A 70844-nucleotide genomic window follows, 5' to 3' on the forward strand; every position below is an offset into this window, starting at 1 on the left:
CAATACTTAGGTCTATAGTATCATCATGTACTTCACGGAATAAATTTAGAAGGGAAAAAAAGAAATTTTTTCTTCTTTCTATAGTTTCCTGTCTTAAATTTGCTAAAAACTTTGTTTATAAGCATTTTAATAATACCTGAAATCAATAGGTATTTTCAGTTTTTTAAATTTGTAAGTGCAACAGTTGTTACTGAACAAATAGGATTTTCCCCAGGTTTTTTTCCCCCTCTTGCATCTAAGCCACAGAAAGGTGAGTACATCATCAAAATACTAGATGATTGGAGTATGGGCACCTTTGTAATAAGCTCATTGGCTTAATAATGGAGAGAAGAAGAGATTGTATACTGCAGTTTATTCATTTTTCTGATTAGAGCTTGAAATGTGGGATCTGAACTCAAGATTTTGGCATTGAATTGTTCATTTCAGGCATGCAGGGGAGAAAGTGGCACTTTCCATCCTCATCTGGAACCGGTACAGGATAGAATTCCCATAAACAAAAAACTTTCCAACTTACCTCCTCACCTTGTCTAAGAGCAATGATTCCTGATGGTCTGTTTTTATAGCTTCAGCAGAAATTGTGGGTTTAACAAGGTAATTTGACTTCCATGATGTTTAATCACTCAAGTGTAAATATAGGTTCCTACAGATGATCCTAAATTCAGTCCCCCATGAAAAATGGAGGTAATAACACATTTTTCAGGATGAAAAGAGCTCTTTTTTTTTCAGAAATAAGAAATGCCCTGGAGCAGCTAGAATCCTGTGCCATGGACTCTGGAATTGAAATCAGGTGTTGGTATTTGCTTTTTCTCTCATTTTAGTTCAAGCGCAAGGTAAAGGGATTACAGTTTACCCTCTATTTGTATTTACCTCAGTAAACTACCTTTGAAACTGGATATAATTGTGGGGGACAGGGGAACATGAAACAAATTTGACAGTTCATTTCTCATTTGTAAGGATGTACAGAACGTATGGGGGAGAAGAGGGAGAGAGAGGCAGGTTTACTGTGACATGCTGGGAGATGGTATACCAGAGATTACAACGTTGAAACGTCATTTACAGATTGCAAACTTTAAAGACAAGGTTATTCTGGGAGGACTGGTGTAGGGCCCAGAATGGCAGTCCTCTCGCAGAACCCCAAGCCTTCTCCATAACTTATTTTTCTATTTGTGGGGGAGGGAAGGGGGCAGTCCACTTACAACTGAATTCATACAAGGAAACTTGAAATTGTACATGTTCTTTCAGTCTATAGTTTTATTAAGTGCATACTTTTAAATATTGTTTGTCAGTGAGAAGGTTCTATCTGGTGACAAATGTTTATATTTCTTATGGCTGCCTTGTAAAGATTCAAAAATGTACAATAATGAATTTCTTAATATGAAATAAGGAGTAAGATTTCTACAACTGGTATAGATTTTGATGTGAGCTGGTTTTTAAAATCTTATAACAGATTAGTCACTTAAATAAAACCTTCCTTGCCTTTAAGCAAACAGCGTCACTGATTTTTCTTACCAGTGATGTGGGAAGTATTAGATCATCATTGTACATGGTCCTAGTAGCCAGTGGAAACAGTATAAATAGAGGCTATTTAATAGATCTGACTATCTGAAATAATACTTAGATTGGAGATGACTTTTGACAAAACTCCAACCCTCCTTCCTTTTGAAAAGTCATATAAGAAAATACTTCAGTAATGAGACACCATCTTTGTGAAAGCTTTATAGAACTAGTTCCAATACATGCAAAGAATAACTTCAAGCTACTATTCCATATAGAAACGTGGTTAAAAAAAACAACCAACAAACAGAACCGCAACACAAAACTACATCAAGAAATAACACAAGCTAAAGCTCTCAGTCATCTGAAAGCCTGGAAGTCAGGGTTGTTTTCATGTTTCCAGGCCTCATTAACTGTTTCAATATTTTAAAACAATCTAGTTTGACAAGAAAAAAGAAAAATCAGGAGCAAGTTTAAAATCAATACTTACACATAAATCAGAATTGAACATGACTACTTCCCATATTTATACTTAATACCATTAAAATTTTAGTAGTCCCAGTTTTACTAAATTACACGTGCATCTTAAAAATTATCAAGTAGAGCAAAGTTTCCCAAATCAATCTTTTGTTTGAAGGTTCATCTTAGAGTGAATGTAATCTGAGAAGCCTGCACAAAGCTGCTACCATGGATAACAGCCCTGGTGTTGAATTCTAGAAGCTTGAGAAATCTTTGCTTTAGTTTGAAAGACTAAACTTTGTTAAACTGAATCACCTACCAAAAAAGGCTTGTCAAATGAACCTTACTTTTTTAAAAAAGTAATTAGAAGCAAAATACAGGTATCAAATGCTTAGTATACTTCATCAAATAAAATACCTGCACTGTGATATTAGCTAATAACAGTAGTTGTAAGAGGTTACAATAATTGTAGTAACTAATTTCTGTGTATAACTAAAAGACAGATGTTGTAGTACAAAAGCAATGTTTAACTCAACTGCCAAGATACTATTTAAAGCAGCAGCAAGAAATGACATAAAGTTGCTCTGATTTGTCTGGAACCCAGCTACTTAAGATAGGATTAGTTAGGCTAATCTAATAGCAATCCTTAAGGCCATGAATTAGAGTCCTAATGAGGCTCCTCTCTTGTGGCATGAGTGACTCCACAGAAACCTGTTGCCTTGGAATGGCAGTTGTGGTCAGAACTCAAACAAGCCACTACTGTTTCATTAACTTCCAGTTAAACGTGATGCTTAACTTTTGGGTTGTTCGTATACAGAAAAAAATTGTTAGGCTTTCAAAATAATGGACCAGTACTTTTAGTATGCAAAGTACTCATACTAAAACTCATGGCAATTGGATACCAGTCTAAATACTACTATTACCTATGATCACCCTTCATAAGTCTGCGGCCCTTGCTCTGGCCATTCCTACTGGTCAGTTCAACATAAGTTTCAAAGTACTTACTGCCTTATGAAAGTCACATTCAAGATGGTCCCTCATCTCAGCAGGAGATAATACACTGTGGTACAATTTTGATTCTCCTGTTCGCTTGAAAAGAGAAAGCAAGGGAAGTCCTGAGCTGCTTTGTCAAGAAAGGTTATAAAATGGCTTGTTCAGTGTATAGAGTGCACCCGTTCAAGTGCTACACAGAGCTCTCCTTTATATATGCTCATAAACTAACAATAGTTACAGTCATCTCTGTCTAGGTACCAAGTGCTCGATGGAGTTTCTTTGCTCGCCTTCCGATAGCTTGAGAAAGTTTCTGAGATCGATGCGCAGACTTTAAGTTTTGTGCCATTAGATAGTAGTAGTTTGATATTGCGTGTTGCCTGCAGAAGAACAAGACTGCTGTTAGCAGCATGAAGTCAGTAAGGTTAATTAACTGGTTGTCACACAAATTGCTGGAAAACTGTTAGATGGGAGCAAGGAAGAGGCCTGGGACCTGTACACTTTCACTGTATAACAGTTCTAAACACTAGCAAGAAAATATTTTGTTACCTTCAGTGAGCATAAATGGCAGTACACAAATTAAGTACTGCAATACTTTAACTAGCAACAGGAGCATTTCTTGTGATATAATCTAATTCATTAAAATGAAAAACATTAGAACAATACATGGAGCTGGCAACTATAAACAGTTTGAGATCAAGGTTTGTTTCATCATGGAAAAGATGAAAAGGGAGCTGTAACACTAAAACTCACAGCAGTTGGATACCAGAACAGAAAGTCTCATGCAAGCCTGCAAGAGCACCTCCAAAAAAGTTTATTTCACAATTATTCCAGTAGGCAACCTACAAACCAGCCAGTGACAGAGCACATTGTATGCATCTACACATGCAGAACTGGACCAAATTGCTTAGTGGAAGTAGTACACATCACTGTTTAAAGCTTCAGTCAAGCATTTGAAACTGCTCTTATTTTTCCTGAGAAGTTACAGCAATCAACATCTTACACCTATCTTTGCTGCTAAAATAGGACATAGTATTCTGGATGTAACTTTCACAAAAGGAACACTTCCCATATAATGGGTGAAGATATTAATGTCACAATACAAATCTCAGTGAAGGTAAGAGAGGCATTTACCTGGTAATGGTTCAATGAATTGAAACTAGAAGTGATGTTTAGAAACTTACAGCAAAGAATTCCTGTTCCCATCCATTTAGGTACAATTGCTGTGTTTAAAAATGCCAGCAGTACAGGTATCAACTGCTGTTACTGTGATAGCATCGTCTCAACTGCTAAGACAATGCTAGGGATGGAAAAGAAAGGCTGTAAAATTAGACAGCTCAGGGTAATAGTTTGTTCTGTCATGCTTTGTGATCTTCATTAGTATCAGTGACAACTGAGGTTGAGTGACAAAGACATTAGTACCAGTAGTTTTCTGGTCTGGGGTGAAAAAAGCTGCTGTTGGCATAGAAGCCCAGCTTTAGGGTTCATTGCGAACCCACAAGGTTTCGCTAATCCGCAGTGTGGAGGTGAAGTTTTACAACTGCACAATGATCTGCTGTAGCAGAGACAGCCACAGTGAATATGAGGGAAGAACCCTGTGGTTCCACATAATAATACTTCAATGAGCCTTTCTCTCTCCAAACAGCAGGTTTTCTCCCCACAGATGCATGCAGGTATAGACAAGGTAAGTGAACAACTACTTTACCTGGTTGATACTATCTTCAGTTACGAATGAGAGAAACTGTCATATCACTAACAGATGGGAGAATATTAGGAGTGAGATTTAGTGAACTTTCAATGGATATGATCATTAACTTAATACAAGATTTAACCTATAGTTATCTAGAAATGGTCCCATTGGTAAAAATTGAATTTTTGGAATTATGTAGGATTTTAAGCCCTTATGTCTTTGTAGATAAAAGTACTTAATGCTAAGCCCTCTCTAGAGGATTTTAGGTGCTTGACTTTTAATTATTGAATGCTTGACATAGTGTTCTAAGATCAAGTGGTCTAAGAGGGGAAGAGGTTTAGGGAATTGCCCTGTGACAAGACTTCTGGCCTTTAGTTTTTACTGTCTTAATGTCTAATTCAGAATGACATAACCTTTACAAACACAGCAGCCTACCACCTCATGGATTAACCAAAGTGTTGCATAAGAGGCTTCTGCATCCTCTAAATATTTGAGTTATGGGTACCATGGACTATTGGTTAACATAATGCTACCTAATAAAAGGTTCTTAGAAACGTGCAGGCACCAATGACAGTGTCAGTGCAATGGGATTTCCCCCGCTTCCCCCAGCCTGGATTGACACCTCTTTAGACAGAGGCAGGGAGGTACTGTTCTCACACAAGGTCGAAGGGAGGCTCTTGCTGGGAAAAATCTGACTTCCACAGCAAGAAACCTGAAGACAAGGAGAGCATTTGACAGGTTTTAGAAGCTGCAAGTCCCACTGCAGATTTAATCTGCACAGGTATCTTGAAGAAAGAAAGGCTCTGCTACATTACAGCTGAGAAAGTTATGCAACTATTCCTTATCCTGAGTTACAGGGATCACTCAGCCTGCAACTGGCAGTGTCCGAGTGGGAGGTTGTCCTGGTTTCGGCTGGGATAGAGTTCATTTTCTTCCTAGTAGCTGGTATAGTGCTGTGTTTTGGATTTAGTAGGAGAATAATGTTGATAACACACTGACGTTTTTAGTTGTTGCTAAGTAGTGCTTATCCTAAGTCAAGGATTTTTCAGCTTCTCATGCCCAGCCAGCAAGAAGGCTGGAGGGGCACAAGAAGTTGGGAAGGGACACAGCCAGGACAGCTGACCCAAACTGGCCAAAGGGATATTCCATGCCATATGATGTCATGCCCAGTATATAAACTGGGGGGAAAGCTGGCTGGGGACCACTGCTCAGGAACTAACTGGGCATTGGTTGGCGAGTGGTCCCAGTGAAAATTTCATGCTCACCATTTTTTTTTTCCTAGTTTCCAATGAGAATTTCCTAAGCATTTTGCATTGTGCATCACTTGTTTTGTATATTCAAATTCTTTTAGTATTATTATTATTACCATTATTATTATTTTCTTCCTTTTCTGTCCTATTAAACTGTCTTTATCTCAACCCACGAGTTTTACTTTTTTTCCCAATTCTCTCCCCCATCCCACTGGGTGGAGAGAGCGAGCAAGCAAGCAGCTGTGTGGTGCTTAGTTGCTGGCTGGGGTTAAGCCATGACAGAGGTAACCTGTTGCTAAAAGTTGAGGGACAGTTAGCAGTATTTACCTCTCCTCTTGCACAATGGCATCATCAAATGCCTGGGAGATATGCTTCAATTGGCAAATCCCTGAGGAGACCAGCTCCAACTCGCAGTCAAACTCTCTGCAAACAGAACAGTCATTACTAAAGATCACACAGGACAGACTGACTAGGTGACACTACTCAAGCCTATCCCTGCAGTAACAACTCTAGTTACCTCCAGACTTTACCCAGAGAAGTTAAGGGCTGTAGCAATCATGCTCTTAATTCCACTGACCAACTGCTTCACATCTCCATTCATCCCCAAGGCAGCTATCTTCCAATTCAAACACTGGGTTCAGATTCACAAGGCTTGGATTCAGCTTCTATCTTTGACATTTCTCATGTGACTTTGACCAAAACAAAAACCTATGTGTGCATTATGAAGTACTTCCCTAGCTCACAACCCTTTATCTAATTTGTATTAAATCTTTGAGGCAAACAAGAGCTCAGCATAAGCGGAGCTATTCCAGGTATCTTTGCAATACAAATAGCAACTTTGGAAAAGTTAGAGCTAAGTAGGAGTGAGATGCATTGAGAGCATTTTTCTTTACCAGAAAGGCATCAGCAAAGAACTCAGGTATGTCTCTAGTGTCTGATGGGGACTGGTGCTGAGAAACATGGTGTAAACTTACCCAGTGGGAGACTGATTTTTAAAAAGTTCTTGTCACAGCACAAAATTAAGTTTCATGTTTCAGCTTTATGCAGTGCTCAGTCCCTGTCTATACAGGGACCTGTAACTACTTTCTTAACTGTTTGAACAGCACACCCTTTCAGGGGAATAGGATAGCAACCTTCATATCTTGCCTTTCACCTTACAAGATATTCTAATCACAGTAATAATTTAAAAACGGAATAAAGTTTACAAAAGGATGTGGCTTACATCTTTCTGCTGGCAGGAGCAGGTGATGAATAAGGGCTCTTCAGTGCTGCTGCTCTTCTTGATCTCCGGAGAGAGACAGCATCTTTACCAAGCCAGGATGAGAAACTCTTCCATTCTCTATGTTCTGACACCCTTGTTGGCCTAAGCAAGGCTCTTTGGCTGGATCTTGGGGTGCCTTTGGAACTGGCTGCTGGAGTAACACTCTTCTTATGGCAAGGGGTTCGAGGTGTAGTACTTCTTTTCTTGGTAGAACTGGTTGCACAGCTTCTGCTCATAGATTCAGCTGGAAAGGTCACCAGCGAGTGTACTGGGCTTTGGCAAGACTTCTGTATTTTCTGAAAGAAGCGTTAGACAGACATGTCTAAATGAACTCAATTAGCCTAGAGTTTGGAACCAGAAAGACATGGAACATTTGAGCTGAATCCCTAGCTTTCATTCTCATATCAGGTTTAGTCTAGCATGAATGCTTCTTAACCCTCTGTACCCATTTGCATTGGAGGAGTCATTTGCTCCCCCAATCCTTGGAACTTGTCAAGGACTTCAGCAGACATTGGAACAGAGCTCCTGCTGCTCTTATGCAGGAAAGAGCCAGGCTCCCTAACATATAATTGGTGCGGTTAAAATCAGAGGTCTCCACCAAAGGGAAGTGCAAGCTTGAGTTTGCTACCCTGCTACCATCTAGTGGTTTTTGTCAGTCCAGATTTAGATTGACTATAATGAAGAACATGCTAATAAGTAGTATGGGTACAGGAAAAGGAATTAAAAAAAAAAAAAATCCAAAGTGCTACACATTTCTCAGAAACAATTCTTTGCAAGCAATGGCAGTCTCTACCCACCTTCCTCCTTGTGAAGGCTGCTCTGCCATACATGATGAAATACAGTAGGGGAAAAGCATTTATTTAGTAACAAAAGTTTTGATGAAACTACATCTCATATTTCTTTTCACCTTCCTCCCTGTTCTGCCAGATCCATAATTTGCCTGTCTATACTTTAGCAAGGATATTAAAGATTTTACTAGTTAGTAGCTATGAGACAAGCATTATGGTGTGCAAGTGCGTGGGATAGACTCTCTGGAATACAGCATTCTGTACACAGTCCAGAAATCTTAGTACTGAAGTTGAAGCAAAAACTAAACTCTATCCACACTCCACTGCAAAGGCAAAGTACCTGGGACACTGTTCCAAAAGCATTTTTTGCTGTTCTTTTAATAGTCTGAAGAGTTTGACACTTCTGTCTTGCTTCTAGACTTTCCCAAGTTGGGGTCTTCTGAAAATTCAGCTCTACTTGCTTTAATGGTACTCGCTTCCTTAGGGACATGCGGATGGTATTGAAAGAACTCAAAGAAGCCCTTCTCTTGAATTTGTCAGGTACAGGGCTCTCATTCTCATCGAAGTCAGCTAGGAGCTGGTGTTTCCGCCAGGCCATTGTTGCCTTGACATTTTGGAGCACAGATACCATCTTGTTCCAGTTCTTGGTCAACCTTATCTCTAAAACAATCAGAATGAGAGCAAGAATTAGACAGAGCAAGGTACAGAGCAGTGTGAAAAAGGAGAAATGGAAATTGTTATACAATATATTTAGTTACATTTGCCTGAAACAACAAAATCAGAGCTGAGCAGACTTTTACTTGGAGGCTTGAAGGAGATCAGCATCGATTCCTACAGCTATTTAGGTCTGTGCATGTCCATGAAGAAGTCTTATACTGCATTTCCAGCATTGGACATCAGACCTGGTAAGCTGCGAGACTCAAGCTTGTGAGGTAGAATGCACTGTAACTGCAAGTTTCTTGTTGGTGTCTCAGACTAAGGTCTCATATCCCAAATTTTTGCCTTCGTTAATCAAAACAGCGTTCCACTGCCAGACAAGTTCACACAGCTGCTGTTGTCTCCTGCCTGAGTTACTAGCTGAAGGCTCACGCTTAAGTCACAGTTATGATTGGGGATACATAAGTCCTGAAACGGACAGGATTGTTACTGGCAGAAGACATTGGTGGGAAGGGCTAAAATGCCTGTTATCTATATGATATATGACAACTTAAACATATATATGTATATAGTTTAAATTCTTCATTTTAACTAGCTATCAAGCTAGGATACCGCTAGCTAATTACTTCTAAAAAGCAATTGAAATGCAAATACATTTTAGCAATCGGAATTGAGAGTGAATGAATTTTACCAATACTTCATTGCAGATTACTGTTAATAAAAAAAGCTGGGAGGTCTCTACCATCATTATACCACATATTAGGAAAGCCTGTTGATATTCCTTACTATCTCTGATCTCCCAAATTGTCTCCATGTCTCACAAGTGTCCTTACTTGTGTCAGAAAGCAATAAGGCTTATTGAAATCTTTTAATCCTGAAGGTGTTTGGGATATTAACACCTTTAATGCATTCCTGCATGTGGCAACAAGGAAAGGCTAGTAATCGGGCAACCAGTCAGCTCTCTTACTAGCTCACAGCTTATCCAGCTTCCTTTTGATAAACTGCTAACTACTGTTGATTAATTTGTGCTAGAAAATATTACTCGGGTGAAACATCCAGAGGGGAGTAGCTACCGTCCCAGGGTTACGTTTATCCGTTATCAAACTGGCACTGCACAATACAGCGCGGTGCTCCAGTTCATCTGGAACCCACGGCAAAGACTACAGGCAGCTTCTACGCCAGGCACCTCAGATATTCCTGTCGCGGTAACGCGACTGTGCCCCTGGAGCTCATCCAAGCAGTTCACGCTGCTCGGGCAGGACTTGGCTCTCGTGGCTGGCATTCCCCGTGCTCCCTACTGACAGCCGCGGCCAGAACCGCCCGTACAGCTGCGGCCCGTACAGCACCGGCTCTGCACCGCGGGAGCTGACACGGCGGCACAGGGCGAGCCCAGCCGACGCCGTTATTTCGCCCGCCAGGGACGGCTGAAACAAGTGCGAAAGGCGACGCCAAGGCCGGAGGAGACCGCCGGAGGAGGCCGGCTCAGGCCCCTCGCACGGCCAGGAAACGCGGGCCGCGGCCGGAGCGCCCCGGCAGCTGCTCGGGGCCGTACTCACAGCGACGGACGGGACGGGCGCCGACCTGCCGCCACACAACGGGAGCCGCCGCGCGCCTCCGCCGCCGCGTTTGAACGGCGCACCGCGCGCCCCGGCTCCCCGGATTGGCGCCGCTGCCGCGGCCCGCCCCCATTGGCTGCGCCCCTCGCACGCGCGGCGGCCGTTACGCGGCTCGGCGCCTGCGCACCAGCCGCGGCTGCCCCGCCGGGGGAGCGGGGACGGGGGTGCCGCGGGGCGGGCCGCGGCCGGCCGGCGCCGGCGGGCGGGGCGGCGAGCATGGGGGGCGAGGATGGGGGGCGAGGCGGGGGAGGCGGCGGTGTGTGTCCCGAGCAGTCGCAGGTGCTGTAGAGACGCAGATGGCGACTCTGCCCGAGCTCGGCAGCTCTGCTGCCCGCGCCCCGCGGGTTTGCGCCTTGGCGGACCTGTGGCCTAGAGATGCACGTCAGCAGGAATAGCAAAAGGATTCAGAGGCTAGGCTGCCCACTTGGGTATGCAAGCCACGGCGCCTCTTCTGGTAATTAATTATGAGCCGACTTCTTAGAAGGTTTTTGTTTGCTTTTTCTCCGCCGGCTTCTGCAGCTCTTGCTGGAGGAGAGAGCTGGTGTAACTGCACAGTGTTGTACTGGAAACCATCTGGGATGTCCTCCGTAGCAAAGCAGGCAGCAAAGAAAGGCCAAGTGCAGAGAATGTGGTTTGTGTTGGGGTTGGGGTTGAGGTTTTTTTTGTTTTATTTTGTTTGGCGGGTTTTTTTTAATTGTACCCTAGAGGAAAACAAGACATGCAAAGCATTTATCTTTAAAATATTTCTACCTGAAAAATCTCTCTGGAAGAGCTGTAGCAGCTTGTGGTTTTTTCCAAAGGTTTGGTTTGGTGTCCCCCCCCATCGAGTTAAACTCAGAGCTGACAGCTGAGACAGCTTCATAGCTAAGACTTGTCTTAGCACCATGGGGAAGCCAGAAGCCAACCCAAGTAACACTGCAGGGTGCCTCTTGGCTTATAAACACACCTTCTATAAGTTCCTAAGAGCTATGGTTTAAAAAAAGTTCCACGTGTTGGTGTTTGTACCCCTTTGCATTCACACACTATAATATGGGTGAGTATAGCTCAATAAATATCCCTTATTAATAGATGCATTTGTATGTATTACAGCCGTATATGCTGTTCTGCTTTCCTCTGCCCATTGGCTTTATGGCTTCCAGATAGTTGCAGATGTGTTATGCTTCTTCCCCTGCCCCCCATCTCCATAGGGAAAGTTTCAGGCTCTTCTCACTAGCAAACTGAAGCTTGAGCCACCATATTTTAAGACTTGGCTTGGATCTTTGTCTGGACAGGCAAAATGCGGTCATTCATCTAAAGACCTTCTAAATGACTGACAGTTCTGCAAAACAGAGTTCTTGGGGGGAGATGGGGGCACTAAATACAAGAGGTGGAGTCAGGTGGTAATCAGATCCACATGCTCAGTTTCTAAGGGTTATCTTGAGAGCTGGGGGTTTGGATCGGTGTTTTGGATGGGAAGGGGGAGAGGGGGAATCCCTAGGAATAGACACGGTGCTAATTGAACAGACAGCACATACAGGCAGAGAGATAATGTGTGACAGAAGAACTGTAGGCCAAAAGAGAAGCAGCAGGCTGAAGCTGAACTGGGCAGTCAGCCTGTCCTTTCATGCCTGTTTATAAAATTAAAATAGAAATATCTGAGCCTTTGTAGTTGTAAACAGACTCTCAGGGGTATGCATGTTTTCTTCATCTTCTTATGGTGCCTCTGTTGTTTCCATCCATTTCGACTTTGTTAACCAACAGAACAGCACGCGCAAAGGAGGAAAGGTAGATTGTTTGGAAATTGGCATCACGTACTTTTGAGTTGCATCTTCTTGTAGTCCTGTCAGCCAATAAGCCTTGATTTTGGGGTAGACCATAAGAAAGTATCGCTAGATGTTTTTCCAGTTTCATCCTCAAGAGCTAAGGAGTGATTTACCAAGTGGACACGGTAAGACGTATGCACTACAGAGGTGGGAAGTAAATACATTCTGAATTTTTGCCTCTCTGCAAAGCTACTAATGGAACACTAGCTTTCCATGCCCTTTGGCTGTTCGCAGAGCCAACTAATAGCCTGATCTGGAAAAGGCCTCATGAAAACGAGCACCTAACAAACAGGCCAGTGGGATGTAGTTTGCATTTCACAGCTGAAGTTTGCAATTCATAGCTGAAAGAGGATGCATCACTTCCCCTCTTGGCTGTTTATTGCGCAGCCGCTTGATCCATTTATCTGGTCGGTGAAAAGTGACAAGACAAGACATACAGCCTGCACCTGGCTTGTAGATTGTGGCCTGTATTTCTCACTTCCTAAGGGACTACCAAACAAGTCTGCTTTTCCTTTTCCCTGTCTTCACCTTAGCCCAAATGACTTGGCTCAAGTAGGCATTGTTCACTGTTTGCCCTTGCATAAATAAATTCAGTTGCCATGACATCACAAACGTTACCTCTTTGCTCCATGGCAATGGCTGAACTTTGTGGAGGGAGGGGTGGGAGGCAGAGAAAACAAATCTTGAACTCTGGAGGGAGACTATGAGAGCTGGAAAAGTGTGCAGGGAGCTGAATACTTACACAGTCCAGCCTTGAGAGTGGAACTGGTAACTTCTTGCATTGTGGTTGTTTACTTATGTGTTTTACCATTACCCAGCTGGTCTTCTGACTCGCCAGCGTTCTCCCTGTCCATTGGAGCACAATGACTGAACATCCTGCTCGAACTGAGTAATGGAACAGCTTATCTTGCTTATTACTCTCAACAGGGATTGTACCTTAATCTACTGGCTCAGGTGATTCTCATGGAACAGTACCCCAGAAGGATAAGAAAAGTAATTTGCACTGGTTTTGTGCCGACAGTACTGTTCAAATGTGTATAGCCCAAAGCACTGGGTACTTTTAGTTGCGAGGCATCAGGCCACAAACTGTTATCAATCACAGCTGATGCTAACCAAAGGTTTCTAGAGGCTGTGGCTGCTCTATCAGCAGTTGATACCATTTCACTGTTTAGCTAGACTGAAGGCCAGAAAGTTGAAAGATGTGTCTGTGCTTGTACTGTGATTGTTCTTCATTGCTTTTTTCTTTTGATTTAGGTTAGACTATAGTTTAGACCCAAGAGCTTGTTTGACCCTGACTGCTTGAGTACAGAGGCAAAGAAAGGATTGTTGTTTTTGAATGTGAAGAAGCAAACTTTCATCCATTTGCTTGGAAGCCTATTCTGTTGGGAATGGCAAGAAATCTACCCACAGCCTTCTTCATTTAGGTTTGGCTCAACACCCAGAAGAGAAGTGAAAAACTGTCTCCTCAATGGAGGATGACGGTGAACCTGAGCAGAGCTCCTGGGCTCATCTACCTGATGTCTGTCTGAGGCATGTCTTCCATTGGTTAGACGACAGGGATAGGTCTCAGGCTGCCTTGGTCTGTAAGAAATGGAGTTGGGCCATGTACTCGGGATCCCTCTGGAGAAGCAGAACCATCACATTCTACGGCCGACCATCAAGGGCACACTCATTGGAGTTTCAAAGTGCACTGTGGTATGTCAAGAAATTTGGCAAGTATTTGGAGCACCTTGAGATCAAGTTATCGAATCCTTACAATACTGCCTTTACCCAAAAATTTCAAGTGACTATGAGAGGTCTTCTTTCACACCTGGGTAAGCGTAACAGTCGCCTAGTATCCCTGAGCATCAAGTACCTGGAATTAGACCGCTTGATCTGGAAAAATGTGGTCAGGGCTCAGTTTATCAAGAACTTGGCTACCTTCCTGAAAAGAATGAGCAAACAGCTTGATTATTTCAACCTAAAAGGAGCAAGAGTAACCTTGGAAGAAGGCTGTGAGCTTCTGAATTCTCTGAGCTGCTTGACAAATAAAAGCTTTATATCTGAAATCAATATTGAGGATTTCTTCCATCTCCACCTTCCTGTCTACAGCAGCACCTTGTTCCACCAAACTATGTCCAAGTTCCACAGCCTGGTCATCCTGACTTTCAATTATAACTGCATCTCTGATGAACTGCTGGACATCCTGCGGGAGCACAGCGCTCATTCCCTGTGCACCTTGAATATCAAATGTCATATCCATGACCCTCATGGGCAAGTGGTCTGGGGAATGTCGTGGGCAAACTTGGCTAAGGCAGCCCCAAAACTGAACGTAAACTTCTTCTTTGAAAGAGTCATGAAGCATGATCACCTAGCCAGAATCCTGCTAGCGGAGATCCCAGTCAGGAGCATCAGTCTACGGAGCTGCTATTTCAGTGACCCAGAGTGGACAATGAGACCTACCCTCACCAACCTCCTCCCAGCCTACTGGCATGTTCTGCAGGTAAGGGAAACAATAGTGACATCTTAGTGCAGTATCACAAAGCTAAGCAATCGTGTAGGCTTTCTGCATAACAGTAGTCATCAATAGGCATTCCCGACTGCTTCAGTTTTATATAGAGAGGGTAATTTTCATAAGTGAGCCATTCCAGTGTTCCACGTATAGTATAGTTCAGGTAATTACCCTTGTCCAGTTACAATCCCCATTATGCTAGTCTTCGCTGTCAGGCTGATGTCAGGTTGCCCTCATAAAAAACTAAAACACCCGAAATACTGGTGGTTGTAATGTCAGCTGTGAGCAAAAAGAACCTTTCAGGCAGGAAAACGTCATTTTTGTAAGAAAGCTTTAGGCTTATTCTGGTTAGACACCTCATTTTTAGTAACTGATAACATTCTTATCCTTTCAGATTTTTCTGAACCCCACCCTTTTGCAGGGAAATCTGCATATGAGGGAAATAGTCTGTACACCTTGTTTGCTTACAGAGCTGTAACCTGCATCAACCTACACTGATGGTTTTGCTCCATTTTGGCAATGCACAAATGTCTTACAGGACATGTAAATTAACTGGTGCCCACGTCAAAGCACTTTGGTGTCACCAAGGATGTGTCACCAAAGGTGTGCAACAGCTGACCCATGTAAATGAGCATCAGGTCTTTGCATGCCTGAGGGAAGCACACAGCCTTATACCTGATGGTTGCTGACAACTTTGATTTCTGTTGCATTGCAGAGTTTCCAATAAACATCAGAGATCTGTAAAGCTTTCTAGAAATTGTCTTCTGATCTGCTCTCGTATCTGGGATAATTTCCAATATGCCAAATAAGATCATGGCATGAGCTGTGGGTGTAGCGTCTTCTAATGGTAGTAGAAGTTGTCTCTCTGAGAATGGTATGTAATGCACAAGGGACTCCCCCATCTTAACAGGACAGTGGAGATCACTGTAGCATATACTGTTGTCATAATACAAAACTGATTCTCTGCTAATGTCAAGGTACAAAATTGATCTGCTGACAGTCACTTCTGTTGGTAAAATTGGGAAGCTCTTGTTTATTGAATTCTAGTTACTGTGCTCACAAGCTTTGTTCAGTAGCACTAACAATGTTCATTCTTTTTCAAGAAATTAACACTTGAATTAAACAATGACCATGAGCTGCTGGACGATGAGCTGCTACAGCTCATCTTATCATGCAAGAGGTTGTTATTTCTGAAAGTCTGGGCATTTCTAAGTGTCACCTTTATGGAGAGGCTGCTACAAAACCGTGCAGAAAGGAAATGCATTTTGACTACCATAAAGGTAAGACTTTGTGCTTCAAAACTCCCATTCCCTTCCTCTCTCCAATACCCAGAGAAAGGTGAGGTCCCCATGCCTACAGAAAGGTCACTTACGGAAATGTTAAAATAACTACCTTCCCTATATTGTGTTTTAGCATTATAACGAGCCTGAGAACCACTCACAGAAATGGGGCTTTCCAACCTACTTGGCAATATACAGAATACTATAGAAGTTTAATAACAAGCCCCAACAATTCTACAAGTCCTTCCTAGACTGGGGTTTCCTCTGTCATCTCTAGTTCAAGCTAGGGATTCTCAGTCACCTCCCAGGCTCAGTGCTTACGTCTATGCTTAAATTGAGGCAGGTGGGTTGAATCCCACGAAACTGCAAAAAGATATAAACACATCTCACTCTTTAGGGATGCTGTGTTGAACTGGGGCCAGATGACAACTGTACCTAGTGTAAACCATGCTGTCATGCTACTTTGCGTGCTAGATTCTGAATTCAGTAGATCCTCCCAGATCCGTGCAGATCCCAGGGATGCATCAGTTCTGGGGGTAAAAGGAACCTTTCTCTTCCCAAAAATTTTTTGGCAGGAGATGATGTTTGCAGAGTGAAAACAGAGTATAACCTCAAGATTTTACTCAAACCCAAGGAATTTGGCTTCTCTAGATTCCTCATTAGTCACAGAGGCTTCTTGTTGTCACGAGCTTTAATGGGCTGAGCCTGCTCCATGTATCTGAGAGACATGACTGTCATTCATGCATACAGGTCAGGATTTACACAGCCCGACAAGAGAGCAGTGAGGAGGATCGGCTGTTGTGTGATATTTACAGGAAGTTCAAATACCTGATTGACTCAGAGCTTAATTATTTTGTCATCACCTACCCAATGGTGTAAACCACAGCGGGAGAGAAGAACACCCAGTGACATCTGCAAGCAAAGAACGGATCCTTTGGGGGGCATTAGTAAGGGATTTGAATCTTGACAGCAGTGCCTCTGAAAGGGAAATACCATTACAGCAAGAGAGAGGCAACGGACAATTTTACACTTCATCCATTAAAATGTTGGACTTTGGAACCGGCCTTCTATGTCTCCAGCATCATTTATTCTTGCCCTTGCTTTGTTTTACCTCGCCAGAACCAAAGGAAGCAGTGAGACCTTTTCCACCCTTACAGGCATCTCTAGTAAAAATAACGCCCTCCTCTTTTTTCAGCACTTCTCATTGTAGAGCTTCGAACACCTTACCAATGAAGCCCATCTCGTTGTTTCCATTTTACCGATAGGGAAACTGAGACATGGGGTGAGGAAGTGATTAGCCCAAAGTCAGCCTTGGCTTGATCTTGACTCAGATGCAGTCAGATGCACTATCCAGTGTGTCACCAGTCCCTACCTCCTGTTGTTTCATATACACCCTGTGCCTAGTTCTTAACAGCAGATGTTAAGAACAAAACATACCATGGCTGGTCCTGAGAGTCACCCCTCCCACTTGCCCAGCTTACCAACAAGTGACTTACAAGGAGACTCCTGCTCTAGCTTCCACAGCTTCTAGACCTTTCAATGGCAAAGGATATCATTGGTTGCACATGAGATAAATAACATGGAAGAAAGGACATTTCCTCTTCTTCTGGAATTTTATTGCCAAGTGGGAGATTTCATCAGGCATTTTAGAGCATAGATAGCTGTAAGTACTAGGCCTGTTTTAATTACTTTGCACAACTAGAACCAGGACAGCATTGAGCCAAAACAATAAATCTGGAGGTTTGTCAATAAAATTTCAGGAGGAGCTGGCTCTTTGGAGCACACACAATCTCCCAGTATGACCGCTTCAGAAGTTGTTAATGTAAACAGACTCTCTCATTTGCATGCAGAGCACTTCGTCAATGTACAATGTATTCTCCTTGACCTGGATCTCCTCCTCCAAGGAAAGCTGTCGGCGGCTCAGACCTTTCAGCTCTGTCTCAGCCTGTGCCAGTGTGTCCTTTAGTCTAACAGGGAAAATAATACACACAGACATTAGTTGAAAACACATGGATAGTTTTTTTTTCATATGGGATAAGAATTCTGAGTGAAAAAAAAAGATGGAAGGGGATTCACAGAGAGACAATATCCGTGCAGCTTCCCTTAAAGTGTCCTGCCCTTAAGGGAAAAGCAATTCCCAACCTCTCAGGGAGAACAGCTGGGATTCAATGTTACTTTGACTCACTAAATTAACCCAGTAATCTATACCACAGATTTTCCCCTCTTTCATAATTTCCACTTGCCTTTGAATATTTTTTGTAATCTCTTGAACTTCACTAATCAGCCTGTATTGTACTGTGTCATAACACAATTCCACATTGGGGCGATGGTTTCTTGCTTCCAGGCGGGTTTGAGCCACTCTAACAGGTCCTTCTTTATCAGTGATTGCTTTCTTTAAGGCTGCAATATTCTTCTCCTGTGAGGCAGTCTCATCCATCACCTTAACAAATCCAACAGAACTAAGTGCTGCACACTGTCTCTGACAATGGGTGAAATCATCAACATCTTCTTTAATAGTTACGGTAATAACAATCACAGTAACACTCATTATTTTGTTATTTCTTCAAAGGATATTTTACAAAGGTCAGCCAGGATTATGATTCCTTCATTGGAAAGCAGGTGACACTGTTCTGAGTGAAACTGGAGATTTACGCTCAGCAATTAATTTTTAATATTAACACTCACATTTCATGTATCAAATTTCAAGCACATTGACCCTGATTTTATAAGTTATTAGGCTCTTATATCACAATCGTGAAAATTCTATAGAAGCCCCATGTAACTAAAAATCACAAGGGAAATCCTGACTTTACTGATGTCTACAGCAACACTTACATTGAGTGAGTGATTCCAGAAATTCACCTCTGTAGTGGTGCATACAGAGCTGAGAAAATAAAATCTAAGACGACTTGTGGGGGAGGAGGAGGAATGTGACAGGGGTTGCCAATATTGCAAAGGTAAAATTCTTAAAGCAAAGTACCTCAAGCCACTGGATTGAGAAAACTGGTAGATAACCGAAGCCCATTGTTTCCACTTTTTCAGTGACTGTCCCCTACCACTTACCATTGCAAGGAGTGTCTCTAGCTTGTGCTTGGCATCCTTGACTTCCTTCACCCTATTTCTAAACGCAATATTCACCATCTCGCATTGCTTGCGCATGTCATTCGCTGTCTGCGAGAGGATGCCATCAATCAGCGCCCTCAGTGCCAAAGAATTGTTTCTCTGCTTGTCAGCCTTTTCAACATTTATGTTTGAGAAATTTAGCCAGTCTTCAGGGCTAATAAAACTGAAAGAGATTCAAAATAAAAGGTCATCAGCTGGCAGCATCAGGCCCTCTGTGACTTCATAAATCTATAATTACTCCACAAAACTGAGAACAAAGCAGTACTATTAACTGCATGTTCCAGAGCGCCAGTTGTGCTGGGAATTCTACAGATACAAAATAAAGACCCTCCCTGTCGCAAACATTTCAGAATGAAGTAGACAAGGGTAGGATGGAAACAAATTTGCTAAAGTCACAGAGCAACTTTGTTATAACTTTCCTTTCCCTGATAAAGGATTAAGTTGTTGTGGGGGAAACACAGATAATAATAACCAAGATTTCTTACAACACCTTTCATTAATTAAGCTGTTATTACTAATATAATTTAGCTGTTACTATTAATAGCAGGTAACTATTCACACAAAATATTCACTTATTCTCTCACACAGTTCACCACCTATAAGACAGTTGCTTATAGTGCCTGGTTGGAGCAATAGTTGGGAAGCCAACCCTGCCACTGTATCCCCAGAATTAGAGGGTCATACTTGTGCATCAGTGGCTTGCAGGCAGGTGTTTGGAAAGTTCCTCAGAGGGTTCCTTTTTTCATTGGATGGATATATAAAGTTGTAATTGTCATTTGTATATAGCAGCCAACACCACTCTGGGTGTGGTCTGAGTTATACAACCTGTTGTTGATGCACACTAACGTGCTAGCAGCAAGAGCTGTCAGTCTCTTGGTGTTCCAAGTTCGTCAGTTCTCGCACAACCAACAGTGTCCTTGGGAGACTGTCTCACACACACTGCTTTCTCAGTATGTTTCCTCTTTTCAGCCCGTTTTTCTGTGCTAGCTATTTCTCCATCTAAACCATTCACACTATCCCACACAGAAGGGGCGCATTTGACAGGTTAATGACTGAGTCAGAAACAGACTCCACACCTCATGTGTCCCAGTCCAGCGTTCTCCCCACTAGGACACCCTGGGAGAGGAGAAGAAGTTAGATTAGTAAATCTATTCTGGGTTTAAGCAATGTGTGAAATTTTCCCTTAGCTAACTGTGAGCCTCAAAAACTTTTAGTAAACTGCAGTTCACTGGGAACATGATTATTGTGGCTTATTTCACAGACATATTACACAGATACTAAAGTGATGGACAGAAGTATAAAAAACAATCTACAACAGACAGATGATGGACAGATATAGTCTGTTTTACACAAAATTACTTTAATCTTGCTATTACTGGAACAGCTCATACTAGCTGTATAATTATCATATGTTCATTGAACTAAATAACCACTTACTTTCCTTCTATTTTCACTGCATTATCAGCATATCTGATATCAGGAGTGTTGTTTGTCAAGCTAGCACAGTAATCATCAATCATCAAAGCTGTGAACTTGTCCTTCAGATCCATTTCCAGGTTGTATTTTGCTGAACGGTTTAGTCTAGGAGGAGAAAAAAACAGACGTTGAGCGAAAGTGTAGGCACTCACAGGTGTCCCTAACAAGCATGCATACATGCATTAGGTAATACAAATGCTGTTATGAAATTCTTCCTGTACGAACTGTTAGTTGCAAAGTCCCAAAATCTAGAGCATGAAGCTGCCTCCGTATAAATGGATGGTACAATTCCCATTGGAATTAAAGGCACACGACTGGATCATGAGAAGACCAGGGATCATGTGCAAGTACTTTGAGTTCTAACAAACAGAACCTCTCACCATTACTGATCGAGTGGTATGAATTAGGACTGACCTCCTGTAACTGTTTAGCACTGAAGGTAGCTTTGGACCTGTGCTCAGCCTGACCCTACAACTTCTCAGGATTATGGCTGTCCTACTTTTCAGATAATCAGTGGTCAGTTACGCTCTTTGCCTCTGCACCTGATTTGCTCATTGGTTTGTTCCAATGTACGTCCAAGCAAAGCAATAACCCCCTGGAGGACTTCAGCTTCCTTCACCAGTTCCTGTTCCACTTCATCATGCACCAAGTCAATCCCAGCTCGCCTCTGCCTAAACAAAAAGAGGAAAAGCTATCAATATCAGCCACATCATTGTTCAAATGCCTGCAGCTAACAGAAGATGATGAAGCCCAGCTTTCCAAATTGAAGGCTGTTCCTTGCCTCATGGGAAGTTTTTCCTTTATGGCCTTGGTTCCCCAATGTCATAACGCCTAAATCAGACTGTGACTCCACTGCAAAGAGAAGCAGGCCCTTAGTTTGCAGCCTTTGTTATTATTTGTTAAAGGTTCATAACCCAGATTTTTTTTCTTTCCCTGAATGCTTTTCTTCTTAATCATCTCACCTGTTCAGGAGACACTTTTGGGCAATGACAAGTGGCTCTTTGCAGCTCTCCAAAGATTTCTCCAGCCTAGTCTTGAAAGTCAACAGTACCTCTGTCTCATGAACAATTTGTTCAAGTTTGTTATCTAATTCTTGCTTCCAGAATTTTATTTCTTCCTGTCTCTGTTCTGCAGAATGAAAATTGCAAACAGGTATTAATACAAGCCCATCTTATATGCCAGAGCACTGTGGGTCAGATTTTAGATATGGCTAAAAATACTTATTCCATAGTGGAGTGCATGTAGTGCTGTAGGCTACCTGTGTCAGGAGGTTTGTGTTGCAACCCTGTGTCAGGAGGTTTGGGTGGAATAGCTTTCTGTGTGTTTTGGAGAAGTAATTTATTTGTTATAAAATAAAGGATCTGCCTCAAAATATTTTTTAAAATATTTTGAATTTTTCCATGAGATCAGAGAGCATACCATTGCAATATATTCACGATTCACTATCAACTAATTTTCTAAGTCCATCTTAAACATATAGCTCAAATAACACATCTTGACATTTGCAGAACACAAGATGATTACCTATTTTCTTGTTGACATCACTTCGGGTTTTCTGAGTTGTCTTTTCTATTTCATCCAGCAGCCTCTGGCTCTCAGCTACCACGCGCTCTGACCTGGATTTCTGAGACTCTGTACTGGCACACTGCATCTTGTTGGCAATGTCCCATTCTGAGGGATGAAACTTGGGTGGAGCTTGCAACAGTCTGGCCATTGTTTTTTGGAAAGTTTCTGGATATAACGCAGGTCAGTTCTTGGAATGTGGAACCTGAAAACAGGAATAGCGTTATATTTGGCTGCAGAAGCAAGAAGGGGAGAAGACAGGTCCATGAGGGTGAGAAAAATTCTTGCCCCTTTTTACCTGCAAAATGATACAGGTATGAAAAGAAAAGACTTCTTGCTTAAGGCTCCCCAAGACTTTGCTAAGGTGTGGGGGAGAGAGTTTGGAGTGGCAGAATGAAGAAACAAAAGAACTTGGGAATGGAAGCTAGGAGGAGACAGAGTAAAAGAGGCTTGAAAGTGGAACTGAGAGGAAAATATGGGCTGTCTGCAATAGGAGGGAGAAGAGACGGGAAAGAAAAGGAGACCTGTGAGGAAGGACAGAATTACTAAATGGACAATCACAGAAAACTGAGAAAAAGTGAACAAATATAAAAGATAAATAGTCTCCCACAGGCTGGAGAAGTAAACACCTTTTAAGAATATGGCTGGAGAGGTGGATGAACTCTAGGTTGTAAAAAAGAGATGGGGAAAAAAAAGAAAACAGGACCTGAAAAGCTGAAGGAGAAAATACAGCAGGTAAATGAGGAAATGAAAAAGCCTAGGAAGGGCTAAAGCAGAACAAAGAACAAAGCATACTGGGGACACTGGTTTAATGTAGGGTGAAATCAATGCCCAAAATATATGCAAAGTCACAGCAGTCTGATTATCAATTTTCCTATTCTTGCACTATGCTCATCCAGTGTTCCTGAGGCGACAACTCACCCCAAATGCACACAGCTGCTCCTCAGCAACACACAGCTTTGCCTCCACTCCAGCACAGGTACCCTTAAAACAATCCCCCTTCTCCCTCACATACCTCTTGGCTGATACTGCTCCTACGCTGGACTGCTCCCAAGGTCAAACTCTGGCTAAGTGCCATGTCCTCAGTTCCCCTTCACTGAGGGGGGTTTGCTCCCAACTGTCTTCCAGCCTCAATCTCCACAGCAGCAGCATATATAGTTTCTTTTTCAATGTGCGACTAAATATTGCAGGAGGTGGCTCAGAACAGCATGGACTGTAAACAAACCAGTTGCTGTGGGAACAGCAACTGCCTCTAGCAGCCTTCTGCTGTTGCACCAGGTGGAAGAAGCACAGCACACACAAGCCAGTGGTGCTTCCTTTCACCCATTCCCGGTTAAGATCTGTCTGGAAATAAAAACGTATTCTTTGTACAGTAATTGAGAGTTCCCACAGCTTCAGACAGTAATTTTTCATTGATTTATTGCAGAAATGCATAAAGATTGTGAAAGCAAATGAAAGGCATGTTAAGTACCTAGCTATCTAAAATGTCAGTCATAAAATAGCAGTATGCTGCATCTTTGTGGCAACTATATTCTTTACTAGGACAAAAAAAGATTGGGAGCCAGACAGAAGAAATGAAGGAGACAAAAGAGCATTACATCAGATGGTACAGTTATGCCCCCTCCATATAGCCCTGATGTAGTTTAGATTAGAGCAGCGTTTCTCAGAGTTCCCAACAGGGTTCAAAGAGATTGCAAAGTGATAAAGCAGCAAGTAGCATTGGTCAAAAGAAGTTGAGCTGGTCCAAGACAGTAAAGTGGGAAGCAACTGCAATTGTTGGCTGCAAATATAGTGCAGTGACAGCTAGAAAGCTGCTAATCTTTAATTTCAAACAGTAGCTAAATTCTCTCAGTGATCATTAAAACCGGTAACTACAGTGCCTCTCATGCCAGCTGCCATGTTAAACAGAAATCTGCACATACTCCAGAGGAGCAAAAAGGGGTTTCCGCTGAAGAAACACTGTCTTATAGAAAAATGCAGGTATTTCAGAGTTAGCCAAAGAAAAATACAGGCTTCAGAAGACAGGGTTGACATTAGAACTGAAGCCATTAGCCTGACAGGAGAAGGACCTAGAGATTCAAGAAGCAGCAGAGAATGGGGTGCAAGGCAAGCAAGGAGAATGAACAATATATGCTAACTGATGCAGGAGGATGGAAAACTGTGGTCACAGACACTCGGCACGCTCCTGATTCACGAGGCAAAGCAAAACTATGACTAGGCTGAACACTGATCAGAATCAATTACATAGATCACTACTGAGGCAGACCTGCAAATCAATTTATATGGTACTGCACACATGAAGTCTGCAACTATTTGTACGAGAGCAATGGTTCTATGAGCTGTCCTTTGATTTGTACATTCTGGCCCCCCTTGGTCTAATTATACCTTCCCCCCCTGAATATTTTTTTAACAGATTCTTAATGTAACATGCTAAAATGAGTTAGCTGAAAGCAGTAATTTTTGTCACATGAACAGCTGGAGCAGGAACTGGAGCCATTTCCATAATAACTGAAAGATTTCCAATGACTCAAGTAGATCTGAACTCGAAGCTAGTTTGAACAGAGGTTTACTTTGGCCAGCGTGAGTCACAGAATATGTAGCAGGCTGCATATTAGTCGTCTTCCACAAAATTTTATTATCTCTACTCTCAGTAACATTCCAAGGCTTTTAGAAATATGAGCAAATTAAAGAGGGATGACAAAATGATTTATAATAAACTGAAATGCTGAGATGTCTGAATGGTGGTTGAGAACAATGAATGTCTTATATTTCTGAAAAAGTGCTCGGTCATTTTAAAAGCTGAGGAATCCCCGAGTGATGGTCCTCCAAGACGTTATTGTGAGATCTGTTGGACTTCATGCAGTTTTGTTCTGGAAACCCAGTTATCTGATGCTGTCCTGACCCAACTTGTGAGTGACACCATCATAAAGTAATTCATTGGTAGCTACCAACCCTAAATCTGTTTTTTATTGTTAGCTTACCATAAGAGATTATTTCCTTTTAAACTGTTAATATGAAATTTACAACTGATCCTTCAGTATGAATTATACGACATAAGAAAGTTTTATTTTTACCTCAGATGGTTTTCAGGGGTTAAATCATTAGACTTCCCGAGGCTGACGCCAGTGCTGTCCGTCGAGTAACAGAGGTAAAATCAACTCGGCAATTCGGACAATTTGGAAAGGAATGAAAAGGCTGGTTAATTCCTGGAAACCTCTAGCAATTATCAAGGGGAGAAAAGGACGCCGAGGCAGAGCGGGGCCCGCCGCCGCACGTAACGGCCCCGCCGCGCCGAGCGCCGGCCCGGCTCCTCCCGCCAGCAGCACAACGCCTGCCACGCGCCCCCGCCACCTCCCCGCTCCAGCCGCCGCAGCCAATCGGCTGTCTCCGCAGCCGCGCGCGCTTCGCACTAACGGTCGCAGGCCCGCGCGCGTGGCGGCGGCAGGGTCGCGCGGGCAGCGCCGTCCTCATCGGCGAGTGAGGCGTCGCATAGTGCCTTCCACTGCGTTCTGTGCGGGTGGCACTGCTGGGTGTATTGAAGCCTGCATCACCTTTCCCACACAACATGTACAAGCACAGTTACAGCTGGATGAAAAAGCAATCCTCCTCGGTATAGAAGTATTGGTAAGGTAACACCAACTTCTGTGCTGCTGAAATGCTGTTCACGTACCACATCCCATACTAATGCCTTTGTAAAGGATTTTACAAAGGAGCAGTTCCTCACCTTGGTGAATTGGGTCTGGAATTAGAAACTGGGTTCATTATTTATGAAGAAGTGGCCAAAGTCCTCAGACTCTGGAAAAATATCTTATGTTTTCTGTGGAGGAGTCTAAATAACCAGCATTAATGAGACTAAATTAAATGTGTTGCCATGTTCCTTATTAGATGCATTAAAAATACCACTGATAGTCTCGTTCGTCAGAGGATTAAACTGTCATCCAAACTGCTGTGAGTACGCTGAAGTGGGAGCATTCTCTACGTTGAGCTGATACTGCAGCATCATTAACTGCTTGTTTTCAACGTTGCCGAAATTGCAAAGCAGACTAACATAACAGGTCTGAATTCTGGTGTTCCACTAGCGTCTGGAATAATCTATGAAGACAGGCTGAGAGAGTTGGGATTGTTCAGCCTGGAGGAGAGAAGGCTCCGGGGAGACCTTATTGCGGCCTTTCAATACTTAAAGGGGGGTTATAAGAAAGATGGGGACAAACTTTTTAGTAGGACCTGTAGTGATAAGACAAGGGGTAATGGTTTTAAACTAAAGGAGAGTAGATTTAGACTAGATACAAGGAAGAAATTTTTTACAATGAGGGTGGCAAAACACTGGAACAGAGAGGTGGTAGATACCTCATTCCTGGAAATATTGAAGGTCAGTTTGCATGGGGCTCTGAGCAACCTGATCTAGTTGAAGATGTCCCTGCTCATTGCAGGAGGGTTTGGACTAGCTGACCTTTAAAGGTCCCTTCCAACCCAAACTATTCTATAATTCTATGTTAACTCCACTGAGGCTTTATCTAGACATAGAGCTATTTTAGCATAACCAAAAGTGGCTTTTAAATGCACCTTACATAAAGCAATGCCAACTTTTATTTTGGACACTTTAAAACCATCTCTGTAAGCCAGGCCAGGTTTAAATTAACGACACAGGTTGAACCATGTGGGCTAGTTTTATACCTAATTACATGTATCCAAGAGTTTGCACTGGTTTGAGCATATGCTTAGATTAAACACTTCATTGGAAATGTCACACAAAGGGAGAGGTGATGAAAGGCATCCATCCAATTACTGTACTTTCAAGGAGGAGGACTTCCCTTCTGTGGGAAGCTACATGCAAGCATAATTTTAAAAAGTAGGTGATGTCTCTGCTGAGATGATTTTGAAAATCTTGCACAGAATGAATTGATCTAGCCTTTAAAAGTAGGATCAAGTTGCCACTAAACCACCTTAGTACTGAATTTTAGATACAGTGCAGAAACATTAGAAAAGCCAGGAAACATTCCATCTGTGTAAAACATATACTATGTCGACTTAATATATTGTTCTCTTTATCACTCATGCTAAACACATTTACTGTCATATATACACACACACTGCATTTTTTTTGAACTAAAAATACTAAAAAATCCAGCAGGGGGCATACATTATGTAATTTAATTTCAATTTAATCATACAATCTAATAGTCAAGGTTATTCATATAGCTCAGACTTCTTCTCTTAATGCACAAAGCTGTAGGTTTTTCTAAAATTATGTCATAGCACCATCTCCCTCATCTTACACGCAAACCACCAGCAGTTAAAATCAGCTTACAGTCTTCCACTCCCCTGCAATCAGTTTGCTGGCAAGTACCAGGTATCTTTACCATCACCTCTCTGAAGTGGGAAAACTTTAGAAAATCTATACAAATAGCTTCTGGGTAGCTGTGAAAACAAGCTAAATTATAGAAAGGATGTAAACTCCCACTGGTGAACTGGCAATAATTTTACTGTCTAAAACTTCCTTTATACAGTTATTTGCTACTAGGCCTAAATTGGCCAAGCACTTACCTGTGTCTTTAGCATTCGCATCACACAGGAAAACCATCCATGACCTGGAACTGTGAAGGAATGTGATGTACAAATTGCCCCTCTTATTGTAGCTACGATGGAACTTGGCTCTGCTAGTCAATGAAAAGTATTCTGCTGTAAGAATGTAAGTATGTGTATCGCATATGCCAGTTGTGGACAGATTTCTCATCATGCTTAGTCTAATCAGTTCTCCAAAACACAAGTACAGTGTGTTTATCCTTACAGTGCATTTGGTGGAGCAACAGGTGCACACTTACTCCTCAGAATTATGGTCATTCAAGACGAAGTAAAAAACTGAAGACAATGGCAGTCATATGACAAATACAAACAGCCCACCCAACCTCTGTCCACTTGCATTAAAGCTGTGAGATTAGCAACACCAAGGATCCTGCTAGTTTGACCAAGTATCTTTCAGGTACTTTTATTAAGATGCGTATTTAAAAGTCTTTCAGACTGTTTCCATAGTGTCATTGCAACAGCCTAGCTACGCTTCAAACAGAACTTGATGATCCAGACCTTCAGCAGTTAACTTATACTTTACCTTTGTGCCTGGTGTTTAGGTTTTTTTTTTCCTGAGACTGCTAATAAAGTGGTTGCTTCATTCATCATTTCTTAAGTAAACCACTAGATAGGGAGGCTGAACTAAAATACTATTCCAAATGCCACTGAACTTCTGTACTTTTTTAAACTGAAATTCAGAGCACACAGCATCATGACTAGAACAAAAATCTTCTAAGCAGAAGCTCTGGGTTCTTTTCACTGATTTTACTTTGTTATCTGTCACTTCATTCTAAAGAGAAGCAGTAAATCTGAAGAGCGTTTGACATATTTTATTATAAATGGTCATCAATACAGAACCAAAGTCATCTTTATAAATATCTACAAAAAGCACAAATGCAGGTTAAAAAACATTCTCTAGCATGAGCAGAGGGCTCGTGGCTTTCAGTTTTCACTTTCTATGAGCCTGTTCTTAGGGAAGAAATAATTTTAAAAGGCTTTTTTTTTAAAGTATGCTTTTTTAGTGGATTTTTTTTAACATTCACTGTGAAAACAAAGCTCTGCTGATTTATCAAAGAGAAAACCAGAAAGGGTGACACATGACCTTTTTGTCCAGTAAATCTGGAATAATCTCTAATCCCACTGTATTGTGGTTTTAATGCTAATTTAACTGAAAACAGAAACTAGTCCAAGGCATTTCAAAACTTCCACATCTTTCATACTTTTTTGGTATATTGCCTCTCCACCTCAGAGTCAGCATGAGGACTGAGCAAATCGTAAAGACTTAATTCCTGTCCACACTGGAGAGTTGCTCTTCCCCAGAGTCCAGGTCAAAGCGCACTACAGTCTTGCTTCTATTACAACTGTTCAGAGGATTTTGTACCTTGCTAGCTCCCTCCTTTCCTGTAATCCTAAATCATGCAAACACACAATCGCATCCGCAGAACAGACCCAGCTGTTGCTATTCTTCATGATCAAGAAATTAATCCAGGACTGCCAGTAGAGGCTTTAGCAAGCCTCTAAGCAAATCACTTCAGATTTGACCATTACAGACAAACGCGGTTGTGTAACATGGTAGTTATCTGTCGCCCCAGTCAGCAGGTAAGAGGCTATGTTCTCTTTCTGCTTTAAGAGAACAGAACAAAACCTGTTTGATGTCTGTGCGCGCGTGCATGTACGCTGGAGTTGGGGGCTGGGTTGGAGGAGAGGCAATATTGCCCTAGTGATTGAGTACTCTAGGTTATTATTTGCTAAATGGAATTTTCCTTGTCCATCTGCTATTTCTTTTGTGCTATGCTCAACAGAGAAGTGGAACTGAAGGTGCTACCTTCTGGAGTTTTACCTGCATTTTAAGAGGGAACACCTTCATAGCAGAGTTACCTGTCACTGCATAAAACTGTGTCCCCAGCCTAACAGAGACAGGAGCAGCAAATTAGCTTCCTGTGATCTTTAAACACAAGAATATTAAAAATCCAACCTACTACTAGCACCAAAATGACAGCATTTGCCTTTCCCTACGTTTTTTTGTCTTTTTCAAACATTTTTCTGTATTACTGACATGCTGATGTGATCAACACTTTGGGGCGCTGCTCTGCAACACTTCAGTCAGCCAGCCACGCAGTTGAATGTAAGCTAAGGGACAGTAAAAAGCAAGAAATAACACTGCCTTCCATTTGCAAAATGTCACTCTTCCCATTAGCATACTGTACTTGACCCTTCTTGCTGGAGAGGTGTCGATGGTTTTACTCAAAGCGTCGTAGATGATTGTACAGAGACTGGACATAGGTGAAGACACACATGGGATCTGGCTTGTGACCCATCACCATCATGTCATCCACTTCTATCAGACGATCGCAGTGAGCCATTTTCCTGTAGTAATAATAAAACAGATACAGCGAATCAAGAGTTAAATCTAAGGCCTGGAACTACTTCCAAGATTCATTTGCTGCTCTGATTTGAGCATCACTGAGGCATTTAAGAAATCCTGAGGTTCATCTGCGACATTTCATTTCACAATGAAATGGTCAGACTCAGGTTGGAGATTGTTATTTTTGTCACCATGGAATATTCCTGTTCTTTCCCTCTCTTCCTCTATACTGGGATCTGATCCAAAGCCCTGTAGTTTTTTTTTTTTTTCCCCACTGACTGCCATTCACATCCCTGGTATCTGTAGCATGTAGCCCAATCTCACATTCCTCTGCCCAAGTCTCAGTAAGCAGGGTCATGCGAGTTTGCAAATCATGAGTTTTTCTGGTTATTATATAGGAAGCTCCAAAAGAATGGGAAAACATGAGAAGAGATGAGATGTGCCACTGAAGACCCACATGACTGTGGACTGTTTGTTCTCCACCACCCCCGTATCTTCAAGGTGTGAATGACTTGGACAACAATCTCAGATGATCAGGTTGGAGAGCAGAAGCCTGCTGAGATCTGGACCAGCAGAAAGGAACAGATCTGCTGAGGCCTAAGATGAAAAAATCACAAGGGCAGGAAGCAATCTGATCAGCAGAGCTCATACTGGGGTGAACAGTAATAACTGAGAGAAGAGCCTTTTCTAGCACTAGAAGAGAATAGTTAGTTAAAAGGCAATCACATCTATGAAGTAGTCATTTCTGTAGATACCTCTTACCTAATGTTTCTTACCGTTGTGTGCATGCTGTCTTCTGTTCTCCCCTATACTTACTGTTATACATAAACTGAGATAGAAAAACACTGCAACTTTCCTTTGAGAGTTGTAGATAGTTTTACTTTAGAGATCAACCAACTAAAGGTGTCATAGAATCTCCTTCAACTGACAAGCAACAAAATTTTTTATATATACATATATATGTGTGTGTATAAAAACCTTGTAATTCCCAAATGAATTCCTTTGCTAGGGGCTGTAATAAGAAGCTGCAGGAAACTTTAGCCATGTATTCCCACATCCTGTTAGTATTCAGAAAGCGTGTACCAAACCCAGCTGCATACCACATGGAGTGTTCTTACTGTTACACAAGTCAAACAAAACACCAAGTAAGAATCATATTGATACTGGGTCAAAAAAGTCACCATTTCTAGCTGACAAGTTCACACATAATTACTTTAACAAATAAGTTATCATTTAATTGCCTGGTATACTGCATCAAAAAGGATCTGGACAGTGTGACTGAGGGTATTAGCTCTGTCTGTTTTACAAAAATGCAGTTACCAGGTTGAGATATTGAGAAGCTCTCAGCCTTGACCTAACTCTACTTACAACCTTCATTCTTGTTCAACCAAAGCAACGTACAGACAGGTGAACCCTTCCACAAAACCCAATTCCAAAAGTTAATCTACTTGCTCCCTGCTGTTCAGGGGTCACGGTTTTTCCAGAGAGGCTGGATGGATGTATTAACATGCCTCAAATTCAAATCAGGTATCAAGCAGGCTAAGAAACTACAAGTTGTATGTACAGTTCCTATGGACTGTCAGTAAACATTGGATGCCTTGTGCTCTATGAACTCAAATTTCTTTTTTATGATTGATATTGGCAAATTCATTAAGAATCATTTATTACTTCAAGAACAAAATAATAAAAAAAAACCACTCAGAACACAAACACAGAGAGAAGTAGGGTTTTTTCCTCTTCTGTCCAAGCATAACTCAGGAGGCTGATTTCTCAAGTTTAGTCTGTGAGTGCTAAGGCTGGTGAGAATCACAGAGGTGAGAAAGCAGAATTCAAGTACTGCCTGAAGAATATGCAAGACCTGAACATAGGACTCCAGTGAATTATCCTGTGCCTGGTAAAACCACCTCTGATTTTAGACTGCTGAGTCTCCTGTTCTTACGCATTCTCTATGCAGAGCTTTATTATCCTTTTTGGCATGACACATGTAAGCTAGTGATATAGGATCTACAAGAAGAATGATTAAACTCTTCACTGCTGCCCAGCCACATTAGACTTGAACTGGAAGCACTTCACAGAGATCTAATGTGATACTCACTCAGCGATGGTGAAGGCCAGCTCAAAGTTCTGCTTGCGATTAGCTGGGTCAAGCTTATTATAATCAAAAGCTTCAGGAAAGAAAGAATGCACAAGAGCACAGAATGCCATCCCATCATTCCAGCTTGAGGAGAAGTTCTGGAGATCAATGTGCTGTCATGATGAAAAAAACATGCATGTTAATGCAGCACAGTGGAACAGGGAAGAGGAGTTGCTTTTGCTCACTGCAGTTTTCTGTCCTTCTCTCCCACTAACCAAAGCAACAGAGCACAGGCTTTATGTTTTTCTTCCCCTCTTTGTATATCCATTACATTACTTGTATTCTGAGAAAAAATGGCACGCTCAGCAATGAAAGCCTTTTGCCTGAAATGCCCAGATGCAAAGCAGACACACAGTCAAGGTCCCTGATCCAAAGCCTACTGAAAATACTGGGAAGAATCTTGTCAACGTCAGTGAGCTCTGGAGCCAGCCCAATGCACCAGCTCAGTATCTGCGGAAACTAAGGACACTGCTTATCCCTCTGAAGTATTTATAACTGAAGAACAGTTCATTTTGTGGCTGTGAATAACACTACATAAAGACTATGCTTGCTTGCTTTGCTTTTCAGTAAGGCCCAAGTCAATGCCTGTTTACACACAGATAGGTAGAAATACAGGAAGAAATATAGGAAGAATTATGCCTACTGCAAAACCTGATTCTTAAAACAAATGCTTATTGTTACTTTCAACTGCCACAGTGAAGAGAAACATATTGGGGCTCTTGTCTCATGCTGCTTTCCCATCATATAAAATTCAAGCCCCACCTTTTCCGGTAAGCAACTAACAGTAATTTTCACTAGTTCTGCTTACATATACTGTAATTTAGAGTCCAGCAATAATAATGCACATTTTACAATAACATTGAAAAATACATTACACAAAAAAAAACCTAGGAAAAAAAGTTCTTTCTCCTGGAAATTGCTTTGGCAATTGCAGTTCAAGGCCAGGTAAAAGAACTAAAATCTCAACTGCCGAATTCTTTTAGCTACACTGATGTTACCTCATAGAAATTAGCTCACTAACACCGTTTAATTCAACCTCACCCATTTACTACAAATTCACTTGTCTAATATCAGTAGAGAGTACTTTGGTCTGCTGTGTAGCAAAAGGGCCATAGTCTCCACGTACTGGCAAAATGTTATTCAGATCTTGCCATATACAATGAGAATGCAAAAATCACAGCCTGCAACTAAGAAAAAATGTGTGAGTGTATACTGAAGTCTATATCCATAAGCACAATAACGTAGGCTTTCAGACAAACACTAATGCATGCTTTGACAGCCATACAGAATCTCACTCATGCAATCACTGACTGTCTTGAAGTGCTGCCCATGCAAACCATGGTTTGCATTACTCGCACAAAACTTGATGACCTTGAGGAAGTTAACTCATTGTCTAGCATGTTTTACATTCACTTTTTGAGTATGCTTTTTCGGGAAATTCTCCTGAAAAAGAGAAAGCTGAAAGTGCTAGCATGTCTTCACCTTGTATCCTATGGTTTTTGAGCGACACCAGTCTAACAGAATTTGTTTAATGCTGCTAGCGCTGGCAACCCCAAAACTCTGCGACCTCTTCAGCTTAGCTCTGGATTCTCCTTTTCCTCTGGAAAATTAACAGAGACCAGATTAAATTACATTCTAGAAAAACTTAAACCTACTTGTCAGCAATATCTATGCAACCTTGCCCAGGTCAGCCCCTGTCCCGGTGATATTTAAGAAACACGTTGCTGAAACTTCAACTTGTTTGTCCTGCAAGAAAAACTCATTTTCATGTCACTAAAGCCAGGATTCCAAGCCCTCTTCTCTTTAAATCATATCCCCATCACGGTGCATAAAGAACAGTCCATGCTTTTGATCCTTAATGAATGGCAACAGAAAGTCACTATATTCCCAGTCTCTTATAATGACAGAGAAGGCAGCTTTCACAGCACTCTGTCCTCATAAAAGGCACCTGCTTCTTCAGCTGAACAACTCCAAAGCCAGAGGAATCTGTAGCTATGAATTTCCAGGGCTCAGTCCGTCACGTCAGCAAAGCTATACGTGACCTCATATTGTCCCTTAGCTCACGATCCTACATTGAGAGAGTCCTCCCTCCCAGTTGTCCTCTGCTGGTAATAATTGACAAATTAGTTTCCCATTAACAAACCCATTCTGGAGACAGGGGGTGTGACGTACTTTCCACCGTCGTGTTCAAATTTCTCGAAAAGTGCTTTCCTGGCCTGCGTTCCTATAGTCCGTGGGAGCGTCTGAGACCGCACCAGTTCTCGCCTTCTTTCAACTTGGCGATGTACAGTAGGAGAGGAGTGGGAGCTGGGGGTCACATCACAGTAACTGTCAGTGGCACTCGAGAAACATAACATGAAAAGTATGTGGATAAACAAATAAGTAACTCTCTGCAGTGCCAGGAGTCAGCATAAAGGTCGAACTGTTGCCTACTCTAAACCCCCCAAAACAGCCGTTTCAAGAGGACCTGAATGAGTCAAAAGCAATTTAAGTAAAAATCAAAGTTTTATTGACAGACAACAGCACTTAAGTATAGAAGAATCTAAGGTAATTTTACAAATGAGACGTAGCTGGACAAGTCACATGCTTTGTAGCACTGAGTAGAACAACAATTAAACACCTCTAAGAAAAAAGAAAAAAAGAAAAGAAAAGGAAAAAACTTGTGGCCACACAAGAGCCCTAAATCCCTTTAATTTCCAACTTTGGGGTTCCTGGAGGGCAAGTCACATTTTAAAAATGGAACTTGAAGAGTAATTCAGGAAGTACTTTTGAAATTTTTACTTATAGTACACAGAATCCTGAGCTCATGTCAGTGTTGCTTCACTGACCACAAGCTGGTAATTTGATGGAAAAATATAGGATTATATTCTAATTTGTGTTTATTTGAGACACAAACCACTTCATCAGCATTAATGAAGTAAGCCACACATTGCATTTGGAAATGTTCCCCATGACAGAGATGGGGAAACTGAGGCAAAGAGCGATGACATCAGTGTCACACATTAATTTCTGGTACAGATAGAGGTCAGATCTGACAGCAAGTTCTCTAGGGTGCTCAGTGTATCATGACTCAAATATTGAAGTGCTGATGTTGGAACTAACTCAGAATAAATGTAATGCCAAACTTGGGATAATTTTCAAGGCAGATGCAAGCCCAATTTAAGAGATTTAAATTGGCTGCCCTCCCATTTTTCTTGATGGATATTTTGCATGCTGAGGATGCCTGGATATGCCAGTAGTAATTGTGATACCATGTAATCCTATACGAAGCAACTGCGACTCCGAGTTAATCAAGAATGTGTAGTAAGTCCTCAGTCCTTAGTCCTCAGCAAGGCATTTATCTACAAACTAAACTCTAGGCTAGCCAAACTAAGGATATTTGACAGCAGTCATATGTTGGTTTCCAAAAGTAAGTCCGAAGTACAAATTTCAACGCAGCTGAGTATTTTTAAAAGTGTTTTCGAAGGGCCTGACAAGTTGCTCCTCCTAACAAAAATCCACCGCTGCCACTGAGAGTTTTACTGACTAACACTGTAACAATGCAGAAATCCACAATTAGGTCTGCTTTAAACTGCTCTACAAAAGATTTTTATCCCTTCCCATCTCTGTTCCACTTAGCCCTCAGGAAAGCTCACAACCTTTAACGGGCCTAAAATACAGCACCTGAGACACAGCTGTTCTCCAAGCCAGCAGAACAGCTGTCCCTTGAGACTATACTGACCACAATGGCCTAACAAAATGTCACGAAAAACGCATACCTTTCACCAGTTTTGGTTCCACTACTCGTCCCATGGCTCACAGTTGAGACAGACTTAGTGACAGAAGTGGTACTCTCTGTATAAAAGCAGGAAAAACAAGATGCATCAGGGCAGAAACGTCTTTTATCTCCTTTCCTCAAATGTTTTCAAACCATTTCCTGATAGACAGCCACACATTGACTTTTACTCACCACAGTGAAAAGCTGCAGGCCTCTGTCTAACTTCCAGTACTAGCTAACAAGCTGGGGAGGGATTTTCCCCAGGGGTTCAATCCCTCTGCAAAATTGTTGCACTGCAGCGAGGATAGAGTAAACGTACCAGAAAGGGCTGTGAGAGATGCCTTTGATAAAACTGCATTGGGAACCTTGGATCATTTCAGGGCCTTGTGCAAACCTCAGAGGAGGGCACACTGCCATGGGCATTTCAGTGAAAGGAAGAAATGGTGCTACAGCTCAGCTTGCAACAGTCATTCTGGCAGACATAAGGAGTCCTGGGAACTCTGCCATGATTGAGAGCGTAATTTAAATTACCTAGTTTCCACCAGGAAACATTTTAGTTTGTAAAGTACAACAGACTCCAAAGGCTGCAAAGGTGGCTTAAAACCAACTTCCTCCCCCCACCCCTGAGGTTCTACCTTTGTGCTTTGCGTCTTGGAGCCCAGCTCTGGACTCCAGCTATGCTCTGTAAATGCAGAACAACGGAGTGGCTTGCCCAGTTTTAACACACTAAAGCCAAAACTTGTTGCATAAGCCAGTAGCTCATTTATTGAGGGCTCCTTCTATACGCAAAGAAGAAAGACTGGCATCTTAGAAGCAATCCAACCTGATCACACTCTGAAAATGCTGCATTCTCCCCACTGCTTATAGAAGGGATCCAGATAACTAGATTTCTCATGTAAAACACCCTGGTAAATGCCAGCATACAGATGTGACAAATTTGGGACCACAAACAATTGCCAGATATTTGTGCAAATCTCAGAGGTTTTAAGCTGAGAAGGAGTGTGATCCCTATTCTGGATGAGCTACATCTTTGCTAAACTGACACTTGAGACCACTGTGAAATGCCAGTACATTGTGTAGACAGTAACAGCTTAGGGACATCAATCAGAAGTACTTTTGGATAGAGCTCAACTCATCTATTTTGCCTGAAATTGAAAATCCTTAAGGCATTTTGTCCTTTGTCACATTCATATACGAAGACTACTTACTGCTATTCTGCTCAAAGGAATTTGCTTCAACATCCATAGGGTGGGCCCACCACTTCCGAACTGCCATTACCTTGTGTTCAGTCACAGTCTTCACTTGGTCAGCTGAAATCTTCACTGCTCAAACCGTCTGTTCTGCCACACTGCGCTGGTTTTGGCTGGAGTAGAGTTAATTTTCTTCATAGGAGCTAGTATGGGCTATGTTTTGGATTTGTGCTGGAAACAGTGTTGATAATTCAGGGATGTTTTCATTATTGCTGAGCAGCGCTTACACAGAGTCAAGGCCTTTTCTGCTGCTCACCCCACCCCACCAGCGAGCAGGCTGGGGGTGCACAAAAAGTTGGGAGGAGACATGGCTGGGACAGCTGACCCCAAATGACCAAAGGGATATTCCAGACCATATGATGTCATGCTCAGCATATAAAGCTGGGGGAAGAAGGAGGAAGCGGGGGGATGTTTGGAGTGATGGCGTTTGTCTTCTCAAGTAACCGCTACGCGTGATGGAGCCCAGCTTTCCTGGAGATGGCTGAACACCTGCCTGCCGATGATAAGCGGGGAACGAATTCCTTGTTTTGCTTTGCTTGTGCGCGCTGCTTTTGCTTTACCTATTGAACTGTCTTTGTCTCAACCCGCGAGTTTTCTCACTTTTACTTTTCTGATTCTCTCCCCCATCCCACTGAGGGGGAGCGAGCGAGCGAGCGGCTGGGTGGTGCTTAGTTGCTGGCTGAGGCTAAACCACAACACACGCTTTTCTGGCACCTATTGTTTCCACTGCAGAGATTGCCTAACAGTACACATGTACACCACTGTGCAGATAAGCATAAGTACCCCTTGCTTTGAAGTGAGAATCTGATACTGCGGAACAAGTTTCCATGATACCAGGGATCAGGATACAGGGACTGCATGCAGTCTTGTTAGCAATTTTAATATTATCATGTACCTACTAATCGGAACTACATGCTCAGATCTGAATCCCCCAGACATGGAGCATGGAATTCCTCTCAATTTGTGTTGCATAAGGACACGCTGATAGGAACACTCACCTCCACTGGCAGATGAAACCATTGTTCTCATCGTACTTGAATTCCAGGCCTTCACTGAAACAGCAGAAAAAAAGACAAAGGAAGGCTTTGCTACATTCTTAGCTTTAATAATCTGCAAATAATCCCTATCTCTCGCTGGCAATTCCATCTGGTCTCTCTCTGTAATTTCTGACCCATATATATAGTCTGACCTGTAAGCGTCACTATCACTAAATGTATATGAAATACAGCTCAAAGATTAATGACTTCAATATGAATGAAATGAGATTTCCTTTTTTTAAACTCAAGTTAGACATAAATAAGATTCTACAATCACTCTGACTTGTGTATATGTGTCAGTCTGCTGTCAGTCATTCCTCCCTCCAAATGACTGTTGAACCCATTAGCCAACTATCTGCCTAACTTCTCAAGGGGCCTCAGGTCTCAAAGCACTAAGAACTCCTGCAAATTTATTTAAAATAGCTGGCCACATTGAAGAGATACTTATTCAGTAACTGTGCTAGAAGACAGGCTGCACTATGAACTCAACTACATTAGGCAGCAAAAATTCCCAGCAGATGTGACATTATAGCCTAAAGCTCCACCTAGGACTCAGGAGATTTAGTCTATTCTAAATCAGAGTGTCCCACCATGGGATATGTAGCCATAGAAGTGAGGTTTCATAATTACCACTAGGTCACAGGACAATCCCCGTACTACCCGTTTCTTGAAGTAAAGAAATGGGACACAGCTTCAGCAAACAAATTATTTTTGTCTCTTTTACCTGACTGGTTGGAAGTTTTCATTGCCATCGCATTTTTGCTCTTGCTCTGTCCCAGCAGGCCAGCAGACGCATTAGTTGTTCCTGTTGAACAGATGGTCTCTCCTGAAAACTTCTCTGATATCCTGGTTACTGCAGTAACGGGAAGGTGGGGCATCTGTAAGGTGACTGCAGGGGCATGGGCTTCAGGGGAAGAGTCTGACATGTGAAAAGAGGTCAGTTCATGGGAGACTTTTGCCTGACCTAGTGAATAAAAAGAAAAGGAGAGAGGAAGTAAATTTATCTGCAGATTCGTACCAAAGTCACAAACCAATTTCCATGCAACAACTTTATTTTACAAGTCATGGGAATTATTCCGCCTAGTTCTCCCTGTGGAACATTATACCATTTACAGCACGCTGCAGAAACAACCCTGATGTAAGTGATCCTTGCAGCGATCATACCTGTCCTACATGAATGTCAGCAAGAACAACTTCTTCAGATCATTAATCCACTAGCATCTGCATTTGGTAAGCTCCTCCTCTTCCTTTGTGCAGCACAGACCCCCAATCTCCTGCTGTGGGTTAGGAGTCAGCATTCTTGTTCTTTTCATGGTTTTATGAAACGCTGTGTGCCTCAGTTTTCTCTAAAATAGAGATACTAAGTCCTTCCTCCACTGAAGGATGATGGAAGCAGACAGGTAATTTGCAAAATGTTTTGGGATGCAAGGCTACAATGGCACCCAGAACAGCAGGCCTTATTATCACTAGTGCCCCAAGATAATGTGACAGTAGTAGTCTCTAATTTATGAAACACCATAGTGCATGCTTAACAATAAAGTTAAAGTTCAAAAGTTAAACTCCTATTAGGAAATAAAGTTAAACGGTATCAGTGCCAGAGTACAATATCCATGCTGAAACCATACCAGATTCTAATGCTTCCAGCATGTGAGAGCTGCTCTGTGACTGCCAGGATCAGGCATTTTATAAGTAGTGCTACTTCATTTCATGCCCTGTCCCTACCTGATGAAGACTGATGCCCATTTTCAATGATGGAAGAACTAAAAACTCTTCTAAACTCAGGTTTGCGGTGGTCATCCAGGTCTACACTCTGTCAGAACAGACAACAGACACGACAACTAAATTTCAAACAGCAGCAAAAGTTAGAAGAATATCCAGAAACATCTGCCAAGAACAGGTCTTCCTTGTGCTAGTGACCACAGTACAAGAAGGGACCAATCATCTAACCCCAAGAGCCAAACCTGTGAACTGAGCACTGGCAATGCAGGACTGGTATCAACCTTCAAATACTTGTCCTCAAAGACCCCATGCACCTAGTAGGGGTCTTCCACTTTTGTTAGATAAAGGTATCACCATCCACTGTGAAGGTGATAAACAGAAGACGCTGCACAATAGTGGAGAGATTGGTTGAGATTGCATAAGACGCTTAATGCTCTGCAGTTTTTTTCTGTTTGCTGCAGAAAAAATGACATTCTGGTAACGTATTGTAAAAGCATTACATAAAGTAAGTATGATCCTAGAACTTTACAGCTGCATTATAATCTGCAGCTTCTGCAAGGTTAGTTTTTTCAGGGAAAAGCACCAATTTTTCCCATAATGTTTGCCAATATAGTTCCAGAAAAATCAGCCAAAAATTTTTTTGGTGATTTTTTTTTTGGTTGGTGTGTGTGTGTGGGCATGCAAAAAATCATGAGGAACTGTGATTTTTGGGTGCAGGAACTAAAGAAAGAAGAAATTGCTTCACAGACACACAATTACTTCAATTAAAAAAATGTAGCTTCCAAGAAGCAGCATATACAAGCAGTAGAGTGAAATTCCCCAACACAAAGTCCATGAAAAAGTTTTAATTGATTCTAGACAGATATCTAACTACCAGATTGGCCAAAAATTTTATGAATAAAGAAAAAAAATCTGTAATGTGCCGTTATAAACATAATCCAAAATTCTTATAAACTCAATCCAAACAAGTTTTGTTTTGTTTTTTTTACAGACACAACAGATAGAAAGACTGAAGAAGATTTTATACTGCAGGTAAGTATAAAACCAACAGAACACAACAGAAAAGGAAAGAGGCAGCGTGTATACATGTAATAACTTAATTTGTCTCTGCTTTTCGTACACAGGAAATACAGAGCAAACAGTAGTTTGATTTTACTTATTTATTCCATAGCTTCATCACAAATTATTAGAATAATTTATTTATAGGGTAGAAAAATATATCTCATAAACTACAGAAACCATATGATCAATTCAAGATAAATCAACAAAAATAGTTTCTTGGAACCTGTCTGCTGTTTACCATGCATCTGTTTACACTCATCCAAACTTAAGACCACTAGACAACAACGTTAATGCACCTTGGAGATTTTTTAAAAGCGTTTAATCTTGTTAGATGCTGCAGAGTGCACAGACTGTTTTAATATTCATCACTTGAGATACTAGAACTTTCATTACCTCAAGCATAAATCCCAGTCAACTCCTGGTAACTATGGTCTGAGATCTTGCTACGAATTTGTTAACTAATATTAGATTACAGTAAGGTAGCCTAAACACAATTTTGTCATAGAGTATACAGTTGTGGGCTTAGATTCTGATCCTCCTAGATATTTAAGTGTCAACCTCCAACTGATTTCAATGGAACACAGGTGTACATAGCAGAATTTGAGCTACACGCCTACGCTACTGAAGTCGAGGAAAATCCTTCTCTTGACTTTAAGGTTGGGCCCTACATTCTCCGATCACAACTGGTATCCAGGCTTTTCAAGACTACAACGTAACTTGAAGAAACCATTAAAGTGTGGTAAAACCCCGTTAACCTGACTTCAAAATGAGGACCTATTGCCTTGTAAGCAAGTGTCTTACAAAGATATATTACAATAAAACACAGAAAGGAATGGCGGCGAGACACTGAGATACTGTGAGCTGTCTTTAAGGCTCAGCTTAGATGGTGTATTTTATTATATTGGGTTGTACACTATTTTTTAACCTGGGGTCAGATTCTCATGTCAATTTTTTCTACACTAGGTGAGTGTCCTGGTTTCAGCTGGGATAGAGTTAATTCTCCTCCTAGTAGCTGGTACAGTGTGTTCTGGATTTAGTGTGAGAATACTGTTGATAACACCCTGATGTTTTAGTTGTTGCTAAGTAGCACTTATCCTAAGTTAAGGATTTTTCACTTTCCCATGCTCTGCCAGCAAGCAGGTGTGCAAGAAGCTGGGAGGAAGCATGGCCAGGAGAGCTGACCCGAACTAGCCAAAGGGATATTCCATACCATGGAACATCATGCTCAGTATATAAACGGCAGGGGAGTTGGCCAGGAGGGGCAGATCGCTGCTCGGGCATCGGTCAGCGGGTGGTGAGCAACTGCATTGTGCATCATTTGTCTTTTCTTGGGTCTAATTTTTCTTTTTTTGTTATATTCCTTTTCATTACAATTATTATTATCATTACTATATTTTTTACTATTATTATATTTTATTTTAGTTATTAAACTGTTCTTATCTCAACCCACGAATTTTACTTTTTTTTCCTCCGATCCTCCTCCCCATCCCACCGGGAGGGGGGAGGAATGAGGGAGCGGCTGCGTGGTGCTTAGTTGCTGGCTGGGGTTAAGCCATGACAGTGAGGAAAAGAGATAAGATCACCTGGATATGATTTTCAAATAAAACAATACAAAGTTCAGAAGAGGACTGGAGACTTCTTGAAAATGTGGAAGACGTATTCTCAGAAAAGAAGACTTTTAAAGGTTTCTCAGCCAGGAGCTTTCATTTAATTCTCATGCCTAGTTCCTAAATCAATGACCTTCCTGGGATTATATATGCACTTACATGCTCTGCTAGATAAAAGCGCATAGGTTACATGACGAGCCAAGACATTCCTTAGTCTGTTTACCACTAAAATGCATGACAGAGGCTGCTTTAAAAAAAAAAAAAACAAACCAAACCAAAAAACAACCACCACCACTCAACCAACCAACCAACCATGCACAACACCATGTTTTAGCACAATGTTGCTTCTAGCCCTGTTAACAAGACTGACAGATTTCCACTGATGCTGAACGAAGGCTTCAGGTGCACCTATGGTAGCTGGGAGTTAGAATGTCCATTCACAACTAGGTTAGCCTGCCTTAAGACATACTGCAAGTTCTACAAATCAAATCCATAATGAAGTTCAGTATATCAAACCGAACAAGGAGAACTTTTCCTTCATTTTAATTTTCCTCTAATTTAAAAAGAAAGGAAAATAAACTAGATTGGGGAAGTTGGAACATTCACTTCTCACTCTTTCCCAGCATCTAAAACTTTCTTACAAGCAAAAGCACTACAATTCAGCTATCTAGGCTCCACTGATTTTTGTGCGATCTCTCCCATTTAGAGGCTTCATTACAGACAGGTTTTCAGAAGAGCTCACATCCAACAAAGCTGCGCTCTTTAGATAGTTACTCATCTTAGGCCCAAAAGGAGTGATGAGTTCTGCAAAGCTAGTCTGCAAACTTTTTTCACAACACAGCACGAGAAGAACAACTTCTATAAAATAACATCTCTGAAAATCAAAAATATTTTTCATTTTTATACCATCTGCTATCGCCACACAGAATGCTTCCATACGCACGCACAGTCTGACTTACTGCCACTAAACTGGATCTGTGTCATTGTGTCCAGATCTTTTAATTTGTGAAAATAAAATTATTTCGAAACTTTTATATTTGTCAAGAAGAAGGTACTATGCATGAGTAAATTCAGTTATCACTAGCTGCCAGGATTAACGTGAGAAAAGTACACCAAATGTTAATTATACAAACCACGCAGAATCAGGGGTTCAGAACTTTTATTGCTGTATTTAGTGTAATTGAGATCCTAGTCAACAATTATTGCCCATATCCAGAACTGAAATGTAAAGCACAACTAATGCAGCTCCCTAGAATGTACCCGTGGCATACAGTTAGAACTGTTTAGCCATTCATGTCAGCCATTATCACCTGAATGTGTCAAATGCCTGCGTAGACTGTAAACATGAATCTACTTTATAAGCTGGGGGGGGTGGGGGCGAGCAAAACAGTCAAATGAGGTGGTCATTGCAAAGATCACGTAGCATCCTACCCACTGAACTGGCTTCCTCGTGCAGTGACAGGTGTTGCATTAATTTATTTTATGCAAACCTGATTACCACATTTTGGCTAACAGTGCTGGGGAAGAAACTGATACCAGGCTGGAGGACAGCTAAGGCCCATGTGCTGATAAAACACTAGGAGGATCTGGGATCAGATTCTACCGTGCATTTAGTAGTGTCAGGCTGAAGCACTTTAAAACCCACTTTGTTTGGAGATGCCAAGCTTCTGACAAACCCATGTGTGTAACAATACTTCCTCTGTCAATGCTGGCTACACAGATTGTAAATACTAGGGGCACAGGTACTTATATCTGTGCTTAATAATGAGAAGTACTCATTTGTACAACTCATGTAACAACAACATGATGAGGAACTGGTGAAGTTGAAGAAAAGAAAGTTAACACTAATGTTTTGCATGTCTTACTCAGGATTGCTCTTAGAACTAATCTCTCTGTAGCTCAGAAGTCTCCATGTAATGCAGGGTGATAATACTTTCCATAGTTGTAGGGCTGCTGGAATTCCTCCTTCACTGCAAAGAAGTTAGACCTTGGAGATTCATAACTGGAAGCTGCTATAAAATAGGCAAATATCGTAACCCAGTAGTGAAAATGCCACGCATTCAGAAAAAGCAAGCACCAGATCATGAGATTAGAAAGAAAAGAAATACAATTTTTATTTCCTCTCTGAGCCTCTCAGGTGCACGTGTTATGTCTTCAAGCTTTTGCCTGCAACAAGGTCAAACTGTAGAAGAATGACAGACAAATGAGATTCCTCTCTCAAATGAGAGATCTCAGTAGTCATCCAAAGCCTTTCATAAAAGCACCAATTATCAAAACGGTCATGATAAAAATCACTGGATCTAGAAATGCTGTTTATCTGTGAGAGGTAGCTCCCTCTCTTGTTACACATGCCGGATAAAACTGATGCTTCATTTTGGTGAAGAGCAAAGCCACCACTGACTTCTGCAAGGCAAGATTTGACACTCTTTTCCTTGCATATAGAGATCATTGATACATCAGAAATGGAGAATGATGAAGTGTGTGGGGAAATGCAAACAAGGCTCCTAGATGCCAGCAAAACTGCACATTTACCCCTTAATTCTTCTACTAGAAAGCCACTGTTGGTCAGGTAACACAAGTATTCTCTATCCGTAACTGACCCTGCAGCTTGCTTGAACACCATGAGCATATAAGGAAAGCTTTTGCACATGGAGTAATCACTGAAGAAAAACAGTAGAAGCACTCTTCACAGAACCTTTTTTGAAGCAAGGCTGGATAAAAATGGACAGCATGGAACAATTCTACCTTGGCAGCTTCAGCAGGTACCCACAGCTATGTCACAGTGAATTAAAACAAAAAAAACCCCAAACAACAACAACAACAATCTCGATAAGGATCAAGGCAACGTTGGAATGCCACCATTCCAAAAGGACACTTGCAGGAAGTGTAAGAGAATAATATAAGGAAACGGAACTACCGGACTTCCTTTACCAAATATAGGAGTTGAGATGGTTTAGAATCATAGTATGTAATGCCAGGTGACTGCTGGATCACTTAGTCTCCCTGCCTGTACACCCCAGGTCATTATGTCTCATGCAGTTACTCCCAGGCTAACTGTTGGGTGCCATCAGGTCACCACAGAGAGATACCAATGGGTCATATTTATTTAGATCTTCCCAGGTTGTCATAGCCAGCTATTCGTCTCTCTGCTGCTTTGACCACTGCAGGCAGGTTCTCTGCAGCAGTCTGTCCAACAGTCTGTCTGCATTGTACTGAAACTCTTCTGACAGTATGAAAACAGAACACCCTTACAGCATTTTTAGTCCTCCCTGTTCACAAAGGCATCATGCTCAACCACAAACACTACGGAAAGATCGTTAGTGATAAAGCTCCTGCCAAAATGTAAGATCTGATCAACAAGAAGGTTAAAACTCTTCCTTTCTAACAATCACAGGCAGGTAGGAAAGAGACCTCAGTGACTGCAACGGATGACAAACAGCAACAAACTGCTCAGTGAGGGATAAATCCTCAGTAGTGCAGCTATGGCTCCAAGATCCTGCTTTAAAATTATTTCTTCAAACGTATCCTATTTTCCACCTTTGCGAAAGCAGCTCTCAGATTCTGGCCTGGTTAGAGAGCCAAATTTAAGTTTGGCATCAAAATACCAGAAAGACTCACCTCCAAATCACAGTGGCTAATGGCCGTGTAAATTCCACCCAAATCAGCACTTAAGACTGTTGTATACCACCAGATTTCAAGGACAGCATAGCAGAGATTGCCTGAAGATTAGAATTAAAAGGAGATTTGTGTCCTTACTTCTGAACTATGCTTGCAACTCCTTGGCTTCACTTTTTTCAATCAGATTTCCTCGAAAAATAATCTAGCAATATTAGAAAATAATGGCTCAGACACTGAAGATGTTCTGACTCTCCAGTATCCAATCTACAATCTGCAAAAGATAGTCTTAACTCTTACCTCAAGTATTTTGCTAGAAATGTTGAAGGCAGCAGAACCCAGCCTTTTGTTGGCATAAATGCTGCATTGACCACACAGTAAAAAGGAACTCAACGAATAAATCTTTTCAGGAGCAAAAGAACACATCTTGATTTGCTACTATTTCCAGGTCAGTATTATTTACTCCTCGTATCTCACACTTATAGAAGTATTTACTAAGGCTAAAAGTGTCACCAATTTTATCACAGGTACTTGTTTATCTGAAAACATACACAGTGTCATTTATGGTACTCTTGTTTCAAGTGCTTTGGTCATATAACCAGAAATTGCAAGCAACTGAGGGAACATTTTCTTCATTACAGAGAACATGGGTGACGAGGACAGCAACCAAGGCTTGCTCTTTAGCCATCTGAGCATAGCCACATCAGACCCTTACCCACAAAATCATGTTTTCACTGCGTGCATTTGGTGTGTGTAGCTCTAGTTGCATCTCCCATGGTTCTCAGTACTGAAATTCCTTCTCGGTCAGCTATGCTAACTCGGGAAGTTGTCCAGCCTTCCGGGGAAAATTGTTGGGAGGGCACTGAAGAACTATCAGTACTTAAGTGATCTTCCCTGAACCCTCAAAGCAAAGTGGGAAGGTTCCCATTCAAACAAAAGCTCATTCTGTGCTTTAACGCAGACTGATACCTAAAGGTGGATACTGCCATAACCTCGATGCAAGACTTTTCACAGAGCATGAAGTACACACTACAATGTAGGCAGTGGTGATGGAGCAGGTGAGATGGTGTGAGGGACTACACCCCCTTGTCCCTTCCATGTCACTCAGCTCACTTCTGTTCCTTGCAGTACAAACAAGTATGGATGGCTCCATAGAACAAAAAGGAATGGATCTGACAGTTGTTGCTGCTTACCTTTGTCATGTGGGGGAAAAGGCAGCAGCTGCCACGACTATGTTGGAACAATGCATCAAGCAGCAGCTTTACCTTTTCACTTGCCCAGCTGTGGGAAGCCCTATGCCCCCATTCTTGAGTCAGTAGGAAAAGGGCTGGAATGCAATACAGACTCTCTGCTCATTCCCACCAATTTAACTTTGAATGAATTTCATTTCCAAGCTTTTATTTTCCATCCCCAAAGCCTGGAGAGACCACAGATCAGCTTTTCATGCTCCAAGTCTTAAAGACCCCTTAAGACATGGCTTAATCAAGATTACACGAAATAGGCTGTCATCTGTGAAAGCCAAGTCTCTAGCATTGCACAGTTTTATGTGACTGACTCACGGTGTACTGTCTGGCTGCCACCTCCTGGTATCAAGGATTGTACAGGAGCTCTCAACTCTTTCCATAGAGCCAGACACATAGAAAAAGTATTACACAAAATGTCTCAGTGCCAGATGAGCTTCCCACTAACTGGGGTTTCCATGCACAGAGTTACAAGGCTCCACTACGCTGCAGAAAGAGTTTTATCACTGGGAGGAATGTATGTGCTTGTGCTAGTTTAAGTCATGGAGACCATGATAGCTTGTGTGAGGCCCACCTCTCACGGATGAGCTGCAGCAGTGCGGGGCAGTGGTTGTGCAGCAAGACTGTCTCACTGCAAGATGCTAAGTCACTATCTTAGGAAAACATGTTACTGCCTGCTATATACTGAGCTGTTCTCCTTTGTGAGCTTGCCAACTGGCAAACAGCATTGCTGGCACACAGATCCCCTTGAATTGAGTCCAGAAAGGATACACAGATATTCACATACATATGTATACTGATAGCTGAGACTGCCTCTGCTTTTCTTCTTACTTCTAACCACACTGAACTGACACGTTGCTACCACTCTAACCAAGATCCCAGTTTGCCCAAGCAGTGCTGTAATCAGGAACATCTCCAGGTGGTATCGGGGCCAAGGCCATTTCTCAGAGCACCTCCCAAAAGCCCACTGACCCTGCACTGCAAAAGAGGAGCCCCGTGTCCCTAAACGCTCCCCCACGCCAGCGCTGAGCCTGACAACACCCGTGAAGCATCCCCTCGTGCACCCTCTCGGCCCTCCCTCCCGCCGCCTCCCTGGCTGCAGCCAGCACTTACCTGGCTCCGGCCAGTGACCGCTAGCTTGGCGTGGCTGGAGAACCTGCCGCCGGCCGGACCCTGCCCCGGAGAGCAGGGCCCCGCGGCCGGGGGGCTCTCCGCCGCCTCGTCCGCCCACTCCTGCGGCAGCCCCGCCGACCGGCCGAGGGCCTCCACCTGCCGAGACAGGCGCTCCAGCTGCGCCCGCAGGCGCCGGTTCTCCTGCTGCAGCTCAGAGACGGTGTGTGCCAGGGGGCTGGCGAGGCGCAGCACCTCCTCCACCTGCCGGCCTACCCCCTGCTTGAACACCTGGATGTCCACATGGATCTCCCGGACGGCGCCCCGCAGCGTGTCCTCGTAGCGCCCCAGGGCCTCGCAGACGGTCTGCGCCTCCCGGCCGCTCAGATCCTCGATCTCGCTGGCCATGGCGTCCGCGGACCGCAGGCTGCGCGGCGCGGCCAGGGAGGCGGGGGGGGGGGGGCGGCTGGGGAGCCGCTAGCGGCAGACGCCCGGCGGCCTCCGCTCCCGCCGCCGCCTCTCCTCCCCTCGGAGGGCGCCCTCTGCCTCCCGGCGGCCCTAAGCCCGGCCCCCGCGCTGGCCGGCCCGCCTTGCCGCCGGGCCGCGGCCCGCTCTCATGGTGCGAAGGAAGAGCCCCGCAGAGCCGGCGCCGCGCCCGGCGGGGGGCGCCGCGCAGCAGCGGGGCACGGAGGGAACGCGCGCGGGAGCAGGGCAGCTGCGCAGGCCGCCCTGCTCAGCTTGTGGCCCCTCAGCGGGGGAGAGGTAATTTCAGGAGCTGGGGTGGAGGAGGGAGGGAGAAGGGGCGGGGGCGCTGGCTTGTTCACAGCTGCCCCGGGCTGTGGAGGCCTGAGAGGGCCGGGCGTGGTGGGCTGCGGGCGGGGCCGCGGGAGCGAGACGGCCTGAAGCGGGCCGCGGCGCCGGTGTGGGGAAGGGAGGGGAGGGGAGGGGAAGGGAGGGGAGGGGAGGGGAGGGGAGGGGAGGGGAGGGGGCGGGCGATGGGGGTGGCGGAGGAACAGGAGAGGAGGGGTAAGTATCTGGTCTTTCCCGGGTTGCTTGGATGATGGTGCCAAAATAAGCATAGCTTATCTCTTCCGGGGGGACCACTGAGGCAAAGGGAGAGAATCGTCCCTGGGAGAAGAGAGACAGAAATGCACACGCACGCGCCTTTAGACACGCATGCTGAAGGCTCACGTCCCTTCACGCACACAAACTTGTACACGCACCCACCATACTCACCCTCACGCTCGAGAGCTTCCCACTGTGGGGTGCGATTCAATGGGCTTAATTAATGCAGTTAACACTAAACTGCCAAATCATCCAGCAGATCCAATGTGTGTGCATGCAGGATGAGATACACATTTCTGTCAAACTAGCCAGACGCATGATGGGGAATGCTCTCGGGTTTATTCTTTATTGCCTACTGCAGCACAAGACAATACCTCATGCATAAAGCCTCACAGGAAAAGGAAATCTGTAAGATATTTTAAGCAAATTTACACCATCAGAGTTAGCCTATATGTGTTCAGCACTTTATGTCAGGTAGCTACAAGTTTTTTGGTACCATATAAAATTTACCATATGACTGAATCATTGCCTTTTTCTCTGAGGAACACTGCATTCACGTGCAAAACTAATTCACTTACACACACATTTACGAGCATGGCTAGACTCCCAGATGTTTGCAGAACACTACAGAGATAATCCCTGCAGGTCTGTATCAGAATCCTCCAGGAGTGAAGCAGGACAAAGATGCACACTGTAATTTAAAGCTTTTTGCATTTGATAATTTTTGTATGTACAAACTTACGCTCCTCTGTGGACATGTGTATGTGTGTGTATTTGTATGCAATATTTACCCATTTATCTAAGCTACTGATAACTTTAAATACCAACTTATCTGTTTTTCCCAGTACCACGGTATGCATTCCCTGCCCTCCCCTTCTCTTACGCCAAGCTCTTTTGTGGGACCTATTTTACAGCATTGAAACACTGCTGTAGAAAAATGCCAATGTCTTACAAGATAATGACTGCTTTCTTACAGAAAGGAGTCATCATTTAACAGTTGTCAACAGTTGTTCTCTTAACATGCAGCAGCAAATAGCTCAGCCTGTAAATCTAGAACGAGCAGGGAAAGTTGGAGAAATTCTGCCTTGACTTTTAACCCCACCTCCAGGTTGCAATGGGTTTAAGTCAGTATGTGTAAAACCCTGGAGCAATAATACCAGAAGTCAATTACCACTTGCTCATAAGTAATTTCTTAACATATACAACCTTATCTAACAATAATATATGTGTGTGTATGTGTGTGTGAATATTACAGTTGACAGCTCACAGCTATCAGCTATTTGCTAATGGTACTAATACTGTAATTCTTTGGAAAATATTCCTCCCTCCATGGCGAAGATTTCTATTTTTACAATATTTTTTAATTACTAAGGAGAGCTTATACTTTTTCACAGAATATTAATCTAGTTGAAAGTTCAGTTTTCTGACAAAAGGTGTTTTGAAAGAAAATTTTTAACCCACTGTCAGCAGGGTCTAGCAGAGCCAAGAAAATCAAATTCTTCTGTTGTTTCCAGACTCAGAAACCACAGAATAATCATAAAAACCTAGTATATCTAAAACTGCCTCTCGTTCATGCATCTAGAACAATTTACAGTGCGGGTTAGGATACCAACAATTCAGATACTTCCTAATCTCACAGCAAATTTAAGTACAACTTTCACTCTGTCTCTTTGCCCTGCCACAAATGAGGAATTGGCTTCATACTTCAATAGTCTAAAACCACACCCACCTTTCTGTTCCCGTTTGAAATCTCCTTTTGAGCTCTTGCAGCTGGACACAGCATAGGAATGTATTAGTCTCCAAAAGCCTCTCAAAACAGATAGTATTGTAAGTAAACACCAGAAGTGAAGCCCAAACCAAATGATATGATTCAAAGATGGAAAGACGACGCTCAGATTCTCAGAGCTTAACTTTACTTAAGAGATTTTGATGCCCAAATCACACTAGGAATTTGATGTTCAGCTCTCCTTCCTTCTCTCTGTCTCAGTATCTGATGCTCTTTTTCTTCAATAAAATTCTATCAGGAAATAAGATTTCTTTTGAAGTATAAGCAATTAAGGACCTCTTTTCAAGTCTGAGCCACAGCCCGAAGACCAAGATCAATGGGTGTTTTTCTGTTCATGGGGTCTCAATAGTTCCCTGAGCGCTCGTGTTTACCACTTTTTAGAATCAGTCTGGAGTACTAGGCAGAAAGAAAAACTGTCCTAGAACAGCAGCAACATGCCATTTCATTAAAACAAACTCTGTTTGCTTTCCTCCATTTCTCCAAACAAGGCTTCTTGACATTTGTCTACTATGATGAAATAAAATCTCTCCTGCCAGGAAGAAAGAGGTCCCAGTTACCATGTCTTCAGACACGATTTAGAACCTTGAAGAACATACAGTTCCAGCTAAACTAGCTGGTAACATGGCTTGGCTGGACGTCATGGGGAGGATGAACAAATAATATTAAAAATGTGCTGTGGTTATATCCAGGATTTCTAGAGGAAGGATAGCCTGGCTGAAGATATTTGGCATGTGGGAAACCTAGACAAGGACTATAAAATCCTCAAAATCTCATTTGGCAAAATCTCCCGGCAGGAGAAGAGGAAACACCCAGGAAAACCTGACTTATGATAACCCTGTCAATATTCTGTTAACAATGGTCCAAATACTACAGCCTACAGTAATACAATAGTTTGAAAAATTTCTGTAGCAATATCACGTTTTTTTGTAAGGGCCTTACGGCACTTCTAGGTATCTGATCTACCCTGCAAGCAAGCCAGCATCCATGAAACATACTACATTCCACAGCCCATCTCAAAGAGCCAGTTTAGCTGTCTTAAGGCAAGGTTCTGCTTGGAAAACTGTCATTGAAAAATGGTACGGCCAGGCACCAAACTAAGGAAAAACCAAAAATGTTTCAGTCCAGAACAAAATATGCTCAGTTTACATATAGAGGAGTTTTGAGTTTGTCTTTAAATAAATGCCAGTCCAACATGCTCACCACAGGCTTTGATAAACAAGTTTGAGTTCTTTCCATCTGGTGCCCCACCAGGAATGATAATGTACAACAGGCTACAAGATGCCCATTTTGTCTTCTGTGTAAATCCACTGCCTTCAGTGGTCCTGGTCAGGAACTATGGACTAGAGCAATATGAGTCGCTGATCCTCGTGCAAGTATGAATAATCCTTTTGCAAACTGATCTGCGCCCAGTAGAACAGCTAGGGTATGCAACAGTTGCATGATCATTTTCCCAGCGTTGCCCAGGGAAGTTCATCATATTTGCATTTCTAAGCAGAGAACAGAAACACTTCCACAAGTCTATTAAGATTCCTGCAAAGATGGGAAAGGGGAGAAAGAAGTCTGTCTCATTTGCCTGGGGGACAGGAAATAACACTGTATTACATAATCTATTAAATGTTCCAAGCTTCATTTCACATTAAAGCTCAATGCCAATGGTTTTATATGTGTGTGTGTTTTTGTAAAAACCTGTGTAGCTGTTCTGGCAGATCTGTACTGATCCGTTGCCATAATTTTTTTCACCCAGTGCTTCAAATCTCAGACATCAACACAGTGCTCTCGTACAACGACACTAGACTAAAATAGTTTAATTCGCAGTGCTAAGCTCTAAATTGTTTTCCCTGTGGTTTGAGCGTGAAAATTTGGCACATCAAACAGGCCACAAGATAATTCAAATTAAACTTCATCCAAACAATTGAACCCACTCCTGTAAACAGTAAGCAAATTTATGTCCAAGCATTTGGACTTACATTGTCTTGGATTATCTGCTAGCATATATAGAACATGATAAAATACGTGATTACTCAGTCACTGGCATAAAATGGACCTAAAATAAATATAAGTCAATATTGGTTGGCAAGTTCTGCATGATCCAGAGGTTCCCTTTAATGTGTACATTTGAGCTTCAGATTTGTGAAAGAAGTTTTCTTTTAGTCTTGGGTGTTCACAGATTACTTCCACTGCATAGTAAACTGCTTTTCACGATATTTTAATAGCACTGTGGTGTTACAAATACATGCATAACTATAGTATCATTTTGCCAGAAGGCATTTAAGGAGTATGCTGAAATATGTATTTCAATGGCAAATGGTGACATGAATATAATGGACACACATATTGGAGGTGCTTTCTTTGGAGATTTAATGGGTCGCTTCTTAAATATGCATGAAGTGGTAAAGCTCCGTTGAATTCAGTGGAAGGAGGATGAGCTACATTGGATGAGGGTCTCACTACATCTCTATAAATCACTGAGGGAATTTGTTAACACTTTGGATCTAATCTAGACATTCATTTGGTGTAAACATCTGGAAGATACTTCTGTTTTATTTTGGTGTGAGAGGAGTATCCAGCTATCTCTTTCAAGGTTTTTGAAAGTTTTAAGGCTTTTAAAATCTGGCATCCTTCCTGTCTTGGTAGCCTCCACCTCCTACCCATCTCTCTGTTACTGTTTTCAGGAACTGGGAAGCTCAATGGGATGGGATGGAATTTCCTTTCAGTTCTCTCCTGCGAGGCACAGGGCCGGGAACAGAATAAAAGCTCAGACTCAGCAACTGCTGTCTTTGTTTTCATTGTGAGCAGAGCAGGATGATGAAGAGTTCAAAATGAGGCTTTCACTTCTTGTCACAGATCTTCTCGGGCCGTGGGTCTGTCTTCTCTCACATGATTTAAATCAGTGTGAGCACTGACATCATATTACTTATCTCCCTTGGAACAGGCTGAGATTCCACACAGAGCCTTCCTCCACTCCTTCCTTTTAACCTCCAGAATCGGCATTTGCTGCAGTCCTTTCCACTTCTGTTCTGTGGCACCCTCAGCGGTTGTCAGTGTTCAATCCCCACCTTGCAGACAATGTCTGCCTTATGGGACCTTCTGAGATTACTCCTTCCACATGACATTCTACATTTAAAGCCCAGGCCAACCAAGGAGAGAAGAGTGGTGGCCTGCAGTGAGTTACACGCTCAGCATTGTTGCCCAAAGGCCAGCATAGTTGAAGGGACACAGGTGTAACTGCATCTGTGCTGAGCAGTAGCCAGAGAGAGCGAGCCTTTTAAGTAGGTGTTTAATTCGAAGGAGCCCAACTAAAAGGCATCCTGTCTCTGGATGCAGCCATCGCCTGTTCCCTGCTGCAAGACATTGGCATACACATGCGTGGCCCTGTTACACAATATCTGATGCATGGCATCTCATAGGATAGGACCCAGAAATGCTTGAGCTTTTTCTCCAAGGGGCTCTATGCACACAGATGCTAGCATACCTCCATGGAGCTCCCCCTAAGAAGTCTGTGGCAACACCGCACACAGCAACCGCCTGTGATTTTCTCTTGGTTCTCCCCTCTAGTTGCAGAAGGATTTGCGCAAAGCTAGTTTGTTCCTTCCAGCATGGGCCATGTTCTCTGTGCAGGTGCACCACTGTGATTACAACTGGAGTAACTCTTGATGACTCCCGTTTACTCAGGTTATTGCAAGTTGGCCCTGAGATGAAGCATGGCTCTTGCTGCCTCCTCCTCCTAACATAATCTTTAAGGATATAAATTACAACTGCGTCCACTGTGACTACTGAACTAGAGGGTAATCAGGTTTAGCACAGTAATATGGATGATTTAAAGTCATGGGTTCTTATGCCTGTTATCAGTTTAGTTCCAAAGGTCTGACCCAGGTTCTGTTTACCTCTAGTGTAAATCTAGACTAATTCTATGTGCTCAGTGGAATTAAGGTTGTATAAAGCTGAATGAGAAGAGAATCAGCATGTAGGTATCGAAGGCAGTGGACAGATGTCCCCTTCAGGATTCTGCTATTTCAGTGGTAGGGGATATCACCTCCAGCTTTTCATCAATCACCTGCAACAATCTGGCAAAGTTGAGTGCGGAAAAAGAAGTCTGTCCGCTACCTAGGAGAGATATTCTATCATTATACTGCAACCCTATGTGAAGAAGGGAGGTCTGTTCATGGCTTGAAAATAGGACTTGGAGGCAGAACTACTCCTCTCTGGCACATTTTCTTTGCATGGCTTTGACGAAATCATTTTACTTCACGCTTCATTTTCTCCTTCTGTTAACTTAGATTATTGACACCGTTTTGGCAGTTACCAATACTTGCGAGTGTTCCTTAATTAACGGGGCAAATGAGGAATCAGACACATAGAATCATTTAGGTTGGAAAGGACCTTTAAGATGATCAAGTCTAACTGTTAACCTAACACTGCCAAGTCCACCACTAAACCATGTCCCTAAGTGTCACATCTACACGTCTTTTAAATACCTCCAGGGATGGTGACTCCACCACTTCCCTGGGCAGCCTGTTCCAATGTTTGACAACCCTTTCAGTAAAGAAATCTTTCCTAATATCCGATCTAAACCTCCCCTGGTGCAACTTGAGGCCATTTCCTCTTGTCCTATTGCTTGTTACTTGGGAGAAGAGACCGACACCCACCTCGCTACAACCTCCTTTCAGGAAATACCCATTTACAGCATATTAACCAGTGGCGTATACAGAGTTGAATTTTTTTTGTGCATTTTGCTGTGAATTATATCAGAGTGAGGATTTATTCCGCTCTGTAGATGTTTAATTCTCTTTGACGTGGGCTCCGTAACTTAATTCTGTAGCACAGTAAAGATAATGGCTTATTCTGCAGTTGGTTTACACAGAGACACTTCTGATAGTGGTCAGCGTCTTAGAAAAACCCTGATGCGATAAACTGTAACACAAGGCAGCGACTCAGTAAAATTCAAGCCAGATATAGTTTCTGCCTTTCTGAAGCATTTTGAGGGGAAGGAAAGAAGCGGAGGGCTGTCATACTAAGAGCCTCTACCTTCCACGTTTTTATAAAACCTGTGGGTCACTGCAGTTGTTTTTCACCTGGACAGCTGCATCTGAAGGCCTGTAAGGCTTGAGAGATTAAATGCATTCCAAGCGTAAGAGCGGAAAGACAGCGTGACCTGGATTCCATCTTTCAGTTCTTAGAAAACCCTGAATTTTGGTAATGACATTACATAATGTAAGTTAGGAGTATCATTTTCCTAAACTGAAATATTTACACAACACCTAGCATTAATGTAGTTATATCACCACTTACGTTACTCATAAGGGTAGAGCTTATTCCTTTTACCAAATAGGATTCAACTCCTATGACAGAAGCACCATTTAGAGGCCCTTCTGTTTTGCACTAAAACCCAAGACAGTCAATTCGACTACTCTCACAACTCCAACAACAGAAGCCACGCCTGGATTTACCTCTGCTGACACAGTCATGATGAACATGTGATACCTTAATTACAGCAGGTTGCCACATATGTAGAAAGTTTAAAGTTAGTCTGTCCTGCAGGCAGAATGCTACAATGTCCCTACAGCAAACTGCTCTCTTCATGGAATTTTTACAGAAATCCCTACTGTATTTCCCTTAATCAGAAAATGCTTGGCAACCTCCTGAAATCTCTAGTCCTGTAGAATATATAAATAGATGATTTAGATGCTTTGGCCCAGCAGTGAAAGCTTCTTATCTCCCCTCCCAAAGGCAAAAAAAATTAATCAGCCACCAAAACATGCAAGGCCAAATCCCGCAAGGTGCTGAGCACAGCCTGAAACACTGGAATATCCAACCTGCTCTACTCAAGACAACACATTTGTCCCCCCTCTTTTTAATATTACTATTTACTTATTTGTATGATGATCGCACAAGGGAAACTCAGTCACAGGCCAGAACTCCATTTGTGTTAGTGCTAAACTAACAGTGAAGGACAGGCTATTCCCTGTACCGTATAAGTAAATGACAACAGACAAATGGCGATGCAGACAAATAGCATTGGTCTGTGACCTCAACACTGCCAAATTTTGTCTCAAAAATGCTATCATACACCATGTGAAGAGCAGAGTCATTCACCCAGATGCTAAGCATGGTCTGCATAGGGCCAGTAAAAGCTGTCCACTGCTGTCACAGATATGCAAGATCACGCAGATTCTACTCCACGCACCACCGTTGCAGCTAAGATGCTTCTCTGCCTTTCACTTCTCCGAGCAACTTGGCACAACAGCATCGTTTTCTATTGGCTTTGGTAGCGCCCACCAATAAATGACAGTAGCAGTTGCTAGGAGGCTCGGCTCACCCTGAACTTCAGGATAACTGAGCAGAGCTTCTTGTCAGGCACATTTAACATTCTTTCCAGGCCAGCTCAGTTCATGGGAGGTAGCATCCTACAAACTACTGCAGTATCCTTATGCTCAGAACTTTCAGTTATTTCCAGTACTGAAGAGGCCACTTCCTCCTTGACCAGATGATGGAAAGTTCTGCATTCCTGCACACTGAGCAGATAAATATCTGCTTGTGTGGTACCTTCTGAATTTCTGAGAAGTGTCTAGTTTGCCAATGGCATAGCCTGTTTCACAAGTGCCACTGGCACACAAGGTCCCAATGCTGCCTTTGAAAGAACAGTCCCCAGAGTAAGTCATTGTGCCAGTCTGTGCCAACTGGATCCTGCAGTGAGACACAAAAGGGCAAAAGCACATGCTGTTGCTTTTCCATATTAGATCTTTATTTTTCAAAAGCAATGCTCTGAACTTAAGAGATAATCAGCCAGTCTGGTACTCTCAGGAAAGAATTTATTCCTTGCTTATTCAGTGAAGCATGGAATAGAAATGTGACATCTTGCATGCTCCTTAATCAGAGAAAGTTTGAAATGGAAGAACACCCTCACCGGCTTGTTTGTATTTTTTATTCTTGCAATATGCTCCTCTCAGAACTGCTCTATGCTTTGGAGTGAAGTATAACAATGTAATATGTTTCTGTTGCTTTTTTTGAGTTCAAATAGCAGCCCCAGAGTGTGCCATATGCCACTACATATTAAATGGTGTAACTTTTTAAGGTAGGAAAGCTGCAGCCTGCTGGCTTCGAGGCTACGCTGTTCATGTTGTAGCTGGTGTGTGGACAGAAGACCCACATGTCTGAGGCTGGTAACTAGACACCCTTCCCCAGCCTCAAATTCACAACAAAGCTTTAAAAGAACTCTGGTGAGACAAGGCGAATCTTAGTTTCTACCATCTTTGACCTACTTGTAACATGGTCAGAAGAGTCTTTACACCATTGAGCCTATCACCTGACACAGTCTCATCAAGGTAGAGAACCTCAGAGGGACTTAAACCAATCCCCACATCAGACCTTCTTTAAACATTGAAATAACCCATTTCCAGATCTGGACTTGCAACTAGACTACTGGGCCCAAAGAAAACATTATTTCTAAGCTTCAGTTTCCTTCCCCAAGTAGCCTCAGAAAGACCTTCTAAGTAAGAGCATAAAGCTGCCTATGCAGAATTGGCTTCAATCAGGTATTACTACAGCAAGCAACTGCTAGGGATTTATCAAGACATACACAATTACAGTCAGATATTCTGGCTTCCAGGGTTTTCTAGTGAGCCCTTCGTCATTTTTTTGATAAGGGTCAAATCACTGCAGACAAGACAATGACAACTAAGTACTTACAGTACTGTGTCGCTTTGCATTTTACAACATATTTGACAATATATGAGAGATTAATTATGTAAACAGTGAGGTCACTAGCTTTGTCAGTCTCAAAAACCCTGCAAACCTAGAATAAGTCAGTTGAACCCCGGGCAGAACTGCCCTCCTAGTCGTTATACACATCAGCACCTTACGGACAGTAAAGTTTTCCAGGACAGGCAGAACCCAGACTGCCAATTTTGTTGGCAGTAATACATCCCATCACTGGAGTATTGTCATTCCCCAGGAAACAGCAGCATCATTTATTCACCCCTCACTAACAAGCCATGACTCTGCCTGACATCAACATGCTGTGCACCATGTCCTAGACAGGTGGGTGGCTACCGCTGCTTTGGTGACTGAAGCTTTCTTTCATCCGCACATTTGCCGCAGATGGATGGGTAAGCTGAAGTAAAAATAATGTAAGGAGAGACATGCCACGTTGCCAGGCAGCATTAGCAAAAGGACACGGACAACCAATGCTGTCCCTAGAAACTGTGAGGCTGAGGCACCTCAACAGCAGAAGCTGGCTGTCCCAAAATACTCTTCTTTGCCGGGACAAGTTATATATTGACACCACAAGTCCCTCTACTCCTGTGCCAACTCTGTTCATTTGTGTGGTAACGCAAGTCCCCACATACCAGTGCATATATATCTCATCAACAGCTTTTTCTCCAGCATCTTTTGTGAATGAGGATCTTAACGGAGGGAGACCAAAGTCCTTGTCCCTACAAACTCCCCATCTAACAAAAATTTCCTATTCTTGGCTGCCTTCTCTCCTTCTCATTGCTAGCAGAGCTGTTCCTGTTTTACTCCACTGCAGCATCTAAGCAAGCAGAATCGAGTCTGCTGTTCAAGTCAGAAAGAAAGAGCCTGGTCTCCCACAATACAGAATCTCCTCACTTCAACCAGAGCAGAGAGGGGGAGGATCGAGCCTTATGGATACAAGAATGTCGCTGCTTATCCCATCTTCTATTGGGCAGGTTTCTTTTCAGAGTTGCTGGGACTGGGGATGGTGCAGGGCCATATTCAGGGCTAACAAGAAAGCTCATTCCATGAATAAAGAATGACCTGAGACGAGCAAACCAGCAGTAGAATAAAAAGCCTGGGATCACTCCACTGCCTCTAAGGACAAAACTGGGTCTTTGTTACGCCAGAGGTGAATCCAGTTGCATCAGAATTCATCAGTCCCAGGAGAGAAACATTGAGATAAGAATGCAGTGAATCCACAACAAAGGAAAGCGTTCCTGGAAGGGGTGATCTATCCTGACACTGTCTACTCCACAGGGAGGAAAGGAGTGACTTCTTCCATTTTCAAATTCAACACTGTCCTGATAGCCCCTGTTGTTACCACCTCCATACCCGAGTGCCTCGGTTGCTATGAAAAAGGTATATGCTCATCAACAGGTAATGAGTAAACTCACTGAATTCAATGAACACTGGAAGTGCGTGAGCTTAAGCAGTTGGACTGATCTTTGCAGGGCAGGGGACTATCTTATATTTTAAGTTCTTTAAGGTCAAAGTGACTAGGCAATTGGGTAAAACCTTGCAAAAATGTATGAGTACTGAAAATAACTATGGAACCGTTCATTTCCCCCCCTTATTTGCCGAGGATACTAAATTGGAATTACTACCCCGATATTGGGTTATTTTTTGGTATCCATCCAAACTTTCCTGGGTATGATGTGATTTGACCCAAATAGGAGACAGGCTCAAGAAGAAAGCCAGACATGCAAAATTGTGTGGCTGTTCTTGCTTGCTCTGATATCATGGCTGGAGCTAGGGTAGCTTCTCTGAAAATATGACTGGTTTTATCATGCTATCAGATGTTTACTAAAGAGAAATATGCTCTTATTCAATGGTGTTGCAATAAAGCACGTAGATTAACACAATGTTTTGGAACCATGCAGATTTGTATCAGCCAAACATTTGGCCTGCGGCCCAGATGACAAGCACGGATTGGGCAAAGCTCTGCATTGTAAGTAACTCATGGGATCAACATCTCCCTTTCCCAACATACATTCTATTTTTACCTTTCCATTTTGGCTTCCTTCCTAATTGGAAAAGCAAAATTAAGACAGTAATGAAAACAATGAGACATGATATATTGATTCAAGGATTCCAAGTGCTCCTGGCCCATAGACATCTTCCATGTCCTTTTTGGTCATCAAAATGCCTTTGAAATAAGGAGGAGCTTAGCGCAATGCTCTCAGGCATGAGGAAGGAGACCATGTGAGATACATGAAATGGAAAGATGGATGTGCAAGACAGGGACACTTGGAATGCCATACTGTAAGAGTGCAAAACCTCTTTCCTTGGCAAAAAGATACATACTGATAATTTCCTCATCAGTTACCACCATCACACACAAGGCAACATAGTTCCACTCGTTTCTCCAGTTCCAGTGTGTCGTGGTTTAACCCCAGCCGGCAGCTAAGCACCGTGCAGCCGCTCGCTCACTCCCCCCCCACCCCTGGGATGGGGGAGAGAATCAGGAAAAAAACCTCGTGAGTTGAGATAAAGAGAGTTTAATAGGACAGAAAGGAATGAAAAACAATGATAATGATAATAATAATATGACAATAGTAATACTAAAAGAATTAAACTATACAAAGCAAGTTGTGCACAATGCAATTGCTCACCACTCGTTGACCGATGCCCAGTTAGTTCCCGAGCCGTGATCCCCCCTCCCAGCCAGCTCCCCCAGTTTATATACTGGGCATGATGTCATATGGTATGGAATAGCTCTTTGGCCAGTTTGGGTCAGCTGTCCCGGCTGTGTCCCCTCCCAGCTTCTTGTGCCCCCTCCAGCCTTCTTGCTGGCTGGGCATGAGAAGCTGAAAAATCCTTGACTTAGTATAAACACTACTTAGCAACAACTGAAAACATCAGTGTGTTATCAACATTATTTTCCTACTAAATCCAAAGCACAGCACTGTACCAGCTACTAGGAAGAAAATTAACTCTGTCCTAGCTGAAACCAGGACACAGTGTAAAACTGGCCAATTTTTTTTCCTTCGCTTTCAGGGCTCAAACTGGCAAAGTGCACGTTAAGGTTAGAGGCCTTGACAAACTCTGGAGCAACTGGAAAGTTCTGCTAGGTTAAAGGATCATTTACGGATAGAACTTTATCTCCGCTGATGACCCTATTACTGTCCACGAAGTCAAACTCCTCTGCTTACAGGTTTGTTAACAGCAGTCTTCTAAAGGACACACTCCCTTGGCCTTTAAGGACCAGCATAAAACTCACATACACTTTCCTGTGTTTTCAGGAGACTAAGACTCTGGGTGGTTGCCAACACAGGTGAAAAAAGGATAGATGGATCTTATTCCTCTGCAGAACAGACACAATATAGCGGCCTTTCTCCTCCATCCCCTTTGAAGTACACGACAACGCAGAGGAGACAATGAAAAAGACAGAAATTTGATGTGAATGCACCTAGGAGTAATCAAGAAAAGATCCTCCTCAGCAATTTGACCAGAAAAGCACACCCTTCTGAAAGGAAGGAACTGCCATCTAAAAGGAAGTTCATTTAGAGTGAGGGAGGTCACGAACGTGCAGTGTATGGCGTATTCTACACCTGTTCCTTATAGAGAGATGATACAGTTGATCTGATCTAATGGTACACTGTGGCTGAGATGGAGAGCCAAGTCCCCTGTTACCATCCTCACTCCCACTGTTTGTGTCGCACCAGCTCCAGGTTCATCAGAACACTTCATGAACCAATTCAATCATTCAACTCAGCAGAAAACCAGTCCAAGTGAAAAAGAAATGAATTTGCTCTGTTCTGGGCTAGTAAGCTGAGTCAGCCCAGAATAGAGTCTGAAGAGCCCAGGAGCCAATGGAAGGAGAAGGAAAGAACTGGGTAGCACTCAGAGCAGTGACCGGGAAAGGAAGACAACCACTTCTGCTGGGCAGTGGTGAGCGGCTAGTCTGGTTCTTAGCATGCAGTAAGACTACCCTTGAATGGAGTCAGTTCCTCAGTCTCACTCTGCATAAATCATGCTGATTAATTAGCGCACAGCAAATTTGTATCATACCTCATTGCCTAGTAACTTCCAACAGCAGACACAGCTCTCACCACGCTGGCAAAGCTTCACAAACCAATAGGGTGGCAGGGATCGATCCCAGCAGGGAAGCTGTCCCTGCCTTGAAAAAAAAATAATCGAAGAGATGCTTTCCTTCCAGAAGGGCGGTGGGATGCAACTACTGTATTCTCTGACAGCTACCCACTGGGGTGGAAAATGTTTTCTCTGTGGGAAAGCTGCTTTTGGCAAGGCGTCAGAGAACAATGCTGTCACCAGCCCTGGCCACACTCATGTTTTTTCCATGTCTCCTTCTATCTTTTGTTCTCACAGTTACTTGCACCCTTTATCTGGCTGGAGCAGCAGCCATTTATCTCCTGTGGTATGTTGCTTCCCAGGGCGAGTCTGCCTCTCCCTTCCCCTCTCCTCAACAGCTTGAAAACCATGCCTTAAATTCTGTAAAGTAACTGAAGGCCTTGTTCTATGCCATCAAAAGAGTCTAAAGGGCTTGCTGTGACAGATGCTGGACAGTCCTGGTACTGGAAACCTCCGTACTGCTGCCAGCCAAAATTCTGCTCGTGAAGAGAGTCAGACTGTATCTCTCCACCACCGCTCTCTGCTGCCACCGCCAAAAGAGTAGTGAGAATAAAGCAGCATCCTCAGGGTCTCGATACTGAAAGCAACAAAGGAGTGAAGAAGCTAAAATGAAGCATTGAAGAGCAGGCAGTAGGATGAGGAATGGATGTGTGTGATGTGTGGTGTTGTATAAGCACCTGGAGTTTCGGTACACATAGGTCTATCCTATCTCCACTTTTACTCTTAAATTGGGCTGTGAGAATAAATTTAGTGTTGCCCACAGATGCTTAACCACTTCTCATACTGTACCTTTTCCGCTTGCCAAGGAAGCGCTATCTCTAGCTAAAAGCTGAAGGTAAAGCTGTCTTTGGTTTTTCTGCACAGACTAACAGGTCAGTCTGTGTTGCCTCCCTCTGGTGAGGAAACTCCTCAGAGTATTTTTGAATCGTTGTTTTCCTGTCATTGCTGGGGCAGAGCAGAAGCACAGTGACTGACCTCAAAGAGAACTCGGTTCAGGGCTCCTACTTCTGCAACATTAATGACTGAGTTTTGCAGATATGGACATTTCACCTTAGTAAACGGTGGCCTGACAAGGACTGGCAAATGGAGAAGCTCAGAGAGGAGCCGGCATGTACCCGATTTCCACAGAATCTGCTGTCTTCCTGCACACAGATGACCTTCAAACACAACCAGGTGGCAAGCACACGGGAGCACTTGAAAGTTTCAGAGGAAAAATGTGGCAGGCTTTTTATCCTAGCAGGCATCTGCTCATCCTCCTGCTGACTCTCCATTTCCCAGTGACCTGCAAAATGCCTTCTTTTGGACAAGACTCCTGTAGAAAGGCTTACCACATGAGTGTCTATTGTTTAAGAGTTTAAGCCCAGAGACAGTACATCACAAATTCTGTCCCTTCTGGCAATCTCTAAACATCTCTAATGTTTAAACCGAGTGTCTGCATGGGTGTGCACTGACGAGTAAGAGGTTACTGCTGTGTGAGGGCAGTTTGTTCATGAGCCAGCCAATTTTGTAGCAGGTCTGCATTGGATCTGCAATGGAAGAACATTATTATTTATATTCCTCCGACAAAGTAAACGTGCTCTTCAAATTATGCCAGTCCTTCCTCAGCTTATCCTAGTCCTGACTGCAACTTATATGCCAAAAACATTGCTATTCCTCTCCCTGGCATTCCAGCTGGGAGTGCTCTGGGAAAGAACAGAATGGATTTTCCCTGCAAGAAGTGGGTCATGTGGCAGTATCTTCACTTTTGCCCATTTGTTCTTTGCCAAGCCCCATCCTAACATCCTCTTGTCCTCTGCCGATTCTGATGGAGTTGGCCTTTTTCCACTCTGTACTGGGAAACTGGCTAAAAAAAGAAAACAATCAACCGGCTTCTGCTCATTGCCAGATGCTGTGCTTTGTAAAGATGGCTTGGGTGAGATCCTGCTGGCCAAGTCAGTAGGAGATTTGCCAGTGATGTACGGGATGCTGCCTCAGGCTTTTCCTGCAAGAAGCAGTCTTGGCAGTTATTGCAGAAAGCACACTTTCACACTAACAACAACCACCACCAAGATTTGGTTCCAAAGGAGTCTGAAATGCACTGTACAGACTGGACGTAGAGGTGCAATGGATTAAGGGTGGGAAATGTTCCTTTCTTATTCATTTTCAAGACAGCAGTTTTCTTATTTTCATGCCAGGCCAGACGCTTCTAAAACTACAGGCATAACCGCTTAATGTGGTAGCCCAAGTCACTTCAACCACTCTGTCAGAGACATCCTTCCTGCACTAATCATCTCCATCCATCCCTCCTCTACCTCAGTTCCCCTATATGCAGAATACACCTAATAACATCCCCGCAGGTAAAGCACGTTCTGTTGACTGTCTTGCCGAATATGGCAGTCAGCTGTTTTGGCCACAGACTATTTTTTACTCCGTGAATTACCAGGCGGCATCCGGCATAACTGGGAGCTCTCAGTACTCCTATAGTAGAACTACTTGTAACACTGGCACCATTCATAAGGCAGCATGCCATCCTAACCACCAGCTTAACCCATCAGCTCTCGGCACATTCACAGGTTTAGGCTTGGAATCTTTATGACTATGACCGACCGCCAGGATACGTGTCCAGCTGTTAGGATGTGACATTTTGCCAGCCTACATTCCTTCTGTCCCCTTCGTCTGACAGGTTCCAGGCTACCAGAGTTTAAGCAGCAACCTGCAAGATAGCTCAAGCCTTCCACAGGGAGACCATTCCCCATCCACCCAGCAAGTGGTGCCTGGCATCTTCCATGGCTCACTCCTGCTTGCTGTTATTTGTATTCCAAAATTAATCCTCTAACGAATGAGGAGATGAAGTTAGAGAACAAGATTCAAAGTTCTAGGTTGCTGCCAACAAGACAGCTTGGATTAATCAGCATACGTGCTTAAAACATACTATAATGACTGGCAGCGTCAAAGCAGAGCTGAAAAATACCATTTGTAAAAGCGCTGGATTAAGCAGGAAGCTTCATGGCATCAGGCAAAGCAGAGGGAATGACCGCATCAATGAAATGCATACATGTCCACTTGAACTCCGACTCAAAAACATGCGTACGCCTGTGTCCAAATTTGCATCTGATTGGCTTTGTTCTTAAAGACAGATACTCTTGAGTGTTTTGCTGTACTTCAGCATGACACAAGAAACGTAGACGTGCAGTGTGAAAGCAAGCGCAAACCACATCAACGCACATGCAAAAGACCAGAGGCTTTGCACTTACTGTGTGAAACGTGATTATTACCAGAAGGCAAGTGCACACGCAAATAGATTGCTAGCGTCCTCGATGTGATTTGCCGGTGTGTCGCATGCTGATCAACACAGCATGCTGCAGTCATAATTCCAGAGCCCTTAAAATCAATTGTGCACTACAGCTGCATATGATAAGTGCTTCGCTGTTGGATTTCCTTACTTCAGATTTGTTCCTCTTTGGACGTCATTTTTAAGTTTGTTTTATTTTATGAACTGTTTTAGTTCCTTGAGTCTCTTTTCATTCATGTTAGCAGACCAGTCAGAGCAAGGACTAGCAACTGGGCTCCAGTCTTCCCTCTGCCACTGACTCTCCAGCAATCATTGGGCAAGCTATTGAATCTCTGGGACTACTGAGGCTTAAAGGCCCTTTACACTCTTCTGCCAAAACTGGGGTGACAGGAAGTGGATGTGACTTCAGTTTGCTGTAAGGCTTCTTTAAAAAGCCAGGATCATCTAGAGAAAGAAGTAGGTTCCTACTCCACAGTAGCTCGGATATGTTACTGGGTTCTGTGAACTGATCTTCCTGGACAGCACTGTTGATGACTTACATTTGGAACGACAACTAAGCACTGCAGAAAACAAGCTGATGTATCAGAGGACTTTCCACATTCCACCCTTTGGAAGTTACTCCTCTGCAGGGAAGCCTAGGATCATGCCTATCATCTCCCACTAGCCAGCATCTGAAAACAGATGCCTGTCTGTTTACTCCCATCGGCCAGAGGAGGTATCCCTCCAAAGCTAGTGGGGCTCTACCTGGATGAAACCAGTGTAAGAAGAGTAGGGGAGTGCAGCCCACTGATTGTGGAGTTGTTCTACCCAGTTGAGGAAGGGGATAGGCTCCCTTTCTTCCCACAACGGTCTGGCAACTTGGTAAGTTTCAGCTAACCTTTCCATTCTTTGTTAAGTGTCACCATCCTTCCTCCCCCCAAGAGACACTGAGAAAGTGAAATACCATTTTTCCTTGCTTGTTTCAATAGCTTGCCTTTTCTCTCCCCTTCTGCACACAGGAGTGTGCATGTGTCTTTGTGTGACCGGTACCGTTTGCCCATATAACACGCGTAGGTGTGCCCATGTGCACTTGTGAGCTGAAGCATGAGCTGGGGAATCCTCCCCTGAAAATAAGTTCTTTCTAGACTTGTCTTAAGTCATACTCATTTCAGACCTTGAGAAAACACAACTTACTAAAATGGACTAATCTAAAAGCAAGTAATGCACTGGAATTTATGCAACAGGGACTTAAAGAAGTGCCTTAGGTGTAGAAAGACTTTGGATAGTTTAAATAACAAGCTGATTCTAAAATGGGATGAGGTGAGCACATGTGAACAATCACTGCTCAGATGAAGTTTCACAGCCTGATGGCATGTGAAATTACAAGATTTTAGCAACTAAAGGAGCATAAACATTCTAAATATTAAAAATCAGTTATGTTCTTAGTGACTTATCTTGGTCATTAGTTCTAATCTGCAAAGCCTATTTGAAAACAGCTGAAGATAACAATCACTTTGTGTGGGCTAATAGCCAAGACTTCTCAGTTGTTTAACATAACTGACAGGCAAGTTTTCTGTGTCATCCTTGCTTGGCACCGGGAATTATCACAACACTGAAATGACGATGGCAGAAAGTAACAGAGCGCATGCACAAGGCATGTGCCTGCAGATATATGTGCAATCACATTTATCCACAGGCAGCAAAAGGAGCAGCCCTTCCCCGATTTGTGCAAGGTCTTTCAGCTCTTTTGGCCCCGTTCACTCACCACAAGAAGGACTAACAGTCTCTGTTACACTTCAGGGTGGCAAGCCCTGTAAAGGGTAACATTTAAGAGACAGCAGTTGCTGCCATGGCTGCAAACTTTGTTTTCTCAATACTGATCTCAGATAACACTGAGGCCCGGTCATCCTCTCCTCAGCAAATCGCTATCCGATCGTGTGTCTGACAGCGTTCCATGGGCAGTTCCAATTCTTTCCAGATCAGAGTTCTAGCTTTTCATGGCAGAAGGCAACCTGATACTCTGGCCCAGCTCCAGCTTACACAGGACTGCCAGACGAGGGGAAGGCCTCAGCGATGGGACATTTTTTGTCAGCACCTGTCTCAAAGCGCTCTGTTACAGAAGAAGTGGAAAAAATCTACAGTCACTTCACCAAAAACAGTTCCTTAATCACATCTCCTCCTTAGCACCTGCTTCATCATGCACAGCATCTTACAATGTGGCTTATTATTAGCCATTATTTTCCACAGTACTTAGCTTACCCAGTCTGGGGCCAGAGGTGACACCACTGGAAATTCTGAGACCGAGGCAGAGGTGGGCAAAAGGGAGAAGTAACCGCGAGTCTCATGGGGCTCCGGTGCACTGTGAGAGTGACCCAGGCCGAGGGTCTCACAAGCAAATCCCTGGGAGGGAGGATGAAAACTTGCCACTGTAGTAATTGACCTTTAGATTTTGCATTTCAAAGGAACAGGGTCGCCCAACACTATGGGAAGGTGACAGCTCAGCGGTTAGCATCCCAACATTCCATCAGGCTGGGACACCGCTGCATGTGTCCATGGCTGGGGAGCTCCCCCTGTGGAGTTGCCAAAAGACATGCAAAACTCTGGCTAAAATGGCCAGTGCTTTGTTCCCAAATCAGCTAATTGCAGTCTGCTTTTGTCTTCATTCTAAGAAACACCTTTGCCAAGCATCTGGAAAGTTTCAGGAATGTCAAGAGACCTACAGCTACTGCATGCTGTTCTTGCTCATGTCTCAGGCATAATCTACTGCTAGGTACCCCACTATCTCACTCTGCATTCCCCAAACACTTCATAAACTACTCCAGCTTCCATTACGGAATTCTTCAGGGCTCTCTGACCATTTATCAGGCCAGGGCTCGATAGTGGCTTTCCTGTCTGATAATGCTGGTTGATGAGCTCCTCAGTAATCCTTCACAAACCCTCCAACACATTCCTGTGTACCACATAGAATTCCCACCATTTGGATAGTGGCCTGACCAGTATGTTGGCTTGTCTCTTCCCAACTGGGGTTCCCTTTCTCCTGAATGCTCTGCTTTTCTGGCTTGTTATCCTTCCCAGCTTGCTACGATCTGTCCCTCTCTTTCTTGTTCTACGGCGAACCAATTTCATTATGTCTCCTTTTGGAGGGAGATCGCGAGTGTTAAAACATGCTCACAGCCTATGGCAAACCTGTACAAATTTGATACAGTCCCAAAGAGAGAGCAATCAGCTCTCTTCCTTCAACAGGATAATTTTAGCCATTGGCTGCTGTGGCGTTTCGGCCTGTGTGACATAGGTGACATGGTTAATGTTCATTAAATCACTGACTGTACCAGCAATTGGCAATAGAGTCAGACATATACCAAGGACAGCCATGTAATGTTTGCAATACGATTTCTGAAAGGCTGGGAAAGACTTCTACTGAAGACAGAACCCAGACCTTGCATATTCGCATTAAACATAATGGAAGGAATGATCTGAAGCTCCTAATCAAGGCAAATACACATATGCTATGCTGGTAATTTAAAAGATAACAGGGCAAATTCCAGTCTCAGCTAAAATACTAGGGTAAATGTGCAGTTATTCTATCAATTCCTGCAGAGTTACTTGAGATTTACAGTTGTGTCTCTAAAATCAGAATGCAGGCCTTGGTCTTGATTTCGAAGATTGCACATACTAAGTACTGGATTTATTACGATGTTTTCCCAGCCAAATTCCGCCAACAGCAATGGCAGTTAAGTGTCTTTTGTTGTTGTTGTTGTTTGGGTTTTTTTGTTTTGGTTGTTTGTTTGTCTTTTTAAAAATATCTGACCATAAGTGAAACCAGAGCCCCAACCCTCTGTCATGAGAAAGGACAAGGAAACTGAGTGGGTGAGGAGAATATTGGGAGGGGCACACTGTAAGTACATAAGAAAGAATGTTAACAGGGAAACTAAAAATAAATGGGGGCTACAGATGAATCCTGATGTAACTGCTTTGACCTCAATGGAGTCACATTTTGTTTCCACTGAGCCACCACCTCCAACTCTGCCTTCATATGTGATCCTTCATAAATGGCTAAACATGCTCTAATTCACTAGCTCTGTTCTCCCTTTATTGCTGTTCAGGGACTTCTGAGCTAACAAGCAAGCTATCTCAGCTGCTTATATATTTGCAGTCACAGAACTAGCGAGAACCATGCAGGGAGACTACGTTTCAGCTATAACAAGCCACTAAAATAACAAGGATACCAGAGCATCATTTGGACATATAAACTTTGGCACTGAAAACATGTAAAACCTTATGGTAGATATTAAACTTAAAGGCCACTTCAGTATATTCCCAGAAACCAGCTGTTCAAACAATAAAAGGGGGGCAGTGGTGAGATACAATCTCAAGGTGATTACCCTCTCTTAAATTCTTAAACTGTATTAACAGTGAAGTAAAACAATGCTAAAGACGACTTCTGATGATACACCTATCTATTTAATGCAAACCCACTATAAGAACGAGCCTGAGTTTCCTGTTACTTAAGGCAGT

The 70844-nt window shown here is 42.9% G+C and overlaps 4 protein-coding genes across 6 annotated transcripts; 1 reads left to right on the forward strand and 3 right to left on the reverse strand.

Moving 5' to 3' along the window:
* Positions 1-1231: 1231 nt before the first annotated feature.
* PIMREG (PICALM interacting mitotic regulator) lies at positions 1232-8563 on the reverse strand. 2 transcript variants are annotated; one of them, XM_050908730.1, is made up of 5 exons: positions 8273-8563; positions 7106-7440; positions 6211-6306; positions 4649-4695; positions 3268-3323 (listed from the first exon to the last, which is right to left on the reverse strand). In XM_050908730.1, the coding sequence occupies exons 1-4, from the start codon at positions 8561-8563 to the stop codon at positions 4665-4667; spliced, it is 753 nt and encodes a 250-aa protein (XP_050764687.1). In that variant the 3' UTR covers positions 3268-3323; positions 4649-4664. The 2 variants fall into 2 exon arrangements, with proteins under 2 accessions (XP_050764686.1, XP_050764687.1); XM_050908729.1 differs by lacking the exon at positions 4649-4695 and having other exon boundaries at positions 1232-3323.
* A 2027-nt stretch (positions 8564-10590) lies between these two features.
* Positions 10591-16836, forward strand: FBXO39 (F-box protein 39). Of its 2 annotated transcripts, none has more exons than XM_050908858.1 (4): positions 10591-10659; positions 13262-14489; positions 15602-15778; positions 16529-16836. In XM_050908858.1, exons 2-4 carry the CDS (start codon positions 13476-13478, stop codon positions 16655-16657), a joined length of 1320 nt encoding a protein of 439 aa, XP_050764815.1. In that variant the 5' UTR covers positions 10591-10659; positions 13262-13475; the 3' UTR covers positions 16658-16836. The 2 variants fall into 2 exon arrangements, with proteins under 2 accessions (XP_050764815.1, XP_050764814.1); XM_050908857.1 differs by lacking the exon at positions 10591-10659 and adding an exon at positions 11199-11238.
* A 552-nt stretch (positions 16837-17388) lies between these two features.
* On the reverse strand, positions 17389-25051 carry TEKT1 (tektin 1). Its single transcript, XM_050908859.1, has 8 exons — positions 25015-25051; positions 21902-22145; positions 21340-21505; positions 20920-21048; positions 20339-20482; positions 18842-19064; positions 18022-18218; positions 17389-17745 (listed from the first exon to the last, which is right to left on the reverse strand). Exons 2-8 carry the CDS (start codon positions 22089-22091, stop codon positions 17586-17588), a joined length of 1209 nt encoding a protein of 402 aa, XP_050764816.1. The 5' UTR covers positions 22092-22145; positions 25015-25051; the 3' UTR covers positions 17389-17585.
* A 3269-nt stretch (positions 25052-28320) lies between these two features.
* On the reverse strand, positions 28321-49008 carry SMTNL2 (smoothelin like 2). The gene is made up of 9 exons (XM_050908698.1): positions 48406-49008; positions 39771-39858; positions 38778-39012; positions 38010-38044; positions 35763-35838; positions 34177-34344; positions 33487-33604; positions 31966-32117; positions 28321-29872 (listed from the first exon to the last, which is right to left on the reverse strand). Exons 1-9 carry the CDS (start codon positions 48808-48810, stop codon positions 29746-29748), a joined length of 1404 nt encoding a protein of 467 aa, XP_050764655.1. The 5' UTR covers positions 48811-49008; the 3' UTR covers positions 28321-29745.
* Positions 49009-70844: the final 21836 nt, after the last annotated feature.

This window comes from Gymnogyps californianus, chromosome 20 (assembly GCF_018139145.2).
Source record: "Gymnogyps californianus isolate 813 chromosome 20, ASM1813914v2, whole genome shotgun sequence".
NCBI classification, from domain to species: domain Eukaryota; kingdom Metazoa; phylum Chordata; class Aves; order Accipitriformes; family Cathartidae; genus Gymnogyps; species Gymnogyps californianus.

Coding starts and splice junctions, on each gene's coding strand:
- TEKT1 (XM_050908859.1), bottom strand. CDS start 22,091: ATGGCCAGACTGTTGCAAGCTCCACCCAAGTTTCATCCCTCAGAATGG. Junction 21,506..21,901: donor TGATGTCAACAAGAAAATAG/GTAATCATCTTG, acceptor TTCATTCTGCAG/AACAGAGACAGGAAGAAATA. Junction 18,219..18,841: donor TAGAGACACTCCTTGCAATG/GTAAGTGGTAGG, acceptor GGATTTGTTAAG/GTGATGGATGAGACTGCCTC.
- FBXO39 (XM_050908858.1), top strand. CDS start 13,476: ATGGAGGATGACGGTGAACCTGAGCAGAGCTCCTGGGCTCATCTACCT. Junction 14,490..15,601: donor CCTACTGGCATGTTCTGCAG/GTAAGGGAAACA, acceptor TTCTTTTTCAAG/AAATTAACACTTGAATTAAA. Junction 15,779..16,528: donor GCATTTTGACTACCATAAAG/GTAAGACTTTGT, acceptor TCATGCATACAG/GTCAGGATTTACACAGCCCG.
- PIMREG (XM_050908729.1), bottom strand. CDS start 8,563: ATGGTATCTGTGCTCCAAAATGTCAAGGCAACAATGGCCTGGCGGAAA. Junction 7,441..8,272: donor CTTTTGGAACAGTGTCCCAG/GTACTTTGCCTT, acceptor CGCTTCTTTCAG/AAAATACAGAAGTCTTGCCA. Junction 6,307..7,105: donor GCTCCTGCCAGCAGAAAGAT/GTAAGCCACATC, acceptor TTCTGTTTGCAG/AGAGTTTGACTGCGAGTTGG.
- SMTNL2 (XM_050908698.1), bottom strand. CDS start 48,810: ATGGCCAGCGAGATCGAGGATCTGAGCGGCCGGGAGGCGCAGACCGTC. Junction 39,859..48,405: donor CGGTCACTGGCCGGAGCCAG/GTAAGTGCTGGC, acceptor CTGTTCTGACAG/AGTGTAGACCTGGATGACCA. Junction 29,873..31,965: donor CTGGCCTTCACCATCGCTGA/GTGAGTATCACA, acceptor TTATTACTACAG/GAAAATGGCTCACTGCGATC.